Consider the following 60,948-nt stretch of genomic DNA (forward strand, 5'->3'; position numbering starts at 1 on the left):
AAGAGCACATCATCTCCGATTCAAGAGAAGTAAAACCCTAGCTGACAAACAAAAGCTGAACGAAGCTAAAACGAGCGTGTGCAACGAGAGAAGCGTTCAATGATTTTGAAAGTATGACGCTGTCAACCGACCTGAGTAAAAACCCTAAGAGATTTTGATCGTATGTAGAATCAGAATGTGGGTCAAAATCGACTATTAATTTTCTCAGCAACCACACCGGCACCGAAACGGAAGATAACAGAGAGAAGGCAGAAATACTGAATTAGGTCTTCCGAAGTTATTTCAGCGCGTAAGATCGTAACACTGTCTCTCCTTTCAATCGTCGCGCGAACGTCGAAATGGCAGATATTGAGATAACCGATTGCGGAATTGAAAAGCAGCTACAATCGCTTAGTAGTGGAAAGGCTTCAGGACCAAATGAAAAACCGATAAGATTCTATAAAGATTATGGGAAAGAACTTGCTCCCTTTCTAGCAGTAAATTATCGTAGATCGCTTGAGCAATGAAAGGTACCTAACGACTGGCAAAAGGCGCAGGTCATTCCAGTTTTTAAGAGAAGCCTAAGACAGATCCACACAATTATAGACCTATACCGTTGTCATCAATTTGTTTTAGAATTATGGAACATGTTTTATGCTCAAGAATTATGATGTTCTTGGAAAATAAACAGCTCCTCTATAAAAATCAACATGGATTCCGCAGAGATACTCTGAAACACAGCTTGCTCTGTTCCCGCATGAGATTCACAGTGCAGTGGACAACGGCGCTCAGGCTAATGCACACACACATTTAGGCGGCTTGCAGAGTATCGTATAGATGTAGATGTACATCTAGCGCACACTCCAAGGTACTATTCAAACCACATTGCCGTTTTCCAACTCTGAGATACGATGCTGATTCTACAATGTATTGGTTGGAGGCATTGTGCTGTCTAGTGGATTCTACGAAACACTTAGTAGTAACGTTAAGTGGGTTGAGGTCTATTGAAGTAAGTGGGCATGTTCTGTCAATGGAACATGCATCATTTCTTTGACCAGATGGCACTTTCAGAGATGAAAATGCCTCCACACACAGTGCTGTAAACGTCGACTGTCACTTTGATGCAAATCAAGTTGAAATAACAGATCTCTTGTGGTCTCAACAGTTACCACATCAAAGTATTTTCATGGACATTCTGGCCAGTACTTGAGAGCTAATGAAAGGTATGTTCCTCTCCTCCAACAAGGAACGAGACACTTTATCTAAATCTAGATCTACATCCATACTCCGCAAGCATCCTGACGGTGTGTGGCGGAGGGTACCCTGAGTACCTCTATCGGTTCTCCCTTCTATTCCAGTCTCGTATTGTACGTGGAAAAAAGGATTGTCGGTATGCTTCTGTGTGGGCTCTAATCTCTCTGATTTTATCCTCATGGTCTCTTCGCGAGATATACGTAGGAGGGAACAATATACTGCTTGACTCTTCGGTGAAGGTATGCTCTCGAAATATTAACAAAGGCCCGTACCGAGCTACTAAGCGTCTCTCCTGCAGAGTCTTCCACTGGAGTTTATCTATCATCTCCGTAACGCTTTCGCGAATACTAAATGATCCTGTAACGAAGCGCGCCGCTCTCCGTTGGATCCTCTCTATCTCCACCATCAACCCCATCTGGCGCGGATCCCACACCGCTGAGCAGTATTCAAGCAGTGGGCGAACAAGCGTACTGTAACCTACTTACTTTGTTGTCGGATTGCATTTCCTTAGGATTCTTCCAATGAATCTCAGTCTGGCATCTGCTTTACCGACGATCAACTTTATATGATCATTCCATTTTAAATCACTCCTAATGCGTACTCCCAGATAATTTATGGAATTAACTGCTTCCAGTTGCTGACCTGCTATTTTGTAGCTAAATGATAAGGGCCCTATCTTTCTATGTATTCGCATCACATTACACTTGTCTACATTGAGATTCAATTGCCATTTCGTGCACCATGCGTCAATTCGCTGCAGATCCTCCTGCATTTCAGTACAATTTTCCATTGTTACAACCACTCGATACACCGCAGCATCATCTGCAAAAAGCCTCAGTGAACATCCGATGTCATCCACCAGGTCATTTATGTATATTGTGAATAGCAACGGTAGTATGACACTCCCCTGCGGCACACCTGAAATCACTCTTACTTCGGAAGACTTCTCTCCATTGAGAATGACATGCTGCGTTCTGTTATCTAGGAACTCCTCAATCCAATCACACAATTGATCTGATAGTCCGTATGCTCTTACTTTGTTCATTAAACGACTGTGGGGAACTGTGTCAAACGCCTTGCGGAAGTCAAGAAACACGGCATCTACCTGTGAACCCGTGTCTAAGGCCCTCTGAGTCTCGTGGACGAATAGCGCGAGCTGGGTTTCACACGACCGTCTTTTTCGTAACCCATGCTGATTCCTACAGAGTAGATTTCTAGTCTCCAGAAAAGATATTATACTCGAATATAATACGTGTTCCAAAGTTCTACAACTGATCGACGTTAGAGATATAGGTCTATAGTTCTGCACATCTGTTCGATGTCCCTTCTTGGAAACGGGGATGACCTGTGCCCTTTTCCAATCCTTTGGAACGCTTCGCTCTTCTAGAGACCTACGGTAAACGGCTGCAAGAAGGGGGGTAAGTTCCTTCGCGTACTCTGTGTAAAATCGAATTGGTATCCCATCAGGACCAGCGGCCTTTCCTCTTTTGAGCGATTTTAATTGTTTCTCTATCCCTCTGTCGTCTATTTCGATATCTACCATTTTGTCAACTGTGCGACAATCTAGAGAAGGAAGCACAGTGCAGTCTTCCTCTGTGAAACAGCTTTGGAAGAAGACATTTAGTATTTCGGCCTTTAGTCTGTCATCCTCTGTTTCAGTACCATTTTGGTCACAGAGTGTCTGGACATTTTGTTTTGATCCACCTACCGCTTTGACATAGGACCAAAATTTCTTAGGATTTTCGGCCAATTCAGTACATAGAACTTTACTTTCGAATTCATTGAAAGCCTCTCGCATAGACCTCCTCACAGTACATTTCGCTTCGCGTAATTTTTGTTTGTCTGCAAGGCTTTGGCTATGTTTATGTTTGCTGTGAAGTTCCCTTTGCTTCCGCAGCAGTTTTCTAACTCGGTTGTTGTACCACGGTGGCTCTTTCCCATCTCTTACGATCTTGCTTGGCACATACTCATCTAACGCATATTGTACGATGGTTTTGAACTTTGTTCACTGAGCCTCAGTTCTATCTGTACTTGAGAGAAAACTTTTGTGTTGAACCGTCAGGTACTCTGTAATCTGCTTTTTGTCACTTTTGCTAAACAGAAAAATCTTCCTACCTTTTTTAATATTTCTATTTACGGCTGAAATCATCGATGCAGTAACCGCTTTATGATCGCTGATTCCCTGTTCTGCATTAACAGATTCAAATAGTTCGGGTCTGTTTTTCACCAGGAGGTCTAATATGTTATCGCCAAGAGTCGGTTCTCTGTTTAACTGCTCAAGGTAGTTTTCAGATAAAGCACTTAAAAATATTTCACTGGATTCTTTGTCCCTGCCAACCGTTATGAACGTTTGAGTCTCCCAGTCTACATCCAGCAAATTAAAATCTCCACCCAGAACTATAACATAGTGGGGAAATCTACTCGAAATATTTTCCAAATTATTCTTCAGGTGCTGAGCCACAACAGCTGCTGAGCCCGGGGGCCTATAGAGACATCCAATTACCATGTCTGAGCCTGCTTTAACCGTGACCTTCACCCAAATCATTTCACAATTCGAATCTCCGTCAATTTCCTTCGATACTATTGCACTTCTTATCGCTATAAACACGCCTCCCCCTTCACTGTCCTGCCTGTCTCTGCGGTATACATTCCAATCTGAGTTTAGGATTTCATTACTGTTTACATGTGGTTTCAGCCAACTTTCTGTCCCTAGTACCATATGGGCGTTGTGACCGTTTATTAATGAGAGCAGTTCTGGGACCTTTGTATAGACGCTCCTGCAGTTTACTATTAGCAAATTAATATTGTTATTCCCTGTTGCATTTTGCCTACTGCCTTGCCGCGTCTCAGGAGGCGCCTTATCGGGCATAGGGAGGGAATTCTCTAACCTAAATAAACCCCATGTGCACTCCACACGTACTACGCTACCCTCGTAGCCGCTTCCGGCGTGTAGTGCACGCCTGACCTATTCAGGGGGACCCTACATTTCTCCACCCGATAGCGGAGGTCGACAAACTTGCACCCCAGCTCTCTGCAGAATCGTCTGAGCATCTGGTTTAAGCCTTCCACTCGGCTCCAAACCAGAGGACCGCGATTGGTTCTGGAAACGATACTACAAATAGTTAGCTCTGATTCCACCCCGCGAGCGTGGCTTTCCACCTTCACCAACTCCGCCAACCGCCTGTACGAAGTGAGGATGACCTCTGAACCCAGACGGCAGGAGCCATTGGTGCCGACATGAGCAACAATTTGCAGTCGGGTGCACCCAGTGCTCTCTATCGCCGCCGGTAGGGCCTCCTCCACATCTTGGATGAGACCCCCGGCAAGCAAACAGAGTGAACACTGGCCTTCTTCCCCGACCTTTCCGCTATTTCCCTAAGGGGCTCCATCACCCGCCTAACGTTGGAGCTCCCAATAACTAATAAACCCCTCCCCCCGTGTGCCTGCTCGGACCTTGTTGAAGGAGCAGCCACATGTCCATTCACAGGCAGAGCGGGCGATGCCACACGGCCAGCCTCCACATTGACCCTCCGCCTCGTGCGCCGAAAACGCCGCTGAACCCTCCACTCCCCTTGGGGAGAGGGTGGCCCAACCGCGCCAGGTACCCGCGAAGGTATCTCGACAGCAGGGACAGTGGGTGAAGCATGTAACACGTGGGGTGTACCTTGCGACGCACCAGACTCCCCACTCCCGGTACACTCCGAGGCAGCAGCCTGAAGACGGCTGACCGCGGCCATCAGCACGCTCAGCTGTTCGCGAACAGTGGCGAGCTCCTCCTGCGTCCGTACACAGCAAACTTTCTTGACTACCATTCAGTACTTATGTGCACTAAATCTAGAAGTAATCATAGACCTTAAATAATGTTCGTTTAGTCTTTTCACTACCTTGAAGAACCTCAGTGCCTTATATAATTAGTAAAAATACAAGATAAATAATTATGAACAGTTTATTAGATGCTCCCGTAAAAGATTTTAGAGTCTTTTGTGTTCCAGGCAGTGATCCAGTCTAGAACTGACTGAAAATAGTGCCTGTCATTTAAGGACCGGAAATGGGAAAGCCTTCAAACGATCCTGCCAGACTGCTGGGTTCCGAGGCTTCAGTTCTGCGACTGCTGGGCCTCTGGTGTCCACAGGACCATGGAGGCCACATAGTGCCCACAATGCTCGCTGCTGTCACCCTGGCCTCTGTCTGTTTCCTACCTGCCGGCGTCGTGCTGAAGTTGTGCGGTGATTTTCCAGAAGAAATAGAGGAGATGGCGCACTGCTGCTATATCTTCATTGTCTGCTTTGGGTCCATCGTTAAGGTGAGTCCTGAACTCTAACGGCATTTAATACTTGCGGGAACATGACAAGGTGTGAGTGAGTGGATCTAAGTATGTGCCTTGAACAACGGTTGATATTCTATTTTTCGTGATTCACTGGTCTGTATTAGACTAGTTATTGTTTTTGTTCTGTTCTGCTAACAGAAACAGGTCTGACGCAACTCACTTCGGATATCTATTCTGTGTAGGTCTTTTCATCTCTGCGTAACTGTTGACATTTAAGTTCACTTAAACCTGCTTAACATACAGTATGTGATCAAAAGTATCCGGCACTTGGCTGAGAACGACTTACAAGTTCGTGACGCCATACAACTGTAATGCGGAATTTCAATATGGTGTTGGCCCACCCTCTGCCTTGATGACAGCTTCCACTCTCGCACGCATACCTCCAATCAGGTGCTGGAAGGTTTCTTGGGGAATGGCAACCCATTCTTCACGGGGTCCTACACTGAGGAGAAGTATCAATGTCGATCGGTGAGGCCTGCTCGAAGTAGGCGTTCTAAGACATCCCAAAGGTGTTCTATAGGATTCAGGTCAGGACTGTGCAGGTCAGTCCATTACAGAGATGTTATTGTCGAGAAACCACTCCGCCACAGGTGCTCGATCGTGTTGAAAGATGCAATCGCCATTCCCGAATTGCTATTCAACACTAGGGATCAAGAATGTGCTTAAAACGTCAACATAGGCCTGTGCTGTGATAGTGCCACTCAAAACGACAAGGGGTGCAAGCCCCCTCTATGAAAAACATGACCACACCATAACACCACCGCCTCCAAATTTTACTGTTGGCACTACACACGCCGGCAGATGGCGTTCACCTGGCATTCGCCGTACCCACACCCTGCCGTCAGATCATCATATTGTGTACAGTGATTCGTCACTTCACACAACGTTTTTCCACTGTTCGCTGCGTACACCAAGCGAGGTATCGTTTAGCATTTATCGGAATGATGTGAGGCTTATGAGCAGCCGATCGACCATGAAATCCAAGTTTTCTCCCCTCCCGCCTGTCATAGTACTTGCAGTGGATCATTATGCAGTTTGTGTGATGGTTTGGATAGATGTTTGCCTATTACAGATTACAAACCTCTTTAACTGCAGGCGGTCTCTGTCAGTGAACAGACGAGGTCGGCCTGTAATCTTATGTGTTATACGTGTCCCTTCACGTTTCTACTTCACTATCACATCGGAAACAGTGAACCTATGGATGTTTAGGAGTGTGGAAATCTCACGTACAGACGTGTGACACATTTGACACCTGATGACCTCACCAAATGCGATGTCTGTGAGTTCCGCGGAGCGCCCCATTCTGCTCTTTCACGATGCCTAATGGCTACTGAGGTCGTTGATATGGAGTACCTGGCAGTAGGTGGGAGCACAAAGCACGTAATATCAAAAACGGGTGTTTTTGGGTGTCTGAGGACACTTTTGATCGCATAGTGTATTTGACATGTGACATATAGTCACGTAAGGGAATGCGACCGTTATATAGATATGGGGACATCTTTTATACACTGCTGTTATAGTCACTGCAGAAAAATTTAGTCACTTGATGTTCGGCAACTTAACTTTATTGATGGGTTTCGAGTAAACTCATCTTCAGATTATGAAAGGATATATAGAAGGATATATATAGAAGGATATATAGAAGTGTGCCCCCCCATGAACCATGGACCTTGCCGTTGGTGGGGAGGCTTGCGTGCCTCAGCGATACAGATGGCCGTACCGTAGGTGCAACCACAAAGGAGGGGTATCTGTTGAGAGGCCAGACAAACGTGTGGTTCCTGAAGAGGGGCAGCAGCCTTTTCAGTAGTTGCAGGGGCAACAGTCTGGATGATTGACTGATCTGGCCTTGCAACATTAACCAAAACGGCCTTGATGTGCTTGTGCTGCGATCGGCTGAAAGCAAGGGGAAACTACAGACGTAATTTTTCCCGAGGACATGCAGGTTTACTGTATGATTAAATGATGATGGCATCCTCTTGGGTAAAATATTCCGGAGGTAAAATAGTCCCCCATTCGGATCTCCGGGCGGGGACTACTCAGGAGGATGTCGTTATCAGGAGAAAGAAAACTGGCGTTCTACGGATCGGAGCGTGGAATGTCAGATCCCTTAATCGGGCAGGTAGGTTAGAAAATTTAAAAAGGGAAATGGATAGGTTAAAGTTAGATATGGTGGGAATTAGTGATGTTCGGTGGCAGGAGGAACAAGACTTCTGGTCAGGTGATACAGGGTTATAAACACAAAATCAAATAGGGGTAATGCAGGAGTAGGTTTAATAATGAATAGGAAAATAGGAATGCGGGTAAGCTACTACAAACAGCATAGTGAACGCATTATTGTGGCCAAGATAGATACGAAGCCCACACCTACTACAGTAGTACAAGTTTATATGCCAACTAGCTCTGCAGATGATGAAGAAATTGAAGAAAAGTACGATGAAATAAAAGAAATTGTTCAGATAGCGAAGGGAGACGAAAATTTTATAGTAATGGGTGACTGGAATTCGAGTGTAGGAAAAGGGAGAGAAGGAAACAGAGTAGGTGAATATGGATTGGGGCTAAGAAATGAAAGAGGAAGCCGCCTAGTAGAATTTTGCACGGAGCATAACTTAATCATAGCTAACACTTGGTTTCAGAATCATGAAAGAAGGTTGTATACGTGGAAGAACCCTGGAGATACTAAAAGGTATCAAATAGATTATATAATGGTAAGACAGAGATTTAGGAACCAGGTTTTAAGTTGTAAGACATTTCCAGGGGCAGATGTGGACTCGGACCACAATCTATTGGTTATGACCTGTAGATTAAAACTGAAGAAACTGTAAAAATGTGGGAAATTTAGGAGATGGGACCTGGATAAACTGAAAGAACCAGAGGTTGTACAGAGTTTCAGGGAGAGCATAAGGGGACAATTGACAGGAATAGGGGAAAGAAATACAGTAGAAGAAGAATGGGTAGCTCTGAGGGATGAAGTAGTGAAGGCAGCAGAGGATAAAGTAGGTAAAAAGACGAGGGCTGCTAGAAATCCTTGGGTAACAGAAGAAATATTGAATTTAATTGATGAAAGGAGAAAATATAAAAATGCAGTAAATGAAGCAGGCAAAATGGAATACAAACGTCTCAAAAATGAGATCGACAGGAAGTGCAAAATGGCTAAACAGGGATGGCTAGAGGACAAATGTAAGGATGTAGAAGCTTATCTCACTAGGGGTAAGATAGATACTGCCTACAGGAAAATTAAAGAGACCTTTGGAGAGAAGAGAACCACGTGTATGAATATCAAGAGCTCAGATGGCAACCCAGTTCTAAGCAAAGAAGGGAAATCAGAAAGGTGGAAGGAGTATATAGAAGGTTTATACAAGGGTGATGTACTTGAGGACAGTATTATGGAAATGGAAGGGGATGTAGATGAAGACGAAATGGGAGATACGATACTGCTTGAAGAGTTTGACAGAGCACTGAAAGACCTGAGTCGAAACAAGGCCCCCGGAGTAGACCACATTCCATTAGAACTACTGACGGCCTTGGGAGAGCCAGTCATGACAAAACTCTACCAGCTGGTGAGCAAGATGTATGAGACAGGCGAAATACCCTCAGACTTCTAGAAGAATATAATAATTCCAATCCCAAAGAAAGCAGGTGCTGACAGATGTGAAAATTACCGAACTATCAGTTTAATAAGTCACAGCTGCAAAATACTAACGCGAATTCTTTACAGACGAATGGAAAAACTGGTAGATGCGGACCTCGGGGAGGATCAGTTTGGATTCCGTCGAAATGTTGGAACACTTGAGGCAATACTGACTTTACGACTTATCTTAGAAGAAAGATTAAGAAAAGGCAAACCTACGTTTCTAGCATTTGTAGACTTAGAGAAAGCTTTTGACAATGTTGACTGGAATACTCTTTTTCAAATTCTAAAGGTGGCAGGGGTAAAATACAGGGAGCGAAAGGCTATTTACAATTTGTACAGAAACCAGATGGCAGTCATAAAAGTCGAGGGGCATGAAAGGGTAGCAGTGGTTGGGAAAGGAGTGAGACAGGGTTGTAGCCTCTCCCCGATGTTATTCAATCTGTATATTGAGCAAGCAGTAAAGGAAACAAAAGAAAAATTTGGAGTAGGTATTAAAATTCGTGGAGACGAAGTAAAAACTTTGAGGTTCGCCGATGACATTGTAATTCTGTCAGAGACGGCAAAGGACTTGGAAGAGCAGTTGAACGGAATGGACAGTGTCTTGAAAGGAGGATATAAGATGAACATCAACAAAAGCAAAACGAGGATAATGGAATGTAGTCAAATTAAATCGGGTGATGCTGAGGGAATTAGATTAGGAAATGAGACACTTAAAGTAGTAAAGGAGTTTTGCTATTTAGGAAGTAAAATAACTGATGATGGTCGAAGTAGAGAGGATATAAAATGTAGACTGGCAATGGCAAGGAAAGCGTTTCTGAAGAAGAGAAATTTGTTAACATCGAATATAGATTTATGTATCAGGAAGTCGTTTCTGAAAGTATTTGTTTGGAGTGTAGCTATGTATGGAAGTGAAACATGGACGATTACTAGTTTGGACAAGAAGAGAATAGAAGCTTTCGAAATGTGGTGCTGCAGAAGAATACTGAAGATAAGGTGGATAGATCAAGTAACTAATGAGGAGGTATTGAATAGGATTGGGGAGAAGAGAAGTTTGTGGCACAACTTGACTAGAAGAAGGGATCGGTTGGTAGGACATGTTTTGAGGCATCAAGGGATCACAAATTTAGCGTTGGAGGGCAGCGTGGAGGGTAAAAATCGTAGAGGGAGACCGAGAGATGAGTACACTAAGCAGATTCAAAAGGATGTAGTTTGCAGTAGGTACTGGGAGATGAAGCAGCATGCAAAGGATAGAGTAGCATGGAGAGCTGCATCAAACCAGTCTCAGGACTGAAGACAACAACAACAACAACATATAGAAGTGTATATTACGCCAGACCGTGTTTATCAAACTTCCTTTGTCTTTTGATATTCTGAAGATGACTTTTCTACAAATTTCAGTTTATGAATATCAAGTGACTAAATATTCATCCATTGACCGTAACAGCATTGTATAAAGATTCTGTCTAATATAGTCAAGTCTCTTACATTTTTTGTAACGTCTCAGACTTCCCATTGAGGGCCTGAACCCAAATCCGATGTCTATACACTGACGGAAAAAATGTCGCAACACCAAAAATTATTATTTTATAGTAATGAAGTTTCAAGACACATTGAATAAGGTGACATATGTAAATGATTAACAGTGCAATACCACAGGTTGATAAAAAGCGTGGCGCAATCCATTCGAAATGCTGGTACATTGATAACTGGTGTAACTTCTAGAATGTGGAATGCAAGCATGCAAACGTGCATTAATTGTGTAGTGCAGGCGCCGGATGTAACTTTTTTGATGGAGTCCCATCGATGCGATGCGATTAATGCAGACTGGAATTGTCGTAAGATGATGTCCAGTCTGTGCCCGATAGGAGACGTATCTGTTGATCAAGAAGCCTAAGGAAACATGTAGACATTCTGTATAACATGTTGGGTCACAGCTGTGGTATGTAGGCGAGCATTATCGTGCTGGAAACCACCCCAATGAATGCTAGTCATGAGATGCAGCACAAGAGATCGAATAATCAGATTGGCGCAAGAATTTGCTTGGGATAATCACGAGAGTGCTCCTCCTGTTATATGGTATCACATTCCGGACAATAGCTCAAGGTGTAGATCCACTGTGCCAGCACGCAGTCAACGTGACTACAGGCCTTCAACTGGCCTCCTTGTACCCAGCACAGTGCATCACTGGGTAGAACCAGCTGTCCTCAGAAAACAAAACAGATTTGCCCTCCATCGAGTTCTCGCATGAGACCACTGAAGTCTAAAATGGCAATGTTTTGGGGTCAGTGAAATTGCCACCACAGCGGGTCTGGCTCAGAGCTGCTCTTGAAGTAACCGATTTCTAACATTTATTTGTGTCACTTGGTGCCAACTGTTGCTCGAGTTGGTGCTGCACATGTAGTAGGGTACGCCAGAGCGAGACTCAGAACACGGTGGTGCTACATGGCCTCCGGCTGTCTGGTCATGTTGGGACCGTACATTCTCGTGACCACCTAACCACGGCAGCTATCCTTCATGTACAATGGCTACATTCCTGCCAAGTCTTTCTGTAATATTGCAGAAGGAAAATTCAGTTTCTCGTAGCCCTATTACGTGACGTTGTTCAAACTCAGTGCGGTTCTGATAATGGCCTTAACGGTACTCTTCACTAATCTCAGCTCATTACGCAAAATGTCAAATATAACTAACGTTGATAACCGTTACAGCGTGTTTTTAAAGCAATGTCGATTTAGATCCTCAATACAGCGGTACTAACGCCACTCTTACGCGACTGGTGGGAAATATGTGTAGACATCACCTTTCAGATACAGAAAGATGCTTACCAACTTTCGTTTATATCTTATAACATCATCTTGGTGTTGCCAATTTTTCTCCGTCAGTGTAGTTACCGAGGTTGTTCACGGATAATTTTCTAGCTACTTTGATTCAAACGACCATGTTTTCTGGGTAATTGCATTTCTTTTGATATTTTACATGTATTTCTGTATTGCAACGAAAATATCTGCAGAACAGTCTAAAGGCCAATGGTATGTGCTGTTTGTCTTGGTTGTAAACAGACATGAACAGTATGAGTCACGACACTTGATACTGAGATCTGAGATGCTCACTTTTATCTTCACCCTCAATCTTCCATCCACTACTGCTCGGTTCTGTCCTGTACTTGTTTTTCCGGTGGTGTTAGTGTTAGCAGTAACATAGGTCAATATGTCTACAGGGAGGTTTCAGCGACTTGTCGAGACCGTGGCACATCGAGCCGCGCCAGTATGCCAGGCGAAAAGAGGTCCGACGCGGTGTTAGGAGGACTCCTGTCACATCAGTGTACAGCAACCTCTACAGTCTCGCAGATATTCTCCATAAATTGTTGGATTTACTCTTTCGACTAACACTGTGATGTATAATTAAGCACACCACATACAAAATTGACCATACTCTATAGATATCACGCTAATGCTCTCAAACATCGGCTGCCACCTTGACCTCTTCTGTGAAGAATAGTGTCAGCCAGTGTATTACGGTGCGCTGATACACCTGAAACTACCCGTTGAGGACTAGATCCCGCAGAGATGCTATTTAATCATTTTCCATGAATGCTCACGACAGTAGCACGCGAACAGCCAATCAGCTTCGCGTTTCCCGAGATGTCCGCTCGCAGGTGCCAGGCCACAGTAATCTGCTCATTGTCTAAGTCGCTTACGTCAGTGGATTTCATCATTTGCGTCCGTAATCACCAGTAAAACGTTTACGCATTCGCCCATGTTCAAATGTGTGTGAAATCCTATGGAATCAAACTGCTGAGGTCATCGGTCCCTAGACTTACACACTACTTAAACTAACTGGTGCTAAGAACAAGACACACACCAATGGCCGAGGGACTTGACCCTCCGGAGGGAGGGGCCGCTCTGTCCGTAACGTGGCGCCTCAAACACCGCGGCCACTCGCCGGGGGCATTCACCTGTGCCCCGTTTACTTACGTCCCTTACCACATCGCCTGCCCGCATTGGCCATCTAGGGGCATTCAGTCTCACGGCGGATCGTGGTTGTTTTGCTGTGGCTCATCACTATATATTGTATAAACTCTAGTGCTGCCAGGGTATCATTAACCAGATAGAAAAACAGCTTTACTCTCACGTCGAGCACTTCCTGCCTCTCTCGTCACTCTGGTACTAATCGCCCAGTTTTTGGCAGTTTCTTTGTTGTTAGTATGTGTACCAAACACATACATGTTTCTGAAGACTACGGGACTTAATATCTGAGGTCATCAGTCCTCTAGAGCGTAGAACTACTTAAACCTAACTAACCTAAGGAAATCACACACATCCATGCCAGAGGCAGGATTCGAACTTGCAGTCGCGCGGTTCCAGACTGAAGCGCCTAGAAACGCTCGGCCACACCGGCCGGCGTATGTATCAAAAGGCTGCATTTGACTTGTAGAGTACAAATGGAAACAGTATTTTGTCGACGGCATTTATGAAGTTGGCGTTCCCATTTTATCGAAGTTTTGATCCATTAAAAGTTCTTCCATGAGACATTTAAGTCCCTTCTTTATGTACGATGAAGAATCAAGCAGAAAAAATCTATTAAATTTCATACTGAAGCCGGGACTCGAAGCTGGGTCTTTTTACTTCTTAAGTAGAAATGCTAACCATTACACCACCACAGCAATATGCTTAATGGTACTATGTAAGATGATTGCGCCCCTGAACACAAACTTCATATCTTCTGCTTATTTTCTCTTAGATGTTTAGCATTTCCACCTAGCAAGCAAGAAGACTCGCCGTTGGATAAGCAGCTGCAGCAGCAAGTCGTATAACCCTAGCCTACTTGTTTGTTAGATAGTTTAATTAATTTCTTTGCGTGTTTTTGGGTACTTGCGTTGTTTAATTCATATATTTCGGTCGTATTATAGTATTTGACAGTTGTACCATCGCGCTTTAGTGTTTACTTTGTAGATTCTTATTTAAATTGCGTGTGAGTTTCGTATAGGAGGTGCAATTTCGAGTTTTAGTTACTGTAATCGTAAATTCAGCAGATTGTAGCGCAGTCGTTAGGCATTTGTACAGGTTAGTTGATACATTCTTTGCGTGTTCCGCTTGCGTTATCTAGGCACGGACTCGTGTTTCGGTAACTGTTGTTAAACATCGATTAGAATGGACATGGACTGCGATTGCTGTGTTCGGATGAGGGCTGACTTGGCATCCCTTCGCTCACAGCTGCAATCGGCGCTGACTTCGGTCGCGCAGCTTGAGGCTGTTGCCAATGGGCACCACTGTGGGGAGCCGGACTCGTGTATCACGGGGATGTCAACCTCATCCCGTCTGTCCCCAGATCGGTCTGCCGCTGTGGTTGCCCCGGTTGCTGCCCGCAGTGGGGCTGAGCCCTCGCCTGTGGTTGATTGGGAGGTCGTTCCAAGGCGTGGCAGGCAGCGAAAGGCGTCCCCGGAGGCTGATCAGAAAGCCTCCCCGGTGCGTCTGACAAACCGGTTTCAGGCACTGTCTCTGGCTGAGCCAGATGCAGCTGCCTGCCCTGTTTCAGAGGATCATTCTCAGCCTTCAAGGTCCGGGCAATCGCAGAGGGTGTGCTTAATGGTAGTTGGGAGCTCCAATGTTAGGCGCGTAATGGGGCCCCCTTAGGGATACGGCAGCTAAGGAGGGGAAGAAATCCAGTGTGCACTCCGTGTCCATTCCGGGAGGAGTCATTACTGATGTGGAAAGGGTCCTTCCGGATGCCATGAAGAGCACAGGGTGCAGCCAGCTGCAGGTGGTGGCACATGTCGGCACTAATGACGTGTGTCGCTTTGGATCTGAGGAAATTCTCTCTGGATTCCAGCGGCTATCTGATTTGGTGAAGGCTGCCGCTCTTGCTTACGAGATGAAGGCAGAGCTCACCATCTGTAGCATCGTTGACAGAACCGACTGCGGACCTTTGGTGCAGAGCCGGGTGGAGGGTCTGAATCAGAGGCTCAGACGGTTTTGCGACCGTACTGGCTGCAGATTCCTTGACTTGCGCCATAGGGTGGTGGGGTTTCGGGTTCCGCTGAATAGGTCAGGAGTTCACTACACTCAGCTGGCGGCTACACGGGTAGCGGAGGCTATGTGGCGTGGACTGGGCGGTTTTTTAGGTTAGAAGGCCTCGGGAAAGTGCGGGATGGGCTGCAATGTCAAAGGGTTCTTGGCAATTACAGGACGTGCTTGCATCAAGGAACAGTCGGAATTATAGTTGTAAATTGTTGTAGTTGCGCTGGAAAAGTCCCTGAGCTTCAAGCGCTAATAGAAAGCACAGAAGCTGATATCGTTATAGGTACAGAAAGCTGGCTAAAGCCTGAAATAAGTTCTGCAGAAATTTTTCCGAAGTCTCAGACGGTGTTCAGGAAAGATAGATTAGGCAGAATTGGTGGTGGAGTGTTTGTGTCTGTCAGTAGTGGTTTATCTTGTAGTGAAGTCGAAGAAGATACTCAGTGCGAATTGGTGTGGGTGGAGGTTATACTTAACAGCCGAATTAAGTTAATAATTGGCTCCTTCTATCGACCCCCAGACTCCGATGATACAGTTGCGGAACAGTTCAGAGAAAGTTTGAGTCTCGTAACAAATAAATACCCCACTCATACGGTTATAGTTGGTGGGGACTTCAACCTACCCTCGATATGTTGGCAAAAATACTTGTTCAGAACCGGTGGTAGGCAGAAAACGTCTTCCGAGATTGTCCTAAATGCTTTCTCCGAAAATTATTTCGAGCAGTTAGTCCACGAACCGACGCGAATTGTAAATGGTTGCGAAAACACACTTGACGTCTTAGCCACAAACAGTCCAGAGCTGATAGAGAGCATCATGACTGATACAGGTATTAGTGATCACAAGGTCATTGTAGCTAGGCTCAATACCATTTCTTCCAAATCCATCAGAACCAAACGCAAAATAATTTTATTTAAAAAAGCGGATAAAGTGCCACTAGAAGCCTTCCTAACAGACAACTTCCATTCCTTCCGAACTGACTATGCGAATGTAGACGAGATTTGGCTCAAATTCAAAGATATAGTAGCAACAGCAATTGAGATATTCATACCTCATAAATTGGTAAGAGATGGAACGGATCCCCCGTGGTACACAAAAAAGGTCCGAACGCTGTTGCAGAGGCAACGGAAAAAGCTTGCGAAGTTCAGAAGAACTCGAAATCCCGAAGATGGGCTAAAATTTACAGATGCGCGAAATTTGGCACGTACTTCGATGCGAGATGCCTTTAATAGGTTCCACAACGAAACATTGTCTAGAAATTTGGTAGAAAATCCGAAGAAATTCTGGTCGTATGTAAAGTACACAAGCGGCAAGAGGCAGTCAATACCTTCGCTGCGCAGTGCCGATGGTACTGTTATCGACGACTGTGCCGCTAAAGCGGAGTTATTGAACGCAGTTTTCCGAAATTCCTTCACCAGGGAAGACGAATGGAATATTCCAGAATTTGAAATACGAACATCTGCTAGCATGAGTTTCTTAGAAGTAGATACCTTAGGGGTTGAGAAGCAACTCAAATCGCTTGATACGGGCAAGTCTTCAGGTCCAGATTGTATACCGATTAGGTTCCTTTCAGATTACGCTGATACTATAGCTCCCTACTTAGCACTCATATACAACCGCTCGCTCACCGATAGATCTGTACCTACAGATTGGAAAATTGCGCAGGTCGCACCAGTGTTCAAGAAGGGTAGTAGGAGTAATCCATTTAACTACAGACCTATATCATTGACGTCGGTTTGCAGCAGGGTTTTGGAGCATATACTGTATTCAAACATTATGAATCACCTCGAAGGGAACGATCTATTGACACGTAATCAACATGGCTTCAGAAAACATCGCTGTTGTGCAACGCAGCTAGCTCTTTATTCGCACGAAGTAATGGCCGCTGTCGACAGGGGATCTCAAGTTGATTCCGTATTTCTAGATTTCCGGAAAGCTTTTGACACCGTTCCTCACAAGCGACTTCTAATCAAGCTGCGGAGCTATGGGGTATCGTCTCAGTTGTGCGACTGGATTCGTGATTTCCTGTCAGGAAGGTCGCAGTTCGTAGTAATAGACGGCAAATCATCGAGTAAAACTGAAGTGATATCAGGTGTTCCCCAGGGAAGCGTCCTGGGACCTCTGCTGTTCCTGATCTATATAAATGACCTGGGTGACAATCTGAGCAGTTCTCTTAGACTGTTCGCAGAAGATGCTGTAATTTACCGTCTAGTAAGGCCATCCGAAGACCAGTATCAACTGCAAAGCGATTTAAAAAAGATTGCTGTATGGTGTGTCTGGTGGCAGTTGACGCTAAATAACGAAAAGTGTGAGATGATCCACATGAGTTCCAAAAGAAATCCGTTGGAATTCGATTACTCGATAAATAGTACAATTCTCAAGGCTGTCAATTCAACTAAGTACCTGGGTGTTAAAATTACGAACAACTTCAGTTGGAAGGACCACATAGATAATATTGTCGGGAAGGCGAGCCAAAGGCTGCGTTTCATTGGCAGGACACTTAGAAGATGCAACAAGTCCACTAAAGAGACAGCTTACACTACACTCGTTCGTCCTCTGTTAGAATATTGCTGCGCGGTGTGGGATCCTTACCAGGTGGGATTGACGGAGGACATCGAAAGGGTGCAAAAAAGAGCAGCTCGTTTTGTATTATCGCGTTATAGGGGAGAGAGTGTGGCAGATATGATACACGAGTTGGGATGGAAGTCATTACAGCATAGACGTTTTTCGTCGCGGCGAGACCTTTTTACGAAATTTCAGTCACCAACTTTCTCTTCCGAATGCGAAAATATTTTGTTGAGCCCAACCTACATTGGTAGGAATGATCATCAAAATAAAATAAGAGAAATCAGAGCTCGAACAGAAAGGATCAGGTGTTCGTTTTTCCCGCTCGCTGTTCGAGAGTGGAATAGTAGAGAGATAGTATGATTGTGGTTCGATGAACCCTCTGCCAAGCACTTAAATGTGAATTGCAGAGTAGTCATGTAGATGTAGATGTAGATGGTTCGTGTCCCGACAGGAGCACAAATTTTAATTCAGTTCTTATGCTTCAGTCATTATCGTAATTAAAACATAGTATTTCAGATGATCCTATTTATCTGAGTCAACATACTTTGACTCGGTATCCAACTGAGATACTTCCTTTGTTACAACGTTCTTTTTGTAGTAAGGGTCAAGATTCACTTTAAGAACACAAAGACAAGAAAGGCACACCATGAAATAATTATCTCAATGGAGGGAAGTGGGACCGAAACCGTTAGATGTGATGTACACGTATAGGCAAACAAATGATCACAACTTCAAATTGGAAGGTTTGCTTCAAGGGAAAGAGCTTCACAAATAGGTTAAGTCAGTAACGCGTTGATCCATCTGTGGTCCTAATGCCAGCATTTTTTTTTTTTTGTTTCCCATTGATTGATGGAGTTGCTGGATGTCCTCCTGTGGGATATCAAACTAAATTCTGTCCAATTGGCGATAGATCGTGAATATCCCGTGCTGGTTGGAGGGCTGCGATCCTGCCACGTTCGTGGCCAAAGTAATTTTTGGCAAGTACGAAGACAAGCAGTGGAAACTCTAGCCGCTTGTGGACGGGCGTTGTCATGCTCTCTTGTAAGCCCAGAATGGATTGTCACGAAGAGCAACAGAATGGGCTATCGTCGATTTGCCTCTGTGTTGAAAGAGTGCCTCTGATGAAAAGCCAAGGCTTCTTGCTATGAACTGGAAAAGGACCCCAGATCATCCGTCCACGTTGTCGGGCCGTATGGCGGGCGACGTTCACATTGGTATCCTACCGCTGTCTAGGGCGTCTCTAGACACATCTTCGGTCTGGAATCTCATTGGAGAAAATTTGTCCACAGTGGTTGGTGCCGCTTTGAACTTAACACCGTTTACCAGAGAAGACGTTCCTGGAGACGCCCCGTACAGCAGTGGGACACCAACCTCAATTTCCCTGCCAGACGACCGGACAACTTGGATTGACGGTTTGGATTGCAATTGCTTTTCATTGCAAGACGACTTTGGTTGTGATCCACGGTACTACGTCGACGATGTCTTACCCCTTGTTTTATTGCCCTTCTTAGCAAGCCATCATAGGCTTACATTTCAGGAAGGCAATGCCCAGCCGCACACGGCGAGAGTTTTTGCAGCTTGTCTGCGTAGTTGCCAAAGTCTCCCTTCAGCAGCAACGTCACCGAATCTCTCGCTAAGTGACCACGTTTTAGCGTGATGGACAGTGCGCTCCAACCAGCCACGGATTTTGACGATGTAACGCGCCAATTGGACAGAATATCGTACGATATCGCTTGATCAGTTCGAGAAGTGATTTCTATTTTTTTTAAATAGTAACAGTTTGTATGTGCATCATATATACCGTTTTCCGTCCCATTGGGATAATTCGTTCATGGTGCTTCTTAGAGTGTATGTTTTAAGAAACGCTCTCGTATCAGGCCTGCACGCCCGCGCGGTATCACTCTACTGGTCGACATCGGCGCCAAGGTTTTGCTGCATCAGTAAACTCCTTATCATCTAAGTATTGCTTCCCACGGAGTGCATCCTTCATTGGGCCAAACAGAAGAGAGCCGGAAGGAGCGAGATCGGACTGTAGAGTTGATGAAGAAGATGTCTGATGAGGGTTTTGTGAGCTCCTTTCTGATGCGCAGACCTGTGTGGGGCCTTGCTTTGTCTTGGTGAAGGAGAAAATCGTTTGCATTTTTGTAGTTACGAAACGACGCTTCAGTTTCCTAACAGTAGCAAAATACACTTCCGAGTTGATCGTTGCAGTATCTGATAGGAAATCAAACTGAATAACACCTTCATAGTTTTACAAGAACGTCACCATGACTAGTGGCTGAATGTGCGGCATTGAACATTTTCTTAGGAGGAGAGGTGGATTGCCTCTCGTTTCCAGTTCGAAATGGTGAACTCATGTTTCATTACCTGTGACGATGTTCGATAGAAAAATGTCACAATTAGAAATCTAATACGCAAGGGATCCGCACAGACGGTCCTTCGTTGCTCTTTATCCTCTTCTGTTAGTGGTCATGGAACACAGGGCACACAAGCTGGTGGTTATTGTGTCACCACTACCAACAGAGACATCCAGTTGAGCAGGGATGTGCTTGATTGTGATCATTCGACCACAGTGATTGTGGCTGTAAGACTGGGATGTACCCTCTCGCCCCTACTGTCTAGTCTGTAAATCGAAGAAGCAGTGACGAAAATAAATAAAAAATTTAACAGCGGGTTAAAATGCGAGGGGTAAGGATATTACTGACAAGATTCTCTGCTGACATTGCTGTCCTCCGTGAAAGAAAGATAACAGGACGTGATGAATGGAATGAACATTCCGATGAGGGCCGAATACGGATTGAGAGTAACTCGAGGAAAAAGGAACGTAATGAGAAGTAAAAGAAATGAGAACAGCTATAAACTTACTATCAGAATTGACGAACACGAAACAGGTGAAGTTAAGCAATTCTGCTACCTTGGCAGCAAACTATCCGTGATGGACGAAGCAAGGAGGACATAATAATCAGACTATCATTGGCATAAAAAGAGTATACCCGTCCAAGATAAGTGTACTAGTATCAAAAATAGGGCTATATTTGAGAAAGATATTTCTGAAAATGTGTTTGTGGAGCGCAGCACTATATGACAGTGAAACGTGGACTGTGAGTGAATCAGGACAGAAGAGAATTCAAGTACTTGAGATGTGGTGCTACAGAAGAATGTTTGAAAATTAGGTGAGCTGGTGAGGTAGGGAATGACGAGGTTCTGTGCAGAATCGTCAAGGAAATGAGTGTAGGGATAAAACAGACAGCGATACGGAACGGGATGATAAGTCATCTGTTAAGACTTCCTTGGTCCTACAGGGAGTTTCAGACGGTGAAAGCTGTAGGAGAAATCAGAGATTGGAATACATCTAGAAAATAATTGAGGACGCAGGTTGCCATTGCTACTCTGAGATGTCTGAGAGGAAGTTTGGCATGAGAGAAAAATTCATCGCAGGCCGCATCAAACCATTCAGAAGATTGATGGCTAAAATACACCCAGATGGAAACAATTGCAACACAGAAAAATTTAATTAATGTAGAATCATAAGATTTGGGAATTACATTTGTCTAGGTAACATATTTAAGTGATTAACATTGCTAGATAAGGGAAAAATATGAGAAATGTTGCACATTAATAGCAGATGCACCGGCAGACATTTAATGCAGGGATGCAAACGTGCATGCCTTGTGTTGGTGCCGGATGTCAGTTTGTGGGATGGAGTTCTATGCCTGTCGCACTTGGTCGGTCGATGCAGGGCCGCTTAATGCTGGTTGTGGATGACGCTGGAGTTGTCTGACGATGTGCCATACCGGCTACGGCAACGCGCCCACAATCTGTAGAGCACGTTCGGTTACAACAGTGGTATGTGGGAGAGCATAATCTTGTTTGAAAGCACTTTTCGAATGCTGTTCACGTATGACAGCAAATCAGATCGAATCACCAGACTGACGCAGAAAATTTCAGTTAAGTTTAATGAGATAACCACGAGAGTACTTTTGGTGGTGTATGAAAAAATTGTCCAGGTGTAGGACCAGTATATCTACCATACAGAGAGAGGTTAGTTGCAGGTCCGCCATGGGTCCCCTTTTAACTAACACAGGGCTATCACTGGTAACGAGGCAAAATCAGTTTATATCACAAAACATAACACTCCTTCACCTGGCCCACCAATGAGCTCTCACTTGACGCCACTGAAGTCGCAAAGGGCGGTGGTTTGGGTTGAGTGGAGTGCACCAAATAAGGCGTAAGGGCCGGAGATGTCCTTGAAATAACCAATTTGTAATATGTCATTGTGTCAGTGCCGTGTAAACTGCTGCTCAAATTGCTGCTTCAGATGTAGCACAAGGCGCAAGAGCCGTATGTCGAAGGCGATGGTCTTCCCTCTCGGTATGTGGCCATCCGGGACCCGGTCTTCTTGCAACCATTAGCTTCCGTGACCACAGATGCGATCAGTCATGTACAATGGCTGCATTCCTGCCATCGTCCTTCTGCAATATTGCAGAAGCAACATCCAGCTTTTCCTAGCCCTATGACAAGACCTCGTAGAAACTCAGTGAGGTATTGGTAATGCCGTCTTTGGTAACGTCTTCTTTGTCTCCATAAAGACCTTCTACATCTACATCTACAGTTATACTCCGCAAGTCACCCAACGGTGTGTGGCGGAGGGCACTTTACGTGCCACTGTCATTACCTCCCTTTCCTGTTCCAGTCGCGTATGGTTCGCGGGAAGCACGACTGTCTGAAAGCCTCCGTGCGCGCTTGAATCTCTCTAATTTTACATTCGTGATCTCCTCGGGAGGTATAAGTAAGGGGAAGCAATATATTCGATACCTCATCCAGAAAGGCACCCTCTCGAAACCTGGCGAGCAAGCTGCACCGCGATGCAGAGCGCCTCTCTTGCAGAGTCTGCCACTCGAGTTTGCTAAACATCTCCGTCACGCTATAACGCTTACCAAATAACCCTGTGACGAAGCGCGCCGCTCTTCTTTGGGTCTTCTCTATCTCCTCCGTCAGCCCGATCTGGTACGGATCCCACACTGATGAGCAATACTCAAGTATAGGTCGAATGAGTGTTTTGTGAGCCACCTCCTTTGATGATGGACTACATTTTCTCTCTCCCAATGAATCTCAACTTGGTACCCGCCTTACCAAACAATTAATTTTATATGATCATTCCACTTCAAATCGTTCAGCACGCATACTCCCAGATATTTTACAGAAGTAACTGCTACCAGTGTTTGTTCCGCTATCATATAATCACACAATAAAGTATCCTTCTTTCTATGTATTCACAATACACTAAATTTGTCTATGTTAAGGGTCAGTTGCCACTCCCTGCACCAAGTGGCTATCCGCTGCAATTCTTCCTGCATTTCGCTGCAATTTTCTAAGGCTGCAACTTCTCTGTTTACTGCAGTATCATCCTCGAAAAGCCGCATGGAACTTCCGACACTATCTACTAGGTTCTTAAGCAACATGTTCTATGTCAGAAGTCACTAAGGCTCACGACACTCATAGCGTGTATTTAAAGCAATCCTGACTGCATGTTCATAGTGGCGCCACTAGCGCTACTCTAAAGCGACTGACATGTACACTCCTGGAAAATGAAATAAGAACACCGTGAATTCATTGTCCCAGGAAGGGGAAACTTTATTGACACATTGCTGGGGTCAGATACATCACATGATCACACTGACAGAACCACAGGCACATAGACACAGGCAACAGAGCATGCAAAATGTCGGCACTAGTACAGTGTATATCCACCTTTCGCAGCAATGCAGGTTGCTATTCTCCCATGGAGACGATCGTAGAGATGCTGGATGTAGTCCTGTGGAACGGCTTGCCATGCCATTTCTACCTGGCGCCTCAGTTGGACCAGCGTTCGTGCTGGACATGCAGACCGCGTGAGACGACGCTTCATCCAGTCCCAAATATGCTCAATGGGGGACAGATCCGGAGATCTTGCTGGCCAGGCTAGTTGACTTACACCTTCTACAGCACGTTGGGTGGCACGGGATACATGCGGACGTGCATTGTCCTGTTGAAACAGCAAGTTCCCTTGCCGGTCTAGGAATAGTAGAACGATGGGTTCGATGACGGTTTGGATGTACCGTGCACTATTCAGTGTCCCCTCAACGATCACCAGAGGTGTACGGCCAGTGTAGGAGATCGCTCCCCACACCATGATGCCGGGTGTTGGCCCTGTGTGCCTCGGTCTATGCAGTCCTGATTGTGGCGCTCACCTGCACGGCGCCAAACACGCATACGACCATCATTGGCACCAAGGCAGAAGCGACTCTCATCGCTGAAGACGACACGTCTCCATTCGTCCCTCTATTCACGCCTGTCGCGACACCACTGGAGGCGGGCTGCACGATGTTGGGGCGTGAGCGGAAGACGGCCTAACGGTGTGCGGGACCGTAGCCCACCTTCATGCAGACGGTTGCGAATGGTCCTCGCCGATACCCCAGGAGCAATAGTGTCCCTAATTTGCTGGGAAGTGGCGGTGCGGTCCCCTACGGCACTGCGTAGGATCTTACGGTCTTGGCGTGCATCCGTGCGTCGCTGCGGTCCGGTCCCAGGTCGACGGGCACGTGCACCTTCCGCCGACCACTGGCGACAACATCGATGTACTGTGGAGACCTCACGCCCCACGTGTTGAGCAATTCGGCGGTACGTCCACCTGGCCTCCCGCATGCCCACTATACGCCCTCGCTCAAAGACCGTCAACTGCACATACGGTTCACGTCCACGCTGTCGCGGCATGCTACCAGTGTTAAAGACTGCGATGGAGCTCCGTATGCCACGGCAAACTGGCTGACACTGACGGCGGCGGTGCACAAATGCTGCGCAGCTAGCGCCATTCGACGGCCAACACCGCGGTTCCTGGTGTGTCCGCTGTGCCGTGCGTGTGATCATTGCTTGTACAGCCCTCTCGCAGTGTCCGGAGCAAGTATGGTGGGTCTGACACACCGGTGTCAATGTGTTCTTTTTTCCATTTCCAGGAGTGTAATTTGAATAGACGTTATATTCGAGGTGTGGGAACAAGCCTAACAGTTTTTGTTTATACCTGCCAGTGCAGTCTGTATATGGTCGAAAATGAGCGTTGTGGGGGTCCAGATGGGAGTAGGCATAGTGTTGCACTGGTGTACTGTCCTCAAGATATTTGAATCCAGTATACTCACCGATCAACGTTAGCTATACTATACTCCTTCCCATATGCTTATTTTCAGTGGTGCATTCGCTGATGCCTTCTCTGTTATGGATGAAATTGACGACAGCATCGAAATGGACGGTTGTAGTAGCTTTTTAAACGAGAGAGCAGCTCTTTCCCCCGTCTTACGTCCCATACAGCGCATGTGGGATGTGCTGGGGAGACGTGCAGCAGCACGTGTCCGTGCGCCAACCACAGTCCAGCAGCTGTCATACGCGCTGATGTTGGCCCTACCAGAATAACTCATTACCAACTTTTCTAGCATGGGAGTACGTTGCAGAGCATGCAGTGTCGTCTGTGGTTACCACTCACCTTGTTAAGAACCATGTACCGCCTTTTGTAATGTCCATAGGCAATTATAATTTCAGTTGCCTTCAGTGTAGTTTCTGTCAAAGTGCTATTTTTCTTGGTCTCGTTGCTTATTTCTTTATCTGCCTTCTGCATTAAATTGTAGCAGTACTTTCAGCATATGGTCCCAATATCAGGGAGCTGTATTTGTTGGCAGAGAAGTATCATGTGGAAGTTAGTTTAGCACACCAGTGCATGTGCAAATGCAAGCTGAAATTATTAACTTGCCATAGAAAGATAATGTTAATTGAGAAGGTGCATAGAGATTATAGTTTATAACATATATTGTCGAGAAATGCTTGCGTAAGCTGCTTATGATGCAGAAAAATTTAGCATGAAATATGAATAGTCTGACAAATGTCTCAGAACACACTAGAGACTGGTTGCTATTAAAACCCAGTCTGTACCACCATCCACGAATGGCAGGAATTGTGGCAAAAAATATTCGTGCACATGCAGCAGCTGTCTAAGAGAGAAGTGCGCTGTCTCTGTAACACTACCTTACTAACAGAACGTTGTTTGCAAGTATTACGTTTCTTTTTAGCGGGCGCTAAGGATCTCAGCATTAGCACCATGCTGCCCTGTATCGATTTTGTATGATTTAACATACGTTCTGAACATTTTTGTTGATACTGAAACGCATTAAAACATAGATGTACACTCAAGAAACAATTTCTGTCTCAGCTGTCCACAGAGTGCGCTACAGAAGCATCCAGCTGGCTTGTACATCATCGGTTCAATACCTGCAACGATATTCTGTATTAAATGACCAGTGTGGAGGTATATCACGGTAGAAAAAGTTTTATTTTATATGTAGCCACTCTCAACCGCATAGTGTCCATTGTTTCATATTTCAACAAAAAGCTCTTTTACAGGCAAGCAATCACAGTACAGGTATCCACAACACATACTGATTAGGTGATCAAAGGTTTAGCAAGCAAACAGAGAGCAAATTGCTTCCTTATTTTCTTGTACATTCGATATAGATACTCCTCTATCTCTTTCTCTGCCTCAGTCGTGCTGTTTACAGACGTAGATGGAACATGTGTACAAAATCTGGAGGTATCAGTTTTCTATAAGCGCTGTATCTTGTCTGCAGGCTGTCCTCTTCATTGTGGAGGGAGGCACTTTACGTGAAATGGTGCAGCTAATGTACAGCATGCGGACCCAGTACGGTGCCGACGAGGGCAGTGAAAACATCCGCAGCTGCTACCAGGACAACGTAGACCGCATGTATCGTTACTTCCAGGTTGGTGCTGCAATCCAGCGTGGAACCCGACACAAACGCAAGTGATTTTTAATACTATAGAAAATGTATAGACTAATGTTTTTCATTAGCGAACAACCTCACCAAAATAGGTCAATGGAAAGTTTTTTAATACAACTGTTGTACTTAAAAGTAGAAAATTAAAAGAGAAGTACACTTCTCAAGATAACAGACTTGAACGTGGAATTTTCTAAAAATCAGTATGACAGTAAAGTGATGGTTAAAGTATACTTCGCTTTCCTAGACATGGCCTTTAACTGTCATATGGTTTGCCCGTCGAGAGTATAAAGTACCTGAAGACCTAATTGAATGAGTCCAACTGCTGTAACACAGTCCTCAAATACGATCATTGTCTGCTTCTGTGCTACCTGTGACTTTCGCGTTTCTGTTGGTGCACATTAAGGATTTGCCATTTCTGTTTTATTCATGAGAATAATCAGCACAGTCATGGGAGATCTTCAGAAATTAGCAGTTTTATCACTGCTGTATGCTCATGACATTCTTCTGCGGACAATAAGGATTTCTAACAAGTCCACGCATGAAACAACCGCCCTAAACAGTACCGACTATTTCTCAGTGTAAAGGAGTACCTGTCAACAGATAGAATTAATACGGACACTATCAAGATCGATGGTATGGATGTTCAAAGAGAAAATCTTCAAGTAAATTGGCTCGAAAACAGCTCCCGACGGCTCACTTGTTTCTGAAATCACAAACCGCGACCAATGCATGGCTTAAATGGTGCACAATGACTGGTGTGCTTTGTAATACCGGAACGACACAAGTCGAAATTACATCGCTCCACACATCTTCCACTTACCATGTACGGTGCAGAATTATGGCCCGCAAGAAAAAGATGAGAGTAACTATTTACTGTAGTGGAAACCAAAATACTTTGATGGGCATATGCGTTTACATTTCACGATCCTGTGAGCAAAAATTAAATTTTGAAGCATTATGGACTGGCACCTGTCGTTGAGAAGCAGAGGGAAAGACAGTCTACGATGTTATTGATACGCACTTTCAGCAGATCAAGAGACAAAGGCATGACGCAGGTTTCCGTAGGATGTCGATGGTAAACGACTAGTTGGGAAACCGAGGCCACATGCTCCTCGTGGACCATGAGCAAGATTGCGCCCGGTGCTGACGAATAGCTAAAAGGGCGAACATTGGGGAATAGGAAAATGGGGAAGAAAAGAGGATAAAGTGAACCATCAGTAGCAGTGCACAGGTACATTATAATTGGCGGTTCAAGAAGTTTCGGGATCGCAGTCATACACGGCGGAGAATCATTCAGCCGTCTTCAGGTGATTGTTTTGCTCTGGAGATGGGTAACTCGCCTCACTATCTTTCTCTAACTTTCCATCAAAAATGGGCGAGGAGGCGTATGAGCAAAATCTGCTGCTGAATGAGTGACCTCTATCGATTTTCGCGCCCCTGTCCGTTTATGGTGGGTAGGCGAAATCGCAATGGTGATGCTACATGCATGCTCTCTGTCGGGAATGTGAATTCGGGGAGTTGAAATTCAGATGTCAAAATTAATCAAATTGTCACCAGACGTGTCATTTGCCATAACACCTTTCGTTTCTGAAGACATTAAGGAAATCACCTGGTCCACGGCTTATAAAGCTGAAAGTTGCCATCACGATAAACAAGGTCTTCAACTAATCAGATTTGCAACTATTCTTTAATAACTGAACTCCAGAAGAATCTCGTCGAGGCCGCGCGGGATTAGCCGAGCGATCTTAGGCGCTGCAGTCATGGACTGTGCGGCTGGTCCCGGCGGAGGTTCGAGTCTTCCCTCGGGCATGTGTGTGTGTGTGTTTGTCCTTAGGATAATTTACGTTAAGTAGTGTGTAAGCTTAGTGACCGATGACCTAAGCATTTAAGTCCCATATGATTTAACACACATTTGAACATTTGAACATTTGATCTCTTTGAGGCTAAGATTTCCGTGACAGAATATTCCACAGAAGGTACTGTGGAGGTATAATGCTCGGCTATAACTGACTTAATGGGCTGCGAAAAGTCGAGTGTGGTGATCAAGTGCAACGTATCTTTCATTACTTTAAAATTATCTTTCATTAAGATTGTGCCTAATTTTGACGAAATATTGGGTGTTCGCGTTTCTTCTTGCTGAAAGCTGTGCTAATCTAATGTGGATAATGTCTTAGTATTTGAACGCTGATTGCAGCGTTCCAGCTCCTTTACAAGGCTGTTTCCATCAGACACATGGCACATGTCGTGCCATAGATGGAGCGAGCTATTTTCGGAGAGGGCGCGAAACACAACACAGGTCGCTCATGTAGTGCCTTCCTTTGCGCATGTGCGTCTCACCGTGAAACATTGGGAAAACTTCAAGAATCACAATAATTCGTTTTATTTACACAAGAATCTTTTAACCAGGGCAAACTACCAAAAGCTATTATCAACAAAATTTCTTAATACATTACTCTGAACTCAATTCACCTTTTAAAATCAAAAGTTATAGAAAAAGTCTTCATAAAAATATTACGGTCACATTCAAGGAAGTAACGCTTCACTAAAATCATAAGCAACACTGACAAGTAATTCACAATACCAGGTGGTAAGTTCCCGAAAGTTAAGGTCTTTACCAGCATGTGGCTTTCACACTCATTGCGTGTATGGACAGTACCGGTAGGTGATAGCTGTTGCGAATTTGATGACTACAGCCACGTAAGGCTGGGACCAGTGTCTGTCAACAACGATTGTAAATGAATATTACAGAGCGCTACAAGTCGCATGTAAATTTTTCTTTATTTTACATGTTTCGACCAACGCGAGTATTTTCAGAAAGCCGCGCGGGATTAGCCGAGCAAACTAGGGCGCTGCAGTCATGGACTTTGCGGCTGGTCCCGACGGATGACCTTAGCAGTTAAGTCCCATTAGATTTCACACACGTTTGAGCATTTTTTATTTGAATATGCATGCCTGTACTAGTGATGGGTGATGCAATTAAGAGAAAAAAAACATGTCTTTTTTCTGTATGAGAGCGCCTAAGTATTATAGGAGCCTTGGAGGTGACGAACGACTAGATGTAGGAAAAACGCTAGAATCACTCATACTTATACCTCTGAATATAATAGTCGATACTACGACGAGCACAAGCATACTGGAGCTGGGAACAGTTTTACGATTAAGGAATCGTGAAAAGAAATGTGACCTATGTGTCAACGGACAGGACTCTTATCGAGACAAGTGGATGGTCCTTGTATCAACAGAGTAATGCCGTAGTCAGCGAGAGGCAGAAGCGAAGAAGCAACACTGTAGTGCAAAACATTTCGAGAGGTTTCAATTGATGCATAAAAGACTAACGATAATGATCAAAGGCAGGCAGTCATCAAGGAAGACAATGCTAAGACAGAAAATTCATATCAGAACAATGTTCTACGAATACATCTAAATGTAGGAAAATGTATATAAAGAAACGATCAGGGTCTTTTATGACTATACAAAGGAAACAATCTGAAGAACGACCAACAGTGGCATCTAAAAACTGTCACAGAAGAAGTCGATCCTTACAGCAATCGACTCATGCAAGATCTAGGTTGACGACCTAGGTTGTCATGATGAGAAGGGACCGGAAATGACAACCAGGCTGCAGCAGTCACAGACTATGCATGGTGGCCACCGTCGATCGTGATCAGAGTGATAACACCAGACAAGTTCAGAAACTTTTGATGTGACACTGGAAAGCAGGTCCATACACTCGCTCAGAGTAAAATGACTAAGCTAAATTATTTTTAATAATCATGTTACGTGAAGTTCTTCATCATGCGTGAATTAAAATCTTGCTTGAATGATTATATATATTGCTTCGAAAAACAATACTGTCCTCAGGCATAGTTCAAAATTCCAGCTACATTACTAGGTACACTCTGTTTCACAGACGCAGCAACAACAGCCTTCTGTAGACCAAATAATTTTAGCAAGTATTCCCAAAGTACATGGATAGTTTCTCTACGATGCAAAGAAGTAGCAAGGAAACTAATTGAGCCTCAGTCGACATAACAATTCCCTCGGCGAAAAACAAAAATTGAGTGCTAAATGCCATTAGCAGAGCATTAGGTGATAAATTGTATTTTGTTATTTATTATTAAACTATCTAAATGGTTCAAAACATTCTTTTCGACATGTCTTTCGAAGAAATGTTAAGCACGATTCTTATATCTCTCAAATTATCATACATAACTGTAATGACAAAATGAATAGGCACATACAAATCCGACCTAAGGATTAATTTTTGTAAATCAATTGTGGTGATAAAATAGTTGATTTTGAAACGAGATTGCTTGCCAGAAATTGATCGCACTGCCCTTCCTCAGAAGGAGGCGAGCAGTGTGTGAGCAAGGAATGTAATGTGAAAGCTAATCAGCACTGAACCGACAAGAAAATAATGGAGAGCTCTTAATGGTAAAAGCTACTAGGTAATCAAATGGAGAACATCAATAGCGACCCTTTCACTCTGCAGTGAAATGGGAACTGTTATGGTAACTTCTGTTGGATTACAGTGAATGGGCGTCAAGTTCTTGTCCAGCTTACAGCTTTGACTTGTAAGGGCCGCTTCCTGGATCTATGATAACAGCGTCTTTTATATTAATTAACATACAACATGTCTCTTACACCTTGTGGCGGACAGGGTACACGGATTCTGCCTTCTGTTGCAGGTAATGGCCCTGCTCCCGACGCTCTACTGGATATGCTCTCCACTGCTGTTCGGCGCTGTGACGAGTGCCGCGCTGGACGCGCGAGACAACCAGCGCCAGCTTCCGCTGCCCTTTTGGCTCCCTTCTGGCGTCGACTCGTCGCCCACGTATCAACTGTTATACGTAATCCAAGCCTTCAGTCTCACTGTCACAGTAGAATCGGCAATATGTTTGGATGTATTCTTCATTCGCCTCATGATGATGGTTGCAGCTGAGCTTCAGGTCTTAAATGAGAACATTTCAGCTATCGAGTGTGATCAGGCTAATAGACGTGAGGACCAAGAATGCGATTCACTGATACCCCGTGGTGACCGTGCCCCTCAATTTACAGAGAAATATCCAGAGAATTTTTCAGACGACGAAATATTTTCACTGCTTTTGAAGAACATTCTTCATCATCAGACGATTCTCAGGTTGGTAAATGAATGTAATAATTATTGCATTTAGTGCAGCTTACACCTGTTACAACTGTTGCGTACTGTTACTAAAGAAGACAGCATTTCCATAACAACGTTGGGCAATCGTGACCTCACCGAGAGAAGTAATGATCACGCAGCGAAAAGAGCACACTAATGGCTTTGGAACGTTTTAGATGGTGTATAACTGGTACCAGATGGTTATGTCACGCTCCACCGCTAACGCAGATCATGACAGTGAATTGGGGTGTACAGCTTGATTCAGCTGACACTGTCCTTCGTGGTACGTGCTTACGCCGACGTCGTCGGAATGTTGCTGCGCAACGACGGAGACGTATCAGCCCTCAAGACCGCGGTAGACGAGTACTGTCGTGCTTCCGGTGCTAAAATCAACGCCGATAAATGAACCTTTGCCAACATTTGCGAATTCGACGCAGTTATTGTACCTTCGGCGAAGCGTGTCGAAGCTCACACCACTCTGGGGATGATTATCGACAAATTTCCGCTAAAAATAAATGAAAAACATTGGAAGCAGGTTACCAATAAAAAGCAAGGTGCCATCTATAAAAACAATTGGTGGTGCGTTGACATTCCCCATCGCATACGAATCCACAGCAGTTATATATTCAGCAAAGCGTACTATACGGCCCAAATATTTCCAGTCCCCAACAAGCAGGCCAAACACGTGATGAAACTCTCTAATAGATTTATTTGGCAAGGGTATCTGTTCAAAGTGAAATACACCACGCTGACGTCTTCTAGACAGCGCGGCGGACTCAAAATCCGTGACATTAACCGAAAGTTATATATTAAACGAATCACAGACTTGTTGGACAACGAACCTCTCAGCGTAATCAGTTGGCTCTTCCGAACATTACAAGCCACCGATGTGCACCCTCCGATTGATGTAGGTAAAATGCATTACAAACTACGACATGTCATGCAGTTGTTTCTTGAGGTAAGCTATATATATCGACATTATTTCACGCAGGATTTACCGACGATGCACCTGTAAAAAGATGGACATCTCCAATACTACAGAATCGCATTGAACTTAAAAACCCGAGTGTTCATTGGAAGGCAGTTTGGGACAACATACGTTTAACCGTCCACACTGCTGAGGTGGGCTCCACATGGTATAAAGTGCTATACCCACTAATGAAAGGTTGCATAGAATCGGCTTATGTGACAGTGCTAAATGCGTCCGCTGAGGTCTGGTCGACACCTTACGCCATCACATCACTTGTGGCGGCCATTTCATTAACTGGGCCTGATTACCCGCAGTAGCCCAACCAGCCACTGCACTAACATCCTGCTCTGGCCGAATACGAAACATTTTCCCGCTACCAAGAACAACACCGTGATGTGGCTGTAGGGACAGTTTGTGTTATTATATCCTCATTCACAAAGGTGAAGATAATCTCATTAGTTTCGAGGCTTATATGAGAACGGCTCGTTGGAAGGTGAAACGTTACCGAAATTTCAGGACGATTTTTGGTAACATTTTAGACTAAATTATTGAAAATCAAGGCGTACGGTAATTCTCGATTTCGGTGAGGACACAAATCACATGCAAGACTATGTAACGAACAAAATACAAAACGAATAAGGGGTTAAACCTGTTCCTAGGACTGCTCCAGACTTCTCAATGGTGTTATTAACTTCATTTGATGTTTTCATTAATTTATGTTGCCTGTGCATGTCTTCATCATCCGTTTCTATGCTCCAAATGACTTTCTGTGAAGAGTTTGGACGGTTGTGAATCAATTGACAGAATGCTATTGTAGTTAAGACAGTCAGAAATATATTATAATTCTCTCTAATATGTTTTCGTTTTGGTTCTATGTCTATGTCTGGACTGATGATTCTATTGTCAGTTTAATATTTTTGTTCTGTTTTGTAAGATTAAAAATTGCACTATATTGAAATGTGTTCTGCAGTCTACTGTAGGACACAATTCGTGATGAAACAGTTCCAGCACTTCATTATTTTGTTTTTATGCTTATGTGCTTACGTGGTTGTTTTAATAAAGAAAAAAAAGGCCACATAAAACATTTCGGGTTGCATAAAACAACAACGGTAGGACAGCTGAATCAATTCGTATAGGACAATCGGTCGTATAGAATTAGCGTAGTAAGGCCGACGTGAAAACGCGACAGAGAGGAGCTCCAGTGTATGTACATGCCAAGAGCCACACACTGACTGAAACTGCCTGATTTGTTGGGGTATTAACGTGGACACTCCGACGTGTCTGCAAAGAATGTTGCATGCGTCGCATTTATGTAACACTGCTGATGAAGGGTAGCCAGACGAGTATCATGCCTTCTCAATAACAAACGGTTTTCAGTGCCTCAGGAATTACTATCCGTCGACATAGGTCCTTCTTAACCGGTTTCGAGGTGAACATCATAAATGTAGTTGTTGTTGTTGTTGTCATCAGTCCTGAGACTGGTTTGATGCAGCTCTCCATGCTACTCTATCCTGTGCAAGCTGCTTCATCTCCCAGTACCTACTGCAACCTACATCCTTCTGAATCTGCTTAGTGTACTCATCTCTCGGTCTCCCTCTACGATTTTTACCCTCCACGCTGCCCTCCAATGCTAAATTTGTGATCCCTTGATGCCTCAAAACATGTCCTACCAACCGATCCCTTCTTCTAGTCAAGTTGTGCCACAAACTTCTCTTCTCCCCAATCCTATTCAATACCTCCTCATTAGTTACGTGATCTATCCACCTTATCTTCAGTATTCTTCTGTAGCACCACATTTCGAAAGCTTCTATTCTCTTCTTGTCCAAACTAGTTATCGTCCATGTTTCACTTCCATACATGGCTACACTCCAAACAAATACTTTCAGAAACGACTTCCTGATACATAAATCTATATTCGATGTTAACAAATTTCTCTTCTTCAGAAACGCTTTCCTTGCCATTGCCAGTCTACATTTTATATCCTCTCTACCTCGACCATCATCAGTTATTTTACTTCCTAAATAGCAAAACTCCTTTACTACTTTAAGTGTCTCATTTCCTAATCTAATTCCCTCAGCATCACCCGATTTAATTTGACTACATTCCATTATCCTAGTTTTGCTTTTGTTAATGTTCATCTTATATCCTCCTTTCAAGACACTGTCCATTCCGTTCAACTGCCCTTCCAAGTCCTTTGCCGTCTCTGACAGAATTACAATGTCATCGGCGAACCTCAAAGTTTTTACTTCGTCTCCATGGACTTTAATACCTACTCCAAATTTTTCTTTTGTTTCCTTTACTGCTTGCTCAATATACAGATTGAATAACATCGGGGAGAGGCTACAACCCTGTCTCACTCCTTTCCCCACCACTGCTTCCCTTTCATGCCCCTCGACTTTTATGACTGCCACCTGGTTTCTGTACAAATTGTAAATAGCCTTTCGCTCCCTGTATTTTACCCCTGCCACCTTTAGAATTTGAAAAAGAGTATTCCAGTCAACATTGTCAAAAGCTTTCTCTAAGTCTACAAATGCTAGAAACGTAGGTTTGCCTTTTCTTAATCTTTCTTCTAAGATAAGTCGTAAGGTCAGTATTGCCTCACGTGTTCCAACATTTCGAAGGAATCCAAACTGATCCTCCCCGAGGTCTGCATCTACCAGTTTTTCCATTCTTCTGTAAAGAATTCGCGTTAGTATTTTGCAGCCGTGGCTTATTAAACTGACAGTTCGGTAATTTTCACAACTGTCAGCACCTGCTTTCTTTGGGATTGGAATTATCATATTCTTCTTGAAGTCTGAGGGTATTTCGCCTGTCTCATACATCTTGCTCACCAGCTGGTAGAGTTTTGTCATGACTGGCTCTCCCAAGGCCGTCAGTAGTTCTAATGGAATGTTGTCTACTCCGGGGGCCTTGTTTCGACTCAGGTCTTTCAGTGCTCTGTCAAACTCTTCACGCAGTATCGTATCTCCCATTTCGTCTTCATCTACATCCTCTTCTATTTCCATAATATTGTCCTCAAGTACATCGCCCTTGTATAAACCTTCTATATACTCCTTCCACCTTTCTGCCTTCCCTTCTTTGCTTAGAACTGGGCTGCCATCTGAGCTCTTGATATTCATACACATGGTTCTCTTCTCTCCAAAGGTCTCTTTAATTTTCCTGTAGGCAGTATCTATCTTACCCCTAGTGAGATAAGCTTCTACATCCTTACATTTGTCCTCTAGCCATCCCTGTTTAGCCACTTTGCACTTCCTGTCGATCGCATTTTTGAGACGTTTGTATTCCTTTTTGCCTGCTTCATTTACTGCATTTTTATATTTTCTCCTTTCATCAATTAAATTCAATATTTCTTCTGTTACCCAAGGACTTCTAGCACCCCTCGTCTTTGTACCTACTTTATCCTCTGCTGCCTTCACTACTACATCCCTCAGAGCTACCCATTCTTCTTCTACTGTACTTCTTTCCCCTATTCCTGTCAATTGTTCCCTTATGCTCTCTCTGAAACTCTGTACAACCTCTGGTTCTTTCAGTTTACCCAGGTCCCATCTCCTTAATTTCCCACATTTTTGCAGTTTCTTCAGTTTTAATCTACAGGTCATAACCAATAGATTGTGGTCAGAGTCCACATCTGCCCCTGGAAATGTATTACAACTTAAAACCTGGTTCCTAAATCTCTGTCTTACCATTATATAATCTATCTGATACCTTTTAGTATCTCCAGGGTTCTTCCACGTATACAACCTTCTTTCATGATTCTTAAACCAAGTGTTAGCTATGATTAAGTTGAGCTCCGTGCAAAATTCTACTAGGCGGCTTCCTCTTTCATTTCTTAGCCCCAATCCATATTCACCTACTATGTTTCCTTCTCTCCCTTTTCCTACACTCGAATTCCAGTCACCTATTACTATTAAATTTTCGTCTCCCTTCACTATCTGAATAATTTCTTTTATTTCATCGTACATTTCTTCAATTTCTTCATCATCTGCAGAGCTAGTTGGCATATAAACTTGTACTACTGTAGTAGGTGTGGGCTTCGTATCTATCTTGGCCACAATAATGCGTTCACTATGCTGTTTGTAGTAGCTTACCCGCATTCCTATTTTCCTATTCATTATTAAACCTACTCCTGCATTACCCCTATTTTATTTTGTGTTTATAACCCTGTAGTCACCTGACCAGAAGTCTTGTTCCTCCTGCCACCGAACTTCACTAATTCCCACTATATCTAACTTTAACCTATCCATTTCCCTTTTTAAATTTTCTAACCTACCTGCCCGATTAAGGGATCTGACATTCCACGCTCCGATCCGTAGAACGCCAGTTTTCTTTCTCCTGATAACGACATCCTCCTGAGTAGTCCCCGCCCGGAGATCCGAATGGGGGACTATTTTACCTCCGGAATATTTTACCCAAGAGGATGCCATCATCATTTAATCATACAGTAAAGCTGCATGTCCTCGGGATAAATTACGGCTGTAGTTTCCCCTTGCTTTCAGCCGTTCGCAGTACCAGCACAGCAAGGCCGTTTTGGTTAATGTTGCAAGGCCAGATCAGTCAATCATCCAGACTGTTGCCCCTGCAACTACTGAAAAGGCTGCTGCCCCTCTTCAGGAACCACACGTTTGTCTGGCCTCTCAACAGATACCCCTCCGTTGTGGTTGCACCTACGGTACGGCCATCTGTATCGCTGAGGCACGCAAGCCTCCCCACCAACGGCAAGGTCCATGGTTCATGTATTATCCAACCAAATAACCAGGATAGCCAGACTGGTCTTAGTCAGTGAGAGGATCGAGTACACTCGACGCAAACTCGATAAGACGTCAAGAGCACTCTTCTCGCTACATCTGCAGCTGGCGTCGACTCTCTCTCCTGACTGGTGAAACTCGATAGATGCAGTTTATCTGCTTTCAAGCCAGCCAGCAAGGCATAGTAATCAGCCACCTGAAGACAAACTGCTAAATACGAACGCCATACGGCGAAACTAGGAGAAGAAGAACCTCGAAGACCTTTTATCAACTGGACAGAGAAAGTAATTGATGGTATCTTGTTCGTGCTAGGAAAGAGGCTACATTTCTTAGCGACACCGACGATTTTACCAGCAGAATAACAGGCTGCTCTTGCACATCCACTGGACGCTGCAGAGGAAATACGATGTGAAACGCACCATACACTTACATACATCGAAGCCTAGCATTTGAAAGCACTTAAGGGGCTATGATAAGATGATAAGATTCAGAGACAGTTACCACCCCCCCCCCCCCCCCCAAGCTGACAAAGGGAATTCTACAGGCCTGCTACCAAGTCACATTTCTAAACAAAAATTGTACGACCTATTAAAGGATGACAAATACAGGAAAACTGAAGATGTTCGTACCAACCTAGTGGCGAGGAAGATCATCGAGCTTGTCTAACATGCCTTCACAGACACGAAGTAGGTGAAGAAACTTTGTCCACGAGCAGCTTTACCACCCAAACGTAAGGTCTACCTAAAGTTCACAAGCAAGAAATGCCTCTACGTCCAATTGTTAGCAACATTTGCCCAATTGTTAGCAACATTTGCGCACCAAAATATGAGTTGGGGAAACACCTCACAGCGAAGCTCGCCCCTGCTGGCATTTACCAGCATCATACAAATTTCGACGTTTTCCATTCAGGAGCTCCAGCAATTTTGACTAGGCCAAGTAGACCTCATCGTGAGCTTCGACGTCCTATATCACCTACAAGGATGGCTATAAGAGACTCCCTAAGCGTCATATGAGTAAAGATTGGAAGAGTGCTAAGAAAGCTGTTTGAATTCGTGCTAATGTCAAGCTACTTTGAGCCTGATGGAAATTATTACGAAGAAACACACAGAGTGGGGAGGGTTAACATGTTTGTGGAGACATTTGAAGAAGAAGCCCTGGAGTCGGCAGTCTACAAGCTCTTGCCCTTTTTTCGGACATGTAGACGACACGTTCGTAAACTGACCATATGGACGACGTTACCTACAAGACTTTCTGTAACACCTCAATGCGCTGCGCACTACACCAAATTCACGATGGAGAGTGGGAAACCACCAACTACCATTTCTGGATGTGCTCTTCAAACGAGGACCAGACAGTTTGCTAGGACAAAGCATCTAGTGTAAGCCGAGACATATAAATTTGTACTAGGATGCCTCCAGCTGTTATGCCTCTTCACAACAAGAAGGTATTCTAAGCAGAGTGCTCAGAGGACGTGATATCTTGTACCAGCGCAGTCTGTCAGATGAGCTGCAGCACTTGGAGGCCATGTTGTGTACGAACGGTTACAGCAAGCGCAGGATAAAATGAGCCCTAAAACCAAGGAACAAAGACACAAAACACTGACGCCGAAGACAAAGCGGTAGCGCCTCTGATTATTCCATACGTCTAGAACATACACTCCTGGAAATTGAAATAAGAACACCGTGAATTCATTGTCCCAGGAAGGGGAAATTTTATTGACACATTCCTGGGGTCAGATACATCACATGATCACATTGACAGAACCACAGGCACATAGACACAGGCAACAGAGCATGCACAATGTCGGCACTAGTACAGTGTATATCCACCTTTCGCAGCAATGCAGGCTGCTATTCTCCCTTGGAGACGATCGTAGAGATGCTGGATGTAGTCCTGCGGAACGGCTTGCCATGCCATTTCCACCTGGCGCCTCAGTTGGACCAGCGTTCGTGCTGGACGTGCAGACCGCGTGAGACGACGCTTCATCCAGTCCCAAACATGCTCAATGGGGGACAGATCCGGAGATCTTGCAGGCCAGGGTAGTTGACTTACACCATCTAGAGCACGTTGGGTGGCACGGGATACATGCGGACGTGCATTGTCCTGTTGGAACAGCGAGTTCCCTTGCCGGTCTAGGAATGGTAGAACGATGGGTTCGATGACAGTTTGGATGTACCGTGCACTATTTCGTGTCCCCTCGACGATCACCAGAGGTGTACGGCCAGTGTAGGAGATCGCTCCCCACACCATGATGCCGGGTGTTGGCCCTGTGTGCCTCGGTCATATGCAGTCCTGATTGTGGCGCTCACCTGCACGGCGCCAATCACGCATACGACCATCATTGGCACCAAGGCAGAAGCGACTCTCATCGCTGAAGACGACACGTCTCCATTCGTCCCTCCAATGACGTCTGTCGCGACACCACTGGAGGCGGGCTGCACGATGTTGGGGCGTGAGCGGAAGACGGCCTAACGGTGTGCGGGACCGTAGCCCAGCTTCATGGAGACGGTTGCGAATGGTCCTCGCCAATACCCCAGGAGCAACAGTGTCCCTAATTTGCTGTGAAGTGGCGGTGTGGTCCCCTATGGCACTGCGTAGGATCCTACGGTCTTGGCGTGCATCCGTGCGTCGCTGCGGTCCGGTCCCAGGTCGACGGGCACGTGCACCTTCCGCCGACCACTGACGACAACATCGATGTACTGTGGAGACCTCACGCCCCACGTGTTGAGCAATTCGGCGGTACGTCCACCTGGCCTCCCGCATGCCCACTATACGCCCTCGCTCAAAGTCCGTCAACTGCACATATGGTTCACGTCCACGCTGTCGCGACATGCTACCAGTGTTAAAGACTGCGATGGAGCTCCGTATGCCACGGCAAACTGGCTGACACTGACGGCGGCGGTGCACAAATGCTGCGCAGCTAGCGCCATTCGACGGCCAACACCGTGGTTCCTGGTGTGTCCGCTGTGCCGTGCGTGTGATCATTGCTTGTACAGCCCTCTCGCAGTGTCCGGAGCAAGTATGGTGGGTCTGACACACCGGTGTCAATGTGTTCTTTTTTCCATTTCCAGGAGTGTATTAGCAACAATCGGAAAAGTACTCCGGAAACAAAGCGTCAAGTGCATCTTCCTCCCACATGCCAAGACGAAACCTTGTTACGATCAGTCGAGATTAAATAGGACTCCCTTACGTGTGCGGCAAAATTTGTGTAGGCCAGTCTATACGGACAGTACAGTACTGAGCATAAACGCCATTCAGACACCTTCAGCCAACAAAGCCTGCTGTGGCAGAGCAGTGCATCTCCCATTAATTATGGGAACACCAGGCTGATGTAGCACATCCTTAAATGGTGTCCTCAAAGAATCTGTAGAGATCCGACTGCATGACAAACTAGTAAGTAAGGACAGGGATTTTAATGAAGCTAGGTCGGAGTCTCAGCCTCGAGCATGACTAGAGCAAACCGGCAGTCTACGTAGATGTCCGCTACCGCTACCGTTATGACAACTAAAGAGAAAGAAGAAGCATTGTTGCTATGCCAGCGCAGATCCGCGTTCAGCACCCGCCGTGGTGCTATTGAAGCCCGGATCGGCGACCTACGCCGTGCGTTCTCCACCACCGCACCATGTCCACTCCCAGAGGCGGTAGTTGGAGACGTCACGATGAGCGGAGGAGTAGAGAGAAGATATGAAGACGCTCAGTTATGAGTGGCGCAGGGACATGGTGAGAAGTGAGCTTGCCGAAATATGCGCCTTTTCGAAGACGGCACCAGGATGAATACCCGAGAACTATTATGGTTGATTCATTTATTTAGATAAAACAGTTTACTACAAATGTTTCGAGCCCAAGTCCGGTCTCGGGCGATGAGTGCCGAATCTACTGTTCTAGGTGCACCCTGCTTAGTTGTGAAGGATTCTGCGGGTCGTTATGCCCAAGGCGGCCCAGTAGCGTGATAACATTGCATGGGAAGCATGTTTAGGTGGTGGTCAGAGCTGCGCTAGATGTTGCATAGGAGTCTGGACTGGCTAGGCTCTTAGCAAGGTAGACTGGCTGTCTCACATAGTACGCGTCGGTAGTGGTGATAACTGCATGTGCCTCTGGCCTCACATCTGGTTGATGGCGTCTGGCGTTGGGGGGAGACACCCGGTGGATTTGAGTGTAGGAACTCCTCCTGTACTGTGGCTCCAGCAGATGGCGTTTTATGATGAACGGAGACAGCTGCTCCAATATGTGGCAACTGACTATTGTCTCACAAAGGTAGCTTCCTGTACAGTGGTCGGAGATTTGGGGCCACTTGCAGGCTGGACGTCCCGTAATTGTAAGTGCAAGGCGCGCTTGTTGGTGAGTACATGCCCCTGGTGTCATGTACTCCACTTGTCGCAGTGCCACCAAAGCGTCCAGAGTTTTGGTAATGCCACTGATCTTTGCTCATGTTGTTGTGCCAGTATACTGAGATGGACATGGTGGTGAAATGCTGTGCTATATAACAGGAGAAAGCTCGTGAACGCAGAAATGGGCACTTGCGCAAGTCTCCGCATTTTCACAATCGACATTTCCTTAGTTTCATAGGTGGATGGGATTTAATGATTTATGAGAATCAATGGCATATGGTTTAACAGTAGAAGTTTTTTCTTGAGAGAAACAGTGTCATGAAAATTTTCGGGTCAAACACAAAATTGCAACATTAGGTCACTGCGGGGTAATCTGATGTCCACCTGGAGGCGGTCTGATGCTACGAAATTGGAGTCGCATTAGGGTTAATGGTGGCTGAAATCACTGACTGGTCATCTACATTAATATTTGCCGTGCTTTCTAAATCTTTTAACCGAATCCAGTATGGTTGTTTTACCATGAATGCGACCTATTTCCTTCCCCTTTCTTCCACATCCGCAAATTATGCTCTATCGGCAATGACTTTGTTGTGACGCGATGTTAAGGACTATTCTTCCTTCCATTTGAAACGAATAGGCCTATCTTAAATTATTGCTGGAAGCCAAACTGGGAAGACTCTTTCATATTTATCTTTTATACCTATGAGAAAGTAAACAATAATGAAAATCTTCACGCTGTACGTCAGACCTTAAACACCCCCACAAAAAATGAAACCATTGTCCTTCTGACTAACGTCTGGAGAAATTCGCGTCCATTCGGTGACTCCTCTTCTTTCAGACGACAGTGTCGGAGATGTCAGTGAGTCTCGTACAGCGCAGCGTGACGCAGAATGGCGCTGTTGTGTATCGTCACAGTATGGTCTATCTCAGATATCTACCACTGGAGAAGTATTCGCCATTTGCAGTTTCCTCGAAGAGGTTGTGTTTTAGTGATACACTGATTATTACTAATGCACCACCCCGTTGCTATACTAAACCGTTACCGTTTGCGAGATTCTTGTCAGAAAGGTTTATTTCTGAATCAGCTGTACAGACTCTATGTGCGACCTTTCCACTGTCATGAATGTTTCCTTCATTGGGAAAGATAGTAATGAACAGAAATTGTATCATACCCAAGCACCTTGTTGAAGAAGCAAGCACATTCAGTTTTCCTGTAGGTACGCTAAAGGTAAAATTTTAACTCAGAAAAATATAATCCTTAGGAATATCATGATGGCTTCATCGAGGAACGCGTGAATCCAACTGGTCCATCTTACACATTTCTTGGAGCAAACGTACACTTTTTCAAACATATTTATCTCAAGGAATGCTTAACCGATGTCAGTGAGAACAAAAACGTTATTTTTACGTCACGATGATGTGTGAGGCATATTACAAGTACTCGTCAACATATTGGTAGCAGTTTCTTTAACGAGTGGGTTTTAAACTGTTGCAGTATTTGGTAAAAAAGGCATTATAAGTAATCTATGTGTCAACAGGGCAACAGCCTCTCATGAGATGATAATGCACCCAGCAAAGACAATGTACTACAAGTAAAGGAAAAACCTTTTAGTAACGGAATAAGATTGTTTCCGAATGTCTTCTTCATTAGGGGCTGCCGCACTAGATTGCAAAAGAGATGTCACATGTTTGAATATCTCCAGCAGTTGCCCATATTGCATTGAATCCCGCTTGTCATTGGGGAAAGCATCTGTTGAAGTTACTACCTCACTATGCGTCACTGAGAAAGTGGTGCGACTTATCTCCCAGATCACCATCGCGAAGAGTACTGTGCTATGATTGTGTGACTTCTTGTTGAAGCAGAGGGCAACCTCTGCGACATGCCGCCTATTGCATTAGGCTTCGTCATAAATTTCCGTAGCTTCTAGAGGAAAGAGATGGAAAATTCTGCTATCCTGAAAGCAACTAATCGAAATGGAAATGAGCGTTTGGCGTCACTGGCTGGCAGACCCCTGACTGGGAAGGTCCGATAGCCTTGGTGCAGGTCTTATTACATTTGACGCCACATTGGGCGATGTGCTCGCCGAGTAGGGTTGAAATTATGATGAAGACAACACAACACCCAGTACCTGAGCGGTGAAAATCCCCGGCCCAGACAGGAATCGAGCCCGGGAGGTTTAAAAATGACACGTCACTAATCGAAACTACATCGTTCGGAAAACTAACGAAACATATTACGCTTATCCATTAAGGATATTTTAGTATCCGTGTCTGTTAATTAAATGTAAAAAGATAAATCTGCAGCCAGTCACATTTTTGAATAGTTATTTATTATTACATGAACCGCGAAACTTTTCACGTGGATCTTCATATGGTTTTCTGGAAGTTAGATCACTATTTCGAGCATAATGCTGGGTGCTGCCTCGCGACTGTATGGGTGGCTTTTTTCTGTTAGTGTCCATGCGACTGCTTCAATTTCGATGGACAGTTGCTACATCACTACACACACTGTTATACAAGCTGTATACTTTTACGCTGTGATAGCGTAACTTGTATACAGATTGTGTAGCAGTGTGTGAAGTGATGTACCAACTGTCCATCAAAATGGAAGCAGACAGATAGACACTAACAGAAAAAAAACAGCCCATACTGTCGCAAGCCAGCACCCTACATTATGCTAGAAATAGTGATGTAACTTCAGAAAAACCATCTATAGATGAACCTGAAAAGTTTCTACAACCGGTTCATGTAATAATAAATAACTATTCAGAAAAGTAATTCGTAGCAGATTTGTATATGAGTATTTATAACTAAGTAACTGAGAACAGATGGATGATTTCTGAAAAGTAGAACATAAAGAGAAGGATGTGTAGCAGCCGTATAAAGACCGCCTCATTCGCTGTGACATTTCATTCAACCTTCCAGGCACGCGTTGAGGCTGGTTTTATCCGTTTGCCTAGACCACTCATTGAACTGCTTAAGATGACGACTGTAACACACAACATGACGTCTAGTCAGCCCCATCCACCACTAAAACATTTATGACTTAAAAAGCAGGTTTTGGTTCTTAATATCTTCTCTGTGAAGATGCTGAATGGTAAAAAATATTGAGGGTGACAGAGTCTAAATTGCCAGCCATAGCTACATCTGTGATTCCAATTATATAGCTTCCACCAACCACCAAGCCCCTATATCCCAGTTAAAAGAAACCATATAGGCAGAGAGAGAAGAGACAGATCTTGCGACTATATTGTTTAGGTATGTACGGTGGCATCAAAATTGATGTTGTGCTTCTAAATGTCCTAACACAGGGTCGGTCAGAGAGTACAGAAGATGAAAGTTGTGACATAAGGAAGGAATTGGTACAATTAGTTGCGCAGCTGGTTTTTGTTACACACAAGAGACATGTTGGCTGATATCCTTTTAAATCACATGTAACTGAAATCTCCTGATTCTTATATCACATGTAGAAATGCTTCCACATTTTTAAGATACAGTTAAAACCAAGGAACGTTTGCTCAAAATGACAGTAAAGTAATACCATTCATCCTCGTTATCTCTGAGGGTACTTTCCTAGGTTCAGTTTTCATATTAAATTATTCAAATGTTACCGCCACAGGCAGGGATAAGGAGACTTCTCTGCGTAACACATACAAGTAATGTCTGCGACTAGAGTAGTTTCGAATTTATGTTTAGTTATTGATTGTGTATTTAAAATGGAATACTTCTATGTTAAGCAGCCGGTTATAACAGTCAGACAAAAACATCTTGCGTTACACTTATTAACTTATTTATTACTTCTGTTACAGATGTATCTGGCTGTTACAGACTGCAATGAATGTGTCCATCTTCATTCTCCTCTTTGTCAACATGGCGAACTTGTGTTTCAATATGTTTGTTACTGCAGGAGTAAGTATCTTTTTAATATATCCACATTATTCATTTGACACTACAGTAGTAAAGCCATAATCACAATATATAATTTTTTCTTTTAAAAGGAGGAGTTACATATTATGTTAGCAAGTTAATAGTATGACAATCCTACATGAAACCACATTGTGATTCGACGTTCTTTTTTCGGGACACAGGAAAGTTATGTGCTGAATTGCATATGGAAGCTTTCTGTGGCTGATATACTTATGGTAAGGTTATTATATGTGTTTATCTCATGGGAGTTTGCGCTATGAGGTGTGTGAGTGTGTGTGTGTTTTTAATTCTCAGAATTGTGAATTTATATCAACCTCATGATGGTTGTGTCACAGCATCATTACAAGAATTCTTGGAAAATTTTAGCATGGTATAGTCTTTATCTGTTCTACATTAGGACATGGAATGAACGTTTGGACAAAGATGGGCATAACTTGTAGTGACTTGATTGTGCCACCATTGCCTCAGTGGTAATGGAAATGAGAGTTTGGCGTCACTGGCCGGGGGGCCCCTTGCGGCACAGGTCCGGCCGCCTTGGTGCAGGTCTTATTACATTTGACGCCACATTGGGCGACCACCGCACCGGATGGGGATGAAATGATGATGAAGACAACACAACACCCAGTCCCTGAGCGGAGAAAATCCCCGGAAATCGAACCCGGTCCAGTAGGACGGCAATCCGTCACGCTGACCACTCAGCTATCGAGGCGGACATTGCCTCAGTTACCTGGTCTCATTATTTCTAGCGTTTGTTATCAGATGTATGGTCATAATTGCCATTATATATTCTCCATCTGATATTTTACGTTTGAAAATGACGAGGTAGTTCGTTGAATCCGTTAATGTAACTCATTCTTTCTAAAGAAAAATTTTATATACTGTAACTATGGCTTCACTATTGTAGAGTCAAACATTTAAGTATTATTTTAGTCAGACACCTTACGACAGTCATGTCAGAATATAGAATATCCACACTGATCAATTAACGTATAATCGCACTCGCAAATATCGTAGTCATAGCTTGGGAAGGCTCCATTCATCAAGGACTTGTTATGCATCCGTCAGACTGAAAAGGGTTTCTAATAATCCAGACTGATAAGGTGTGAGTGTGAGAGAGACAGGGCGTGTAAAGTCAATTTTTTAGATTTGTCTTCAATATCACGAAAACCGCGGCATCTAGAGAAACAGTTTTCCTGTACAAAATTTAATAATCTTATTTCCCTTACGCAAGAGATCTTGCTCATCTGTCCTATGGGACTTTCCGCATTGCACTGGATGGAAAAATTGCAAATTACAAAGAGGAGTGTTTTGACGGAATAAAGTTAGTATTTATCGTTAGATGAAGTGGCTTTGGAACTACTATTACATGATTCAACGTTTGGTGAAATAATCATGGACAGTTTTGAAATACAGTTCTTGAAAAATAAACTACACTGTTCGGAGGTTAGATACTGGTTCAGGTATGCTGATAATTTGTTGTGGTTGTGTAGAGATGCTAACAGACAACTTCAAACATTCCTGAACTTCCTGAACAGAACAGTATGAAAATCACAATTCAGTTTTTGGGGCAACTTCATAAATTCTTTAGATCTAAGCACAGATAGCAGTCACCACATATATACTTTCAACCTTTATAGGAAACCTTCCACAACAGATATTGTACTAAGTACCAATACTCAATGCTCAGAGAAACATAAACATGCTACCTTTCTTTTCGTGTTACCTCACCTAGTATCCATCGTCAAGACTGATTGCAACTTTGAAACTGAAATAAATGCAATCAGACAAGCAGCATCGAGCAGTGGATACACTCCTGTCTTTGTGGACACTATACTGCATAAAAAGCAGAAACAACAAATTTATAATATTCTTTGTCCAGTTCCTCACTGACAGCAATAAATGGTACACAAATCATATTCAGGAAACATCTCTCTGAATGTGTAAGAAAGTTTAAATCCAAGAACCTTTAGACATCATTTTATAAACTTTTGGACAGTTTTTTCCTGATTCTGAAAACAGCAATTCAGATTTGGAAGAAAGAGGAATATACAGAAATCACTTGTAATTGTGCCAAATTCAATATAAGTCGGTATGGTAGGGCAAAAGGCACCGCCATAGATATTGGATACTTGGAGGCTCTGCTTTCGCAAATCCTGCTTAAAGAAGATCACAGTCACAAGGTGCAGCATGAAATCTTACATCATATCCATAAAGACAGAGTTACCTTATTCGCCGCCTCTAATGGCAGATGATATCCATAATCCCATCAAGACCATGTTGTAAATTAACTCTCACAGTTACATGCCAAAATTTTTCTTTTATTTCAGTTACTATAATTTCACTTGCCTTGTTAAAATAATTTTTATATTTTATAATCAGAGCTTCTTCATGAATCTCACTTGTATATCTTATCTTTCTCCGATAGAAAATCTGTTAAAGACAAGATAAATTTGTTGCGCCCCCCCCCCCCCCTCGAACATGTCAGTTCATTGCATAAAGTGTCATGTATTTTATCTAAGCTAAAAATCTTAAGTCGCGTTTTCCTAAATAATTCAAATGGCTCTGAGCATTATGGGACTCAACTGCTGTGGTCATTAGTCCCCTAGAACTTAGAACTACTTAAACCTAACTAACCTAAGGACATCACACACATCCAGGATTCGAAGCTGCGACCGTAGCAGTCGCACGGTTCCGGACTGCGCTCCTAGAACCGCGAGACCACCGCGGCCGGCCCTAAATAATTCCTTTCATTATAATCTTAAATCAAACACTAACGATTGTCGTCTTTGGGGACCAAAAGATTCTGTAGATTCACTAGATTGAAATCTTCGATCCTAGAGGAAATTCATTGCCTCATATATTTATCTATGTACCTGATGATGGCGTAACAGCTGACAACCAGTTTGTAAACTAAATGTAAGGGTTGCAGGACATTATATCAGTGTTGTGGTTGTTTACATTCTTAACTGAAACAATTCTTCTGTCAACCCCGGTATGATCACATTTGCCTACTTTGTGCCTATATTTGTCTGCCAGACTGCCGTGATTGCCCTTTTTAGTAACATCCCTTCCTCTTTATGTAAGCTGCTTAATATGGTATTCTATTTCGTCGTTTCTACAGCCTTGGAGGCCTTCAAACATCCATCATCATCTGCCAGTACTTTCATACCTCACGCCTTTCAACGTTGATTTTTTCTGATAATTCTCTTGGACTTCAAAATACTCTTCGTCCTTACTAAATTGTGATACGAGTCAATATTGGCTTCTGGAGACACCTTACAAACCAGTAATTTTTGTCTAGCATCAAGTAATCCAGCTGGTATATTAACATGTCTTCTGTGTTTTCCAAGTATGCTTCCTCCTCTTCTGTACCTATATCTACATTTATTCCAAAAACAAAACCGTACAAAGCGTCGTGTATGTCTGCTTGAATGCGTTAATAGGCAGAACAACAAGTTGAATTTTCGTGGGTTTTGCAGAGGTATCTTGAGCTTCAATATACAGATTTACTCATTTCGCTTTGTGTATTAAAAATATGACGAAACTGCTTTTCTTCTTTCAATAGATTACATTTAGATTTCACTTCTTGGCTAGGATAAACGAATTTATAGACAAGATGAACCGGTAAGGACGCCGTTTTTAACAAATGAGGTATGGAACCATAAAAGCGACTTCATGCAAAGGCCCTCCTTTTACTTCCGTTATGAAACGTGCACATACATGGAGGTGGCAGAAGTCATGAGAAGCCTCCTACTATCCTTCTGGGTCACGGTTTCTCCTGGTTAGTTCAGCTTTTCGACTCTGTATGTAGTCAACAAGCTGCTGGATGTCTCCTGCAGAAATATTAATATCTCATCCTGCTTCTATAGCCATCCATAGTTGCGTTACGTGTTGCCGGTGCAGGGTGTTGTGACGAACTGACCTCTCCATTATGTGCCACAAATGTACGTGGGATTCATGTCGGGCCTTCTGGGTGGCCAAATCATTCGCTCCGATTTTCAAGAATGTTGTTCAAACCAATTGCGATAAATTGTGACCCAGTGACAGCCATTTGGGAACATGAAGCCCATGAACGGCTGCAAATGGTCTCCAGGTAGGTGAACATAACCATTTCCAGTCAATGATCGGTTCAGTAGGACCAGAGGACCAAACGCATTCCATTAAACACAGTCCACATTATTATGGGGTCATAACCAGACTGAATAGTACCTTGTTGATAACTTGGACCCATGGCTTCCGGGGACTGCGCCACACTGCAACCCTACTAGCAGTTCTTACCAACTGAAATCGGTACTCATTTGACCTAGCCACGGTTTTTCCGTTGTCCAGGGTCCAGTTGATTTGGCCAGAGGCCCAGTAGAGGAGCTGCGGATGACGTGCTTTCAGGAAAGGTACTCTCGGCAAAGGGAAATCTTGCTTAAAAATTATTGGCACCAGATGTCAAATAATAAAACAAACGAAAAGAACAAGAAGTTTGGCGGTTTGCTGTCATAGCCAATTCACGCTAAATTTCCTCCCGTTGTCCCATTGTATACGTTCGATGTAGTTCCATACTGACTTCTGCGGCTATTTCACGAAGTGTTGCTTGTCTGTTAGCGCTGACAACTCTGCGCAAAAGGAGTTGCTCTCGCTCGTTGATTGAAGGTCGTCGGCCACTGAATTGACCATAGTGAGGGGTAATGGTTGAAATGTGGTATTCTCGACACAGTCTTGACACTGTTTATATCGGAATATTGACTTGCCTAACGATGTCGGGAATGTAATGTCCCGAGCATCTAGCTCCAACTACCGTTCCGCGTTCAAAGTCTCAATTCCTGTTGTGCTCTCATAATCACATCGATAACTATTTCATATGAATCACCTGGGTACAAAAGACAGCTCTGGCAATGCACTGCCCTTTTATACCTTGTGTTCGCGATACTACCGCCATCTTTGTTCGTGAATGACTTTGTCGCGTCAGTGTGTTAGGTTTAGATTACGTCTGGCAGTATGTGAATGTGTGTGTTGGAAATTGGAAACTTGTCGTAAGGTCTTATGAGACCAAACTGCTGAGGTGATCGGTCCCTAAGCCTACGCACTACTTAATCTACCTTAAACTAACCTATACTAAATACAACACACACAACAATGCCCAAGGGAGGACTCGAAACTCCGACGTGGGCAGCCGCCCGGACCGTGACAAGACACGTCAGATCGCGTGGCTACCCCGCGCGGCTATGTGTATTGTGCGGTGCCAAGGCTGTAACTTCACGAGTATGTTAGTCGAATATTACACACAATCTCTTACGAGTATATTTCGATGCACTTCTATTCAATGAGCTGTCTAGATAATTATGCAATGCTGAAAGGGCTATCTTACTCTTTATATTCAGCATTCGATAATTAGCTTTATTATTCACAGATGAGTTGAGTTCAAGCACTTTCAAGGATGGTATGACTCAATGATAATCTTATATATTCACATGAACAGCTGTTACAAGACGGGAGAAACGTGACGAAGGCGGTGACGGCGCTTTCAACAGTGCCGGGCCTGCTTCTGCAGACTGCGATGTACTGTCTTTTCGGCCAAATCACAACCGATCAGGTGAGCACGAGCTTGCACTCCATATACTGCCGCATTACTTAGTCTTGATCACATAACCACTTATTAGCGTCCTTTCATGCCTAATAATATGTTGCAACGTCCAGATTAATATCTCAATAAGGGTAAAGAATAGGCCCAACACGGTTATTAAGGTGCGTGTCACCCAGTGCAGGCCGAAAATGAATACAACTCAGGAAAGTGATGAAGGAGCTCCTAGTTCGCGTAGTGTGATTCTCTACTATAGTCGTCAGCTCTGATCACCAGGGACGATGGCAAACTGATAGGAGCCCTGGATTTTTGTTAAGCAGGAGTAGTGAGTAGGCGTTTATGGCACTGACATTGTTATTGATTCGTGTACATATGTATTCAATGTACTGTTAACACATATTGTGGTAACTAAACATGCCCTGGGAATGTCTGTGAGTCGGTATTAAGAGGGGTTATGCTGACGCAACAGGAAGAATTAGAGTTCACGAATTGTCTCTTGTTCACAGGTTAATGAGTCTGTGAAGTATACCATTTAACACTGAGCCCCTACATTGTTCTCCACGAATAATGTAGTTCAAACTCAAAAATCACAATTTCAACATTTTCTCACGTATTATATATGAATTAAAATGTAAATTTCCTTAGATTTTCATTCACAAACACGATTTCTTTCTATCTTTAGTAGTTTACTTATAATTCATACTTTGAAGTAAACGATTACGCATTTTTTCAGCTTTTCCATATTAAGAGAATATAAATAAGTATGTTTCAGTCTTCTAATGTTCCTTACTTACCTCTAAATTAAGGTACTGCCACTACTTTTATTTATTAAATTTTATTTAATACTAATATATATGTTTGGTTGCAAAAACTCGTTTTGGTCCTAATTAAAAATTTGGGCGTCATAATCATTATTCTGTTATGGTGATCTGATAGAGCTCAACGAGACCTTTCTTCTGATATATTGTTTGTAACGAGCTGATCGGGGCGCAAAAGTGGAAGGAGATGAGTGGTGGTCACTTTCAACATCCGTTATAGTCAGGTTTTTCCTCGGCTATGGTCCATTGTACCCTGGAATTCTGTTCTCTCTGCCACTTTAATCTGCCCCACCCTATGTCTAGAACACAACAAGATGATTTAAACAGTACTAAAATTACTTTTAAGAAAGCTGGACTGTTGGAATTGCCATAGCGTCATTCGAAACATTATGCTGCAGCTCTTGAAGACTATGAGGGTTGTTGCGATGCACCTTAGACTTGGGGGCTCCCCACACAATGTAGTCGCACACTGACAGATCAGGTAACCCGGGTGACCAGCTAGGGCCGCGACCACAGTAACCTCTGCCAAGAATTCTGTCAGGCGTGAAGACTGTGTAAATGTGCTCCAAGTTTCGGCCATGTGTAGAAGCTGTTGCTACGTCCCGTTTGAAGTAACTTTAGGTTTGCTCCTTCTCCGTTAATGCTGCCACAAATCATATCCACACGTCTAGTCCACTTTTATTTCCCCCACGGCGTAGTACTGAGTCGGGTTGAAAATTATTAAAACTATTTATATTTTAGCCATTTTGAATGTATCAACATTGTTATTTCTGTTGATATTAACGTTATTTATCATTAATATACGAAGGCAATTCGGAATGTAAGGAACGGTAGGTCACGAAATGGAAACCACATTGTAAACAAAACATGATTTGCTGGCAACATATAGCTATACATTGCATCTACTTCTCTACATGGTCACCCTCCAACTTAAGACATCCGTCGTAGCACTGCATCACTTTCCAATCCCACTTTATAGAAGGCAGTATTTTGCTCTTTCTGACAATTTTCTATGCTGGACAGAAGCTCATTGACTGTGCCAAAATGTTACCTTCAAAGCCAGATGTTCATCTGAATAGAGATGAAAATCACAGGGAGCCAAGTCCGAGCGAGCGTCTTAATTGCCCAGCGGTGTGTGGAAGAGAATTGTCATACAGAGGGAACTGCATGACAACTACATTATGTAGTATTGCATGAAACCGGGCGAAATTTCTCAGCAGGCTCCTACAGTTGAAGGGAGACACGATTTTTTAGAAATTTTCATACGCGCACACTGTGCATTCAGCACTGAGAAGAGCGACCTGGCGCTATCTACGGGCATACAAGAGATACTGCCCAAGACATTGGTGTAAAGCTTCATCGGATTTTCACTGTGGTTTCCATTTCTCTACCAATCATTCCTTACTTTCCGAAAAGCCCTCGTAATTCGTATTGCTAATTATAATGATACTAGAGCTTTAAAATCTGATTTATAACTAATTCACAGATATTTGTACGAAATCAGAAAGTTGATAAAGTTTGTTTTGTAAATATCTTGATAGGTATGAATCCTTGAGTTTGGTGGGTGAAAATTTGAATGCTTCAATCTGTTCTGGTTAAATGAACCAGTGAGTAACCAATATATTACTAAACAACACAATACAGAAAATGTTTCATTACGAACGTATAAAATTATGGATGGCAGGCGTGTTAAAACATACGTTAAGAGTGGTCTTCAGTTTGTCAAAATGCACCTTACTTCATTACGTAATGCTTTCTTTTAATTATACAAGTAAAACTGTTTCGTTACAGACATCGATTTTTACGCTGACACCGCAATGCTGTTCTTGCAGAGTGAGAAACTGTCAGACTCGGCCTACTGTTGTGGATGGGATGAGTGCGACACTCGTTTCAAACGTAACCTACTCATCTTCATGCTGATGGTGGGAAGACCTGTGGAGATCACAGTAGGCAAGACGTGCAAGCTGTCTAAGGAGATGCTACTGCAGGTTAGCGAACAATATATGATAAAGGAGTTTCTCATCATGTACAGAGTTCGACACTGGGACTTCCTTATTAGAAACGCGCGTCACAGAACTGCCGTTACTCATTATTACATGAAGTTGAGTGATTCGAAAAGGCGGGACCTAACTTTTTTTCAAAAGGTTATTTTAGTAGCGATCATGCAGTGGACGAGAGAGAAACGCCCGTTCGCCCTCGTGACTTACTTTTCCAAAGCCGTTCGGCCATAGCAATCCAGTACACATTCTGGAAATAATTTCTATATCTCACCTCCAGGTCTTATTTCTGATTAAAAATCGATTGTTATGTGGATGAACACATTTATGAATACCGGTATTGCGCATAAACAGAAACGAGGCCCTTCGTGAACCACGGAGACCGGAATACGGCGAGCAAGTGAGGCTAGTGCCTTTGAATTACCCTATAAGATCTGCTCTCAAACAAGCAGCTAGTGGTGAAATTTCTGATACCACGTTATGAATTCTTCATGAAGCCTTAAATTTCGCCACGAAAACTGGCAGTAGTGCACACACTTAATTCACGCGTTTTTGTTTCACTAAAAAATGCATGTGAAACCTTGATCGAAAGCCTACCTTATGAAGCTCACGGGATCTTCAACAACGAGGCATACTGACATTTGTCTGGATGCTTGAGTAAACAAAACATGCGGTGTTGAAGTGGCATGAAGCCCCGAGAACTTCATGAACAGCTATTGCATACACGACGTGTGACTGTTTGGTGTCCACTATCCAAAATTTGCGTTATTGCCGCATTGGTTTCGAGGAGATAGAGTATTTACGGTCAAATCTAAGCGTTAGTTCCGGATGATTCAGTAGCTTTTTCCTCCCGAACTGGAAAACATGGATGAGGTGAATGTCTGGCTCCAACAAGGTGGCGCCACGGTCCAACACTACACGAACGTCATTGACTCTCTCGCTAGTACTTCCGCCACTATCTCATGTCACTGAGCGGCCATCTTCAGTGTCCTGCACGCTCGCCAGATATAGCACCCTAGACTTTTTTTATGGGCTCATCTTAAATCCTTGGTCTATACCAATTGTTCACGAACCCTGGGTGACTTGCGGAAAAATGTCCGTGTTGCTATATACAACTTAGAAAGAGGCATGCTGGACAAAGTGTATCGAAACCTTTGATTTCTACTCTCCAGGTGGACTGAGCACAACGGAAGCGACCTTCAAGATATCAGTTTCAAAACCTAACAATATTTTCTACATTTTTTTTTTTTTGCTGGTAACGTTGTGCAGCGTATCTACAGCCAGATTTACTGACTGATGCACCACATCACGAGGAACATGATCAGCAGCACACCCATTCAAACGAAAACGAAATTTATTCATCTAACTGACGTAAAATTTATATGTCATTTTCATTGACCATTGAAGTGATCTTTTCGTGTCGTGGACTCCTATGCCACTTTTTTTCTATGTACCACTAGCGTTGGTCTCCGTCGAAAGAAACAACTTATTTTACGAAACTGGAGAGTTACTATGACGGAAGGGCGAGTTACTATGACGGAAGGGCCAACCACGTCTAACATTTGGAGCCGGTGCCATTGTCGCAACAGCTGCGTATCAAGTCTTACGCTTGGAGTGTTCATCCGTCATGCTTATTCAATTCTTTACAAAACGAGCTCAAATTTCGCTTGATGCTTTCCTAAGAGAAAGTCTCCATTCCTTCCAAACTACGTAAGTGCCGATCAGATGTGGCTCAAATTCAGATATATAGTACCGACAGCCGTTGAGAATTTTATGCCCAATAAATTAATAAGAGTGGAAATATATCCCAAGTGGTACACAAAAGACGTGCTACCACCGTTGCAGAATCGAAGAGAAATGTATGCTGGAATTGAAAGGACAAGAACAGAAGAAGAATCTCCCAGATGGGCGACATTATACACAGGATCGATACTTCAATGAGAGACACTTTTAATAGTATCCACAATGAAACTGTGTCTCGAAACATGACAGAAAACTCAAAGAATCTCTGGTCGTGTGTAAAGTGTATCAGCAGCAACACGCAGTCCATAACTTACCTGCACGACAAATATATTAATGTTGCCAGTAACAGTGCTACTACGCTTGTCCGACCTACTGTGGAGTACTACTGGACTGTGTGAGATCCTTACCGGACAGAACTGACAGAGGTTATCGAAAAAGTTCAGAAAAAGACAGGTCTCTCCATACTACCGCGGAATAGGGGAGAGAGTGTCACCTGTGTTACAGGCGGTTGGGGCAGCAAGCATTAAAACGAAGGCATGTTTGATTGCGGTGTGATCTTTCCCTGAAATTTCGATCAACAACTTTCTCCTCCGAATGTGAAAATAATGTTTTGATGCCCACCTATGTGGAGAGGAGCGATATTCGTAAAATCGAAATCATAAATCGCGGGGACAAATTTAAGTATCATACCGATTGCTCTTCGGGAATTGAACGTGAGTGAAATAGTATAAAGGTGGTTCAATGACCCCAGTGCCAACATTTAATTGTGAACTGCAAGGCTGTTATGAACACACAACAAAAAAGTTTTTCATCACCAGAGTTCCCAGAACTCCTGAAGATAGACATAGACTGTGGATACTGTATCACAGACACAGTCCCTTTGACTGTTCAGAGATGTCACTAAATCCGCCCAAAGATGTAACAGCCATGCATGAGCAGCTCCTAGTAGACGGATGAGGTATGACAGTCCATCAGTTCCAGTCATTGCATCAAGAACGAGATACTCGTTCCAACCATGCCTAGGCGGTCAATTCCTTGCTTATGTCGCGTCCACATTGTTACTTTGTGCCACGAAGGGCTCTCAGTAAAGGAAGTGTCCAAACGTCTCGGAGTGAACCATAGCGACGTTGTTCGGACATGGAGGAGATACAGAGAGACACGAACTGTCGATGACATGCCTCCCTCAGGCCGTCCAAGGGCTATTACTGCACTGGATGACCACTACCTACGGATTATGGCTGGGAGGAACCCTGGCAGCCACGCCAACATTTTGAATAACACTTTTTCTGCAGCCACAGGACGTCGTGTTACGACTCAAACTATGCGCCATAGGCTGCATTATGCGCAACTTCACTCCCGACGTCCATGACGAGGTCTATCTTTGCAACCACGCAGCGCCCTACAGATGGAACCAACAACATGCCGAATAGACCACTCAGGATTGGCATCATTTTCTCCTCACAGATGAGTGTGGCAATATTCCTTCACGTGTTTGGAGGCAACCCGATCAGACTGAACACCTTAGACCCAATTTCCGGCGACTGCAGCAAGGTGGAGGTTCCCTGCTGTGTTGGGGTGGCATAATTTGGGTCCTACGTTCGCTAGTGGTGGTCATGGAAGGCGCCGTAACGGTTGTACGATACGTGAATGCCATCCTCCAACCGATAGTGCAACATATCGCCAGCATATTGGTGAGGCATTCGTCTTCATGGATGACGATTCGCGCCCCCATCGTGCACATCTTGGGAATGACTTCCTTCAGGATAACGACATCGGTCGACTAGAATGGCCAGCAGGTTTTCCAGACATGAATCCTATCGAACGTGCGTGGGAAACCTTGAAAATGGATGTTTGTGGCCGAAGTGTCCCAGTAGCCACTCTGAGGGATCTATACCGCATCGCCGTTGAGGGGTGGGACAATCTGGTCCAACAGTGCCTTGATGAAGTTGTGGATAGTATGCCACGACGAATACAGGCATGCATCAGAGCAAGAGTACCTGCTACTGGGTATTGGATGTACCGATGTGTACAGCAATCTGGAACACCACCTCTGAAGGTCTCTTTATATGGCGGTACAATGTGTGGTTTTCATGTGCAATAAATAAGTCGGAAATGGTGTTTATGTTGACCTCTATTCTAGTTTTTTGTACAGATTCCGCAACTCTGAGATCCGAGGTGATGTAAAACTTTCTTTGATATGTGTATATATAGATGTAGACTCTAAATCTCTCATTGTTATTGTTAATTTCCTATACTGTACCTGATTAATGATAACATATTACAGAAGTTAGTCACTAACTATCTGGAATTAAATAAAAAAAATTGTTTGAATAGGCCGATATAAATTGTGAGGTCTGGAATAAACAACGATCGGACAGCATACAGGGCGAGTTGTAATAAAAACTACAAACTGTAGGGACGGGTAACTGCCTGGAAATGGTGGAAAAAGGTCATATTAATTTGTGTCCGGAAATGTATCACTACCATGGTAGATGACGCTAGCAAATGAAGGTTCCTCTGACGACGTGCCGTGTATTCCTGTGTGCTGAGTAACAGATGCAGCGGAATGGTCCGGCATTCATGTCGAGAACAAGTCGGGATGGTGTTTGTTTACGACCAAGCAGATGTAAACCTTCGAGAGGCAGCACGGTTATACCGAAACAAGTAACCCTCGCAGACATCAAACGCATCACCCAGCATTTCATGTCCTTTCGAGTGTTTGCGGAATCATGGGCGCTTTCAGAAAGACGAGCCTACAGGAAGGCCGCGGGCTGTGCGTATACCACACTTCGAGAACCGTGTTCTATACATGCGGCGGTATCCGGAGAGAGGTCGGAATGTGCGGAAGAATGCGGCAACTAATGATTCAACTTGAGAACGCGTGCATTGCATCCCATGGAGGCGAGTTTTAACAAGTGTTGTGACTTGGATGCAACGCAGCTGTGTACTGTGTTCCGTGACGATTTCTTGTCGTTGCACGCGCACCGTCCGTTTCCGCCCACACATTTTCTTAGGACCTTTTTCCAACATTTCCAGTAAAGAGTCCGTCTCTTCAGTTTGTCGGTTGTGTTAATGTTCTTCCTGTATACACTAGAGAAATGTAACTTAGAGACATACATTTAACTGCCTACTGGAGACTAAAGTTATTTAAGACGTTGCGTTAACTGTGCAGGTGAAGACTTTTTCACTAAACTTGATTTATTAATTGAATGAAATTTTGACCGTTAATTTCATATGTCATATCGTAATTTCAATAAAATATACTTCTAATTAATATTTCTTTCATCAACAGGTTCTGAATGGAACATACGTCTTACTGAACATGCTATTCCATGTCCACAGCGATGACTAAATCGTTTATGGAGAAATACATTTTACATCTTTTATCAATCAACTATGGTTTTTTAATTGAGAACATTTTGCACCTTTGATCAATCAACTGTGGTTTTTTTTAACCAAGAACATTGTCATAAGAATAGCACCAATATTGTAGAACACTAATATTTTTACATACATTTAAGAAAAGCATCGAGATTTATAAGTATATTAACCAAGACACTACATTTCGACACCATAATATACTGCTTTATAAACTGTTGTACACAGTTTTTTGCAATAAAATTGTGTTAATGTGAAGAATGTGCAAATCATCATACGAAACAGATTATATTATTGAACTCCAATAAAAGACCTATTCATACTTTATATTACTTGTTGGTCATGCACCAGCATATTACCTGTTTTTAGAGACACACATAGTAAAATTGAGGCTAAGTAAATATGTATATTATTGTAGACCCATAAATGCTAAATGAGGACAAGCAGAGGTAATTCAACTACGTTTGCTGTAGAAGGCAATATCATTATGAAGAAGCCAGCTAAGTCTACTACAGAAGGCAATGCTATTATGAAGAAGTAGTTTACTATTCTGTCACACGTAAAAGTAATGCATAGTTATGGTGAAAATAAATGATCCATTGTCTGAATGAAAAACTTGAGACGAATGAATGAAATTGCTTTATGCATACATAAACAGGAAACAAGTCTGACTAGTAATTACGAAGATATGGGCTCATCTCTCAAATGAGTCCACTTCGTTTTCTGTTTATGCGTGCAACTTCGTTGAAGGCCACTATGTAAAAGTTATTTGCTGTAATTACATCAATTACACCACATCACTAAACAAAATATACATATTAGCGATATGCTAATATTTCGAGCAGGTGGCAAGTATGGTCATAAGAAAATATAAACTGTTTATATAGATACACATAGTAAAATTGAGAATAAGTAAATATGTATATTGCCGTAGTCCCATAAATGCTAAATGAGGATAAGCAAAGGTAATGGTGCAACCACGATCCGAAATTCGAAATTCTTGAAAAATAATCTCCACTTCATATAAGAAAGAAAATAATGTAAGAGTTCTCTTCTCTGTGTTTATACTTCCCATGTATCTCAGGCAATTGTTAATCTATTTTATGTAATCAAAGTATGGGACAAATATTCTCCCTGAATAATTTTTACTGTTAGTAGTAGTAGTAGTAGTAGTAATAGTTTTAGTAGTAGTTGTTTAATTCATTTGTGGCTCACATTTACAAATATATATGTACTACATTATCTTCTACAGCTTCATTTACATACTTTCAGGTCTAGTTCGACAAGGATGGGATTAGTAGGCGGTAGTAGCACCACAACAAGAGACATACCAGGCTTATGTAGTCTTACAAGTGGAAAATAATCTCCATCTACCTCCGTTTCTGAAACAGATCATGTGTAATTCAAATGAAATTAGTGCTCTAACTGCAACACAAGCCCCATAATATTAACAATATGGCGTATCATCACATTCATAACATTCACTTAGTGTAGATGACACCTCGATTAAGTTTGATATTTTAACCATCTGATTTATACTGATATATAAATATACACCACTATATGATAATTTTGTGGTGTAGATGTACAAACAAACGATTATATTTTTAAAATTTTGGACGATGTACAGAAGAGAAAGACAGTCACAAACTGATCAAGTTAGTAATGCGTTGTTCCAGAAGCAGTTATTCGGTTTGGCATTGACTGGAAAAGTTGTTAGATGTCCTCCTGAGCAACACAGTGC

General features: G+C 43.6%; 1 protein-coding gene across 1 annotated transcript; it reads left to right on the forward strand.

The window, feature by feature from the left end:
- The first annotated feature begins 5,281 nt into the window (after positions 1 to 5,281).
- On the forward strand, positions 5,282 to 59,178 carry LOC126278892 (odorant receptor 43a-like). The gene is made up of 7 exons (XM_049979202.1): positions 5,282 to 5,536; positions 26,416 to 26,565; positions 31,272 to 31,723; positions 45,579 to 45,678; positions 51,167 to 51,280; positions 53,919 to 54,074; positions 59,119 to 59,178. Exons 1-7 carry the CDS (start codon positions 5,282 to 5,284, stop codon positions 59,176 to 59,178), a joined length of 1,287 nt encoding a protein of 428 aa, XP_049835159.1.
- Positions 59,179 to 60,948: the final 1,770 nt, after the last annotated feature.

The sequence above is a fragment of the Schistocerca gregaria genome, chromosome 1 (genome assembly GCF_023897955.1).
Source record: "Schistocerca gregaria isolate iqSchGreg1 chromosome 1, iqSchGreg1.2, whole genome shotgun sequence".
Lineage (NCBI taxonomy): Eukaryota > Metazoa > Arthropoda > Insecta > Orthoptera > Acrididae > Schistocerca > Schistocerca gregaria.

Excerpts from the sequence above, each read along its gene's own strand:
- LOC126278892 (XM_049979202.1), top strand. The coding sequence starts at position 5,282 with ATGGGAAAGCCTTCAAACGATCCTGCCAGACTGCTGGGTTCCGAGGCT. Across the intron at positions 45,679-51,166 it reads ATATGTTTGTTACTGCAGGA|CTGTTACAAGACGGGAGAAA; the intron begins GTAAGTATCTTT and ends TCACATGAACAG. Across the intron at positions 51,281-53,918 it reads GCCAAATCACAACCGATCAG|AGTGAGAAACTGTCAGACTC; the intron begins GTGAGCACGAGC and ends CTGTTCTTGCAG.